The sequence below is a fragment of the Medicago sativa genome, chromosome 8, assembly GCF_051527215.1.
Source record: "Medicago sativa cultivar Bolivia chromosome 8, Bolivia_mono, whole genome shotgun sequence".
Taxonomy (NCBI): Eukaryota; Viridiplantae; Streptophyta; class Magnoliopsida; order Fabales; family Fabaceae; genus Medicago; species Medicago sativa.
The window spans coordinates 29,488,748-29,560,836 of NC_140756.1; the positions used below are offsets into that span (position 1 = coordinate 29,488,748).

General features: G+C 32.6%; 5 protein-coding genes across 5 annotated transcripts in view; 1 reads left to right on the forward strand and 4 right to left on the reverse strand.

The window, feature by feature from the left end:
• LOC146898218 (UPF0481 protein At3g47200-like) overlaps positions 1-1,952 on the reverse strand; it is a 7,501-nt gene extending 5,549 nt beyond the window's left edge. The window contains exons 1-2 of the mRNA XM_085738533.1: positions 1,891-1,952; positions 1,197-1,310 (exon numbers count right to left, since the gene is read on the reverse strand). The gene's annotated coding sequence lies outside the window, so the exon portion shown is untranslated. The remainder of the gene's footprint in view (positions 1-1,196; positions 1,311-1,890) is intronic.
• A 13,660-nt stretch (positions 1,953-15,612) lies between these two features.
• LOC146898219 (uncharacterized) lies at positions 15,613-17,192 on the reverse strand. The gene is made up of 2 exons (XM_085738534.1): positions 16,998-17,192; positions 15,613-16,228 (listed from the first exon to the last, which is right to left on the reverse strand). The coding sequence occupies exons 1-2, from the start codon at positions 17,107-17,109 to the stop codon at positions 15,801-15,803; spliced, it is 540 nt and encodes a 179-aa protein (XP_085594660.1). The 5' UTR covers positions 17,110-17,192; the 3' UTR covers positions 15,613-15,800.
• Positions 17,193-33,419: 16,227 nt separating this feature from the next.
• Positions 33,420-38,654, reverse strand: LOC146898220 (uncharacterized). The gene is made up of 2 exons (XM_085738535.1): positions 37,856-38,654; positions 33,420-34,635 (listed from the first exon to the last, which is right to left on the reverse strand). Exons 1-2 carry the CDS (start codon positions 38,440-38,442, stop codon positions 33,642-33,644), a joined length of 1,581 nt encoding a protein of 526 aa, XP_085594661.1. The 5' UTR covers positions 38,443-38,654; the 3' UTR covers positions 33,420-33,641.
• Positions 38,655-53,176: 14,522 nt separating this feature from the next.
• Positions 53,177-58,235, reverse strand: LOC146898221 (uncharacterized). Its single transcript, XM_085738536.1, has 2 exons — positions 57,569-58,235; positions 53,177-54,392 (listed from the first exon to the last, which is right to left on the reverse strand). Exons 1-2 carry the CDS (start codon positions 58,153-58,155, stop codon positions 53,399-53,401), a joined length of 1,581 nt encoding a protein of 526 aa, XP_085594662.1. The 5' UTR covers positions 58,156-58,235; the 3' UTR covers positions 53,177-53,398.
• A 3,370-nt stretch (positions 58,236-61,605) lies between these two features.
• LOC146898222 (uncharacterized) lies at positions 61,606-64,484 on the forward strand. Its single transcript, XM_085731237.1, has 2 exons — positions 61,606-62,989; positions 64,445-64,484. The coding sequence occupies exon 1, from the start codon at positions 61,666-61,668 to the stop codon at positions 62,884-62,886; it is 1,221 nt and encodes a 406-aa protein (XP_085587363.1). The 5' UTR covers positions 61,606-61,665; the 3' UTR covers positions 62,887-62,989; positions 64,445-64,484.
• Positions 64,485-72,089: the final 7,605 nt, after the last annotated feature.

A 72,089-nucleotide genomic window follows, 5' to 3' on the forward strand; every position in this document is an offset into this window, starting at 1 on the left:
AAAATGAATTTTATAGTTTTGGTAGAATGGAAAACCCTTCAAATTGAATTGATATCAAATCCCAGTATTAAGAAAAAAAATAAAGAATTAGATTAGCTTGATATGTGTAGAGGTGATTGAGTAATTGAGATCTAAGAGTACGGCAACACACATACTTTCACAGGGGTTAGATGCGTTAACAAGGGAAGCAGAAACAAGTTTTCCCAACAAGGGAAGGGAGGAATCAAGGGAAGAAAGCCCACGGAAGTAAATTTAACAAACAATGGCGGGTCTTTGGATTAAAAAAATAAACGGTTGAGATTTGGTGTCAACGAATCCGCTGACACCAGGTGTCAACGGATCCTAACTCATATATATATATATATATATATATATATATATATATATATATATATATATATATATATATATATATATATATACTATGAGAATGACTATCTTATATGAGAATGATCATCAACCATTAGATCAAAAATAAATGGTTGAGATTAAAAAGTCACATATATACCTCACCTTATTATATCAATTCTCATAAACTCATTTCCCTATTCCTATTTTTTTCTATTTTTACTGATGAATACATCTCTTTTTCCCTATTCCTTTTTTTTTTTTTTTGTTATCAAGATTGTTGCAACAATCACCCAGATTTAAAATCTTTTCAGCCTCATTCATCAATATTTGTGAACCCAGATTCAACATCTTCAAATTCGTGAATCCATATTTTTCTTCGTGAACCTAGATACGAACTCGCAAACCTAGATATTGGTCGAGCCCCAAAGGTAGAAGAGAAATAGAAACATTCTCAAAACCCTGATATATATATATATATATATATCAAAATATATTGTACCAAAAAAATATATATATCAAAATAAAAATAAAAAACTTTATATAGTTTACTCTAACAATTATGAGAGATATGTATGTATAATTAGTTTTTGCATTCAGAGTATATTTCAACTTCTTTTTTTGGGGGGGAGAGGTGGGATATTTCAACTTGTTATTAAAAAAAAAAAGAGTATATATTTGAAAATGTAATTTCTAGCCTTTCATTTCTATGGATTAGCTTTTTAGTAAATAAATAAGTTTAAATTACAATTTCTTAAAAGAGTATAGTGATTTAAAAAAAAAAATCAAAACAATGACAGAAGAATAGGAGAACTTTTCAAGAACTCATTAAAACATCTGTGGATTACCTTGCTTAAAAAAAATCTGGATTTGACTCACAAAACTTGAAGAGATGGAGACGAAGCACGTACTGCTGATTCTAACACTCTCGTTTGTTTCTTCCTGAACTTCTAAAGCACAACCTTTATAAAAAAATATATGAAGCACGTTAGTGTAATTACCACTTCGTAAATTTACTTAACAATAACTATATGCTCCGCATGAAACAAAAATAAAAAATATTATGCTAACAATAATGCTAATCAAACTCCAGATTACTAGAGTCATATCCTTAGAAACCGGAGAATTAAAAAAAAAAATATATTCCTTCATTTTCGGGCAAATTCTAGTAAGTTGTCAATGATAGATTAATATTCAAAACTAGCCTAAAACTCTAAGAATGAATGAAAACTGGACGCACGTGTGTTTACTCGCCTTTTCTTATTTTTGTTGAACATGCATCGATCAAGTCATTGTTTGAATCATGGATACCACGAAGCTTAATATTTAGCATATTGATATTTTTTTCTAGGTTGAATATAGATGATCTCATTTATTTATATATAGAAAAAATTGAAAATAACAAGAAATTAAGTTAGGTACGTAAAAGATCAATATTGAAATTACAGGAAATCTCTCGTGTCTTAAATGTATCATGCAGAGAAAAAATTGAAATTTTTATTCTGTTTAGCAAAAGAATGTATAGAGAGAAGAATAACTCACATACTGGACACTAGAAGATCAAATTAAAAATAAAAAAGCTTGTGTATATGGAGCAATTGTACGTTCTTAGGACCGTTATATCACTGTATTTATATTGGAAATCAAAGACAAGGTAGTACTTAGTTTAACAATAAATAACGGCAAATTGATCAGTAACGTGTTTAAAAATTAAATATAGAATTTGTCAAAAAAATAAAATTAAATATAGAATGATTTTGGTGCAAATTGATCAGTAGTGTATTTGATTACTTTTTTTCTAAGCATTAATTTAGGCACTTGTTAGAGACTTGGAGTATCCAATTTCTGAAGTCTCTATAAGTCTTTATAATTTAGGAGTATTTATTAATCCCATCATCGTGTCATGTTTTAATTTAATTATTAATTATTTATAAGTAAACTCTTATCCACCATGTCAGCCAATTGTTTAGGAATTGTTGAGATGTTATTTTATTTTATTTTTTTAAGGAAGGAATTCTTGAGATGTTCTGACACCTATATAATTGCAAATAATAATAGTAATTATTATTGTATATATGAAAAGTAAACTCTTGTCCACCATGTCAACCACTTTAGTTTAGGTATTACGTCCTCGTGAGCTAAGCTCAGTTGGTTGGGACAATGCATAATTATATGCAAGGTCTGGGGTCCACCACCAAAAAAAAGTGTAGGTATTACTGAGGTGTTTTGACAGCTACTTCGAACATAAATATCTAATAATTATTTTTTTATTTTTTTTATTTTTCGACGTAGTGACAAAAGTTAACGAAACTCAAACACACGTATGGCTCATACTAGATTAAAAACCTGTGTCAAAAAATATATTATTAGATGAGATAAACCAATACTCAATAATGAATATTTAAGAATAAGGGTTTGTTTGGTAATACACGTGTTTGAGTTTATAACTTATGTCTTATAAATTAGTTATTCCCTATAAATTCAATAAATTAGTTTATCGGCTATCAACTATAAACTAGTCTATCAGTTATCTCCTATAAATTCATAAGTTTATGAATTATTTAGTATTTTTTACCAAATAAATTGATATAATTATAAACTACTTCAATAATTTTATTAAACACTAAAAAATCAATAAGTTGGTTTATCTACATATGCACCTATTCTTTGTGTGCACCAAAGCTATGGACTGTTGGGATCGTATTAATTTGGGAGGCCACATTCGCGAGCTGCTGCACCGGGCTAATGATTTCACTACTATGTTGTTTGATTTTCTTGACAGGTTATCCTCCTATCAACAACATGCAGCCGCAATGTTACTTTGGAGTTTGTGGAAGAGTCGTAACATAAAGTTGTGGGATTCTATAGACACTACTACTACTTCGACTGTTTCTAGAGCGAAGGATACACTTCATGAATGGCGATGTATGCAAGGAGCTAGACCTCAACCTCAAAATCAGGATCACATAATCTCTTGGGAGAAGCCTCCAGAAGGCGTCCTAAAGTGTAACATCGATGCCGCAACTTTCAGCCATAACACTATGACAGGTTTTGGAATGTGTTTTCGAAACTCTAGGGGGCAATTGTTAATGGGGAAATCAGCTCTTCTGCAATCCTTTGGTTCTGTCCTAGAAGCTGAAGCTGTTGCTATGCTTGAGGCATTACACACGGCAATTGCAGCTGGCTATCATGATGTCATGTTTGAAACGGACAATAAGATTCTCGCCGATGCCATCAACTCTTCATCTGTTTACCTTAACGAGTTTGGCAACATTGTATCACAATGTAGAGATTTATTGTTTAGTAATTCCGACTTTGTAGTGTCGAATGTTCGGAGGCAAGCAAATAGGGTCGCTCACAATATAGCTAGAGCATCCTATTCCCACACTAGCCCCCATATTTTCTATCATGTACCACTTACTTTGTATTCTCTGATTATGAATGAAATGCATTAACTTTTCCTTTGCTCAAAAAAAAAAGGTATAAACTAGTTTACCAGCTATGAGTTTATATATTTATAAATTTTTAATGTAGTATGTACTAGTATAAATGAAAATATGGGCCATGAGCTAGCACCACCGGTTCATATTATCAGTTCATTTGACCCATCACCGTACATATGTCTCTAACACTATTTGTAGTATACTAGTGTAGTACAAATATCAACTTGGGAAACAAGTTTCAATTTTTATTTATTTGTGGGTTTGTTCTAAGTTCAAACTAAGTCATAGCCATGGCTCACGAAAGTAAGAAGGTAAAATATTTCCTCAACTCAAATAGATTTCATTATCTTTTCCTTCTTTCCTTTGATATTTTCTTTATTTTTCTTTAGAATAAGTTCATTCCAGGCATGGATCCAGAGTTTGAAGCAAAGAAAATCATGTAAATCTTCAAATCCCTTTTCATTTTAACTAAATCACTTAAAATCTTTTCTGATTTCTTTGAAAACTTCAACTAATGCAGTGAAACTCAAGAAAAGACTGTTGCTCAAACTCATAAGGTAACTATATAGCTAGCACTCACTTTCCTTCAACATTTGTTTTCTTTTTTGCTACTGCCATGACTTTGTTTGTTTTGTTTCATTAATATTAAAAGTTGCTAATAATTGTTTGTATATAGAGTTTGGAAAATTACTTGCGTATGACAATTGCTTGTATATAGAGTTTGGAAAATTGCTTTTATAAGTTGTTAACCATTTTATAGAATTTGGAAAATGACAATTGCATATTGCTCATAATTGCTTACTATGCATTGTGATTTAGCTATGAACATAAATTTTTGCTGATGAGAAACCACCAGATCTAACCAATATATTTTTGTTGAATAGTTATGTAATCTTCTGAAATATTAGTATACTGCAGTGAATTATAAATAATCAAATGATTTGCTTGTTTGTGTTGATAGTTAGGAAAATGTTAATACTTTCAATTGCATTTTCAAAATTTACTACATGCTCATTGCTTGTGAATTTAGTTGATGAATTTACCTATTCATTTATTTCTTCAAGTTTAACTCTGTTCTGATGTTTGACTTTACAATTTCTTTTGATTTGAGGGAAATGTATTTGGTTTACTATTTCTTGTGGTCGTTAAATAGTTTCTGGTGTTGTTATAATTCTTTACATCGATGTGTTTGTTAACAAGTGAAGGGCTTATCCACTCTTCGTTTAATTTCAAGCATTTTTTTTTATCAAACTGCTAAAATTCCAGTGATGATGTGTTCTTTATTTTCTCATGTAGTTTAAAGATAATTTCCTGGATTGATTTTTTCCTATAAGTTTATGAAATGGGGATGTCTTGAAAATATGGTGGAGTTGAAAATGGGGGGACATCATGGTTTGTAAAAGTCAAATTTTATGAGTGTTTGTGTTGTAGTTGTTTGTTCTGTTGATCTTTAAGGTACTAACTATTTTAAGCATTGTATTTTGTTACCATAAACATCTGTATTTGATTTGAATCTAAGCAGAATTTTGGTCAGCCTTTGAATTTTTGCTCTATGATTTAGACTGTATGTATCAAAGTTATTAGTAGAAGCTAAAACAAAATAGTTTTCAATTACTTGGACTACTTAAGATATGATTGGGAGACTGGGTTGTGTGTTTTATTGGGTTCTCCTTGTTAGGTTTTAATCTAGTTGCTGCTCTACTTTTGGTAGCATTTACTTCATTTTAATTTTTTTTTTAGTGAAGATCTATTTTAGTTATATGGTTAAATGTTAGTTAAGCACCAGTTTTATGTTGCTTTGTTTTATTTTATTGACAGATGACGTCAGATAAAATGTCAATCCTACCACTCATGTTACTGCTCCATCGACAACTCCTTCTTCTAGTTCGCCACCGTCTGAGCGTAGACATCAGTCGCATGAAGTAACTACGTAGCTAGCAATCACGTTCCATCAACATTTGTCTTGTGTTTTGATGACATTGCTTTCTGTAGTTGAGCTTAATCTTTTTGTTAATTTCTAATATGTTTAAATTTTGATTCACTGCTCTCGAATTAAAATTACTGAAACTAAAGTATTAATGAAAACAATCTCTTTCCATTTTCATTCTTTCCAAAAATGCATGCAATTTATCATTTCAAGAGTTTTGTATTTCATTGCTATTAAGCAAGATTAATTGATAGAAAATGTTTACACAAAATAAAACGATTTGATGCATCTCATCTGGAAAAGTTGTTGTAAAATGTTGATATGGACTCACACTGACTGATTATAGTTTTGAATGACTAATTGCTGAAAGGGGGAAAATTAAATGCAACCTTTAATCATATCTCAGATAGATTCTTGGGGGACTGGTGCATGTATTTCGTAGTGTTTTTGTTGTAACCTATTCTTATCAAACATAACAATTAGTGAAAGTGAAGTAAGTGTAGTATTAATTAATTGCATTTCTTGATACTGTAATTACTTACATTTTGGTCAAATACTTATTAGGAATCTGTTTACGAAAAAAATGTTGAGACACTTGATGTTGGAGAAGATGAAATTCTCCACGAATTTGATGTTTATTCTCATTCTTCTCTCGATGCTGGTGAAACGAAGGTATGATTTGTGCATTTTATTCTTGATTTAGTTGGATGGTTTTTATTTCACTATACTAATACATATTTCATTGTTGTTCACTGTTATTTTTAGTTAAAACTCATACAATATCCTTTCAAAAGTCCATCAAAATCGTACGATATTGGAAAGGTTTGTGTGTTTTTTGTTTTGTTTTGTTTTTCTGTTCTTTTAAATGACATTTTGTTTATGAAAAAAAAATTGTAATAATGTTGAGAGTGTGATATATTGTTTTTATTAATGTGTTGCACAGGTTATGGTGAAACCTACGATTAGTTTGGACTCTCGGAATTCAGCAATTGAGTTGGATGTGAAATCATCGTTTTACATAACAGAGGTCTTTTCACTATCCTATATCAAAAATTATATTTAATCAATGAATTATATTTTGGAATTTTTTTTCATACACCCATAACCTATTTAACAAAAGAGAGCATGATGTAAGCCGTTGAATATGGTTCAAGATTGTGTTTGATGACTTTGTTCATACTTCTCGCTTAACCAATTATTTTATCTTGTCTAAGTGATTTATTTTAATCATTCATCTATCCCCTAAATACACAAAAGTCATCAAAGTTACTAAATAGTAAAGTCATCTAATCTTGTGTTTGAGAATTATGGGTATACAAATATAAGAGTCGTTAATTTTTACACTATAAATTGGATATGCATTAAGCTTTATGTATTCTTTTTAGACAACTTTATTAACATCAATGAAGCAAGCTCCTGCAATGGATGTTGTTGTGGGAGTCTTCACTGGACATGAGGTATTAACATGGGCTATCATCTTGAGCATTTGATAAATCTTTATTCTCCATTGACTAACTAAATAAGTTTAATTATAAGTATAATTTTTTTATTTTCTTGAAAAGATATATTGATGTGATACTTATATATATATATATATATATATATATATATATATATATATATATATATATATATTTTGTATCAAAATGGGTTATGGGTTAACACCACTGGTTCATATTATCAGTTCATTTGACCCAACACCGTACACATGTCTCTAACACTATTAGTAGTATACTAGTGTAGTACAAATATCAACTTAGGAAACAAGTTTCAATTTTTATTCATCTGTAGGTTTATTCTAAGTTCTAACCAAGCCATTGCCATGTCTGATGAGAGAGAAAGCAAGAAGGTAAAACATTTCCTCAACTCAAATAGATTTCATTCTCTTTCCCTTCTTTCCATGGATATTTCCTTTATTTTTCTTTAGAATAACTTCATTCCAGGCTTGTAGCCAGAGGTTGAAGCAAAGAAAATCATGTAAATCTTCAAATCCCTTTTCATTTTAACTAAATCACCTCAAATCTTTTCTGATTTCGTTGAAAACTTCAACTAATGCAGTGAAGCTCAAGAAAAACCGTTGCTCACACTCATGAGGTAACTATATAGCTAGCACTCACTTTCCTTCAACAATTGTTTTCTTTATTGCTATTGTCATGACTTTGTTTGTTTTGTTTCATTAATATTACAAGTTGTTAATAATTGTTTGTATATAGAGTTTGAAAAGTTTCTTGTATAAGTTGTTAACCGTTGTTATAAAGTTTGGAAAATTGCTTATATATGACAATTGCTTATTGTTCATAATTGCTTACTATGCATTGTAATTGAGCTATATATGAACATAAATTTTTTCTGATGAGAAACCACCAGATTTAACCAATATGTTTTGTTGAATAGTTATGTAATCCTCTGAAATATTATATATTGCAGTGAATTATAAATAATTAAATGATTTGCTTGTTGTATCTTGTTTGTGTTGATAGTTACGAAAATGTTAATACTTTCAATTGCATTTTCAAAATTTACTACATGTTCATTGCTTGTGAATTTAGTTGATGAATTCACCTATTCATTTATTTCTTTCAAGTTTAACTATGTTCTGATGTTTGACTTTGCAATTTATTTTGATTTGAGAGAAATGTATTTGGTTTACTATTTCTTGTGGTTGTTAAATAGTTTATGGTGCTGTTATAAATCTTTACATTAATGCGTTTGTTCACGTTCCATCAACATTTGTCTTGTGTTTTGCTATCGTTGCTTTCTGTAGTTGACCTTAATCTTTTTGTTAATTTGTGATATGTTTAACTTTAGATTCACTCCTCTCAAATTAAAATTACTGAAACTAAATTATTAATAAAAACAATCTCTTTTCATTTTCATTGTTTCCAAAAATGCATGCAATTTTTTATTTCAAGAGTTTTGTATTTCATTGTTATTAAGTAAGATTAATTAATAGAAAATGTTTACACAAAATAAGTCGATTTGATGCATCTAATCTGAAAAACTTGTTGTAAAACGATGATATGGACTCACACTGACTGATTATAGTTTACAATGGCTAATTGTTGAAAGGGGGGAAATTAAGTGTATCCTTTAATCATATTTCAGATGGATTCTTGGGGGACTAGTGCATGCATTTAGTAGTGTTTTTGATCTAACTTATTCTTATCAAACATTACAATTAGTGAAAGTAAAGTAAGTGTAGTATTAATTAATTGCATTTCTTGATACTATAATTAATTACGTTTGTGTCAAATACTTAACAGGATTCTATTTGCAAAAAAAATGTTGAGACACGTGATGTTGGAGAAGATGAACTTCTCCACGAATTTGATGTTTATTCTCATTCTTCTCTCGATGTTGATGAAACAAAAGTTTGATTTGTGCATTTTATTCTTGATTTAGTTGGATGGTTTTTATTTCACTATACTAATACATATTTCATTGTTGTTCACTGTTATTTTTAGTTAAAAATCATACAATATCCTTTCAAAAATCCATCAAAATCGTAGGATATTGGAAAGGTTTGTGTGTTTTTTGTTTTGTTTTCTTTTTTTGTTCTTTTAAATGACATTTTGTTTATGAAAAGAAAATTGTAATAATGGTGAGAGTGTGATATACTGTTTTTATTATTGTGTTGTGCAGGTTATGGTGAAACCTAAAGTTAGGTTGGACCCTCGGAATCCAGCAATTGAGTTTGATGTGAAGTCATTGTTTTACATAACAGAGGTCTTTTCACTATTCTATATCAAAAATTATATGAAATTAATGAATTATATTTTGGAAAATTCTTTTTATACACCCATAACCCTTTTAACAATAGAGAGCATGATGTAAGTTGTTGATGACTTTGTTCATACTTCTCGCTTAACCAATTATTTTATCTTGTCTAAGTAATTTATTTTAATTATTCATCTATCCCCTAAATACACTAAAGTCATCAAAGTTACTAAATAGTAAAGTCATCTAATCTTGTGTTTGAGAATTATGGGTGTACAAATATAAGAGTTGTTAAACTTTACACTATAACTTGGATATGCATTTAGCTTTATGTATACTTTTTAGACAATTTTATTAACATCAATGAAGCAAGCTCCTGCAATGGATGTTGTTGCGGGAGTCTTCACTGGACATGAGGTATTAACATAGCCTATACTCTTGAGCATTTGATAAATCTTTATTCACCATTGACTAACTAAATAAGTTTAAGTATAAGTATAAATTTTTTTATTTATTTTTTTGAAAAGATATATTGATGCTTGAACTAATTGATGTTGGACATAGGGATAACATATAGCAATGATGTGAATGTATGTGAACATGAAACTTATCTTATGTTAATATTGGAAATAGAGGGACTTATTAAATTGATGAATTTTGACATGTTGACTTGTAATTGGTTATATGACACTCAATATATAATGATGATATTGTGATGAGTAATGGTTGAGTTGGTTAATGATATGTGAATAAAATATGGTTTAATTAAGTGTAAATTTTGAATTGTGAAATGATGATGAAAATGATGGTGATGATATAATGATGATGATGATGATGATGATGATGATATAATGGCGATGATGATATAATGACGTTGAAATGATGATGATGAAATAGTGAAGATAAATATATGAAGATGTTGATGTTAGTTGTCGAGTTACGTGAATTTATGCATTGTTGAGTCATATGAGATGTTCAGGCAGTCATGGTTAGTTCAAGAGACAGTGACAAGTGATAGTGCGATCACTTGGTAACATAACTCTGATATCCAAAACGGTACCACATGTATCTAGAGTCAAATTAGAACATTACATGCATATGAGTCTGTGTGGAAGTTGTGTATTTGACAATGTGAATCTATGTGAAAGATTTGTACATGAATATGTGTATCTATGTGGAAATTGTGTGATTTGACGATGGTGATGAAGTGTGAATGATATGTGTTCGACTTGGTGATAATTGATGATGTGAATATTTGTTATATCCTTGGGAAGATGATTTGAGATTTTGTCGTATCTATTTAATTAATTGAACGAGAATACATGTGATTATGGTATTGCAGGAAATGAATATGTGTATTTATATCATGTGTGATCCTAATACTATACATGGGTTCGTATTTTCTATATGTTGAATTTATATTTTACCCTACGTGTGGCAAATGGTCTCTTACATCCTTGTGATGTAGACGTGCAGCTTGAGAACGCATAGTCGACGAGAGTTCCCAAGGACGGTTTGGCGCACTCTCGTCTTTTACAACTTTTGATTTGGAGTCTTGGCTAGTGATGCTCTGATTAGGATGTTAGACATTTTCTTTTATGTTATTAATTTATGTTGAGGTGGTGGTTTATATGCCAATAATATAACAGTTTCATGTGAGTTTATAAACATTTGTGATTGCATGTCCTTGCAATTGGTGCTCTGATGATATCATAAATTTTTATTACGTACACATGGTGATATATTTATTTGTGTATAAGTTGACTTGTCTCTATGTTATAATTGTATTTTGGTATAATACCATTTAAATACCTAGAGATGTGAAGATTTTCTTGCGAAAAAATTGATAAATTTTCTTTCATAAGATGTTTGTTTCGATTTGGAAACATTAGTTGAAATCTTTGATGTCCTTAATGAAACTGTTATATTGAGATACGCTTCTTTGATTTCACTTGTGGAAATGGAAAAATTTCGTTAGAAGCATGAGTCCCTTATATGGGATTGGTTGTGTTTTCTTGTGAAGACACAATACATACAATAGTATATAATGATCACAAACTATACAATAGTACACTTATATTTGATAATCATTGCAACTAAAGTTGTTGGTTATGTGGTTAGGGGTGATGATGGTTGGATTTAGGAAATTGTACCAAATCTTTTACCAAGTAATAAAGTGATAAATAGAGTATCGTATCCACATGGATTTTCGTTTCAACCAAACAATTCGCGTTACTTATTTAGGAACAATAAAATAAATAAGTTAATCTGTTTGCAACAGTGCAAAGTTTACCTATTTTGATTGCAGAATGTTAGCGGCGGTTAGAATTCTTCGAATCCCCTCTATTTAATTGTTGGAATTCGCATTATTCATGCTATTTATAATTATCTATCTAAGTGACGAGTTCGTGGGATTTTACTACCTATCAGTTGTCGAGTTGCACATGTTGATCACACAGGTAGGTACATATGGGGCCTTACTTTCTCAAAGGTTATTAAAACATAAACTTAAATTAGAGTTCCTAAATTTCCACTAGTGTAGTCCCAGTCTTCTTAAAGGTTCTCTCATATATGGATCTTAGAAGCACATAACACACTCTCCCTCTCGGTAGTACGACAAACGGGCAACCCTACTAGCGTCTACCTTACCAAGGCTCGAGGAGAATGAAGTTACTGGGCTGATTTAAGTCGTGAAGTCACCAGTTTCCCTAATTACTAACTAGTTACTTCCTGATTTGAGTAGGTTTGCACCAATATTATGTATGTCACATCCCTAACTACTTTTATCTCAGGGTTCTGCTCTATGGCTCGTTTCCCTAGTTACTAATTAGTTACTTCCTGATCAAGATAAATATAAATATCAATATTAGGTATGTCACTTCCCTAAGTGCCTAGGTATTAGGGTTATGCTTCAAAGGAGACAAATCTTACACCCGACAGTAAAATAAAATAGCATAAAGAAAATAATTGAAATAAAACTTTCAATTAAATAAATTATCCAACAACCAGAATAGAGGTTCATCTTAGAACCCTAGTGTAAAAAGATTTAGTTACACATGGTACCCTAGAAATAACACATACCCTAGAAATACTTGGAGTGAGGAGAGAAACTCCTCCCTTGAAGCTCCCAGTGCTTGCCTTCCTCTTGAACCGCGTCGTTCTAAATGAGAAATTATGAACGAGAGACGTGATATTTATAGGGAGAGTTTCCACATGAAGTTGGGCTAAAATACTGGGCTTTTGCCTCAAAAAGTAACAAAATTTAGTCTTGGCCCGCAAGACACATGCGCCAAGCGTGCAGGACCATGCGCTAGGCGCATGTGAGTGGTGTTACAGGCTCCAGACATCTAAAACCATGCATCAGGCGCATGAGTATGGGCCTAGGCGCACAGAAATGCGTGCCACATGCATGTGAGTGTTGTCTGGGTGCTGAAACTCCTATTTCTTTGTCTTTTTGGATGTTTGCTTCTATATAAGATGTCTTGGAATTTGGTAACAAAATTCCTCCCTCTGTAATGTTTTCTAAGGCCTCTTGATCTTCATTATTTAATCTTGCCCAAGTCTTCACAAATCTTCAGATGTCTTGCTCTGCCGATTTGCATGATTTCTTCATGAATTACATCAAAACACCATAAATTGCTATGTTCCAGGAAGAATAGAATTACATACTCAAATATAGAAAACATTACAAATGTCCCAAAATCATAATCAATTGATCCAATACTCCTCTTTTCTGGATGTAAAACCTATTGAAAATGACTGAAAAACATGCTAAGAATAATGTAATATGACTTGTCATTAGGTGACATAAACTTTTAATATTTTCTCCTTTAGCTCTAGTCGATGACTCTTGTTGGTCGACAGTGATCATCTTTATTTGTTGTTACAGTTAAGATATGAAAGTGGCCACTAGTTCTCAACCAATGAGTTTTAAGTTTATTTTGTATTTTATTTTTAAATTTTATTATCAAAAGCTTATTTTATATTTTTTTAATGTTTTATTTGTTAAATCAATATTGTCGAAGTGGGAGAATGTTAGAAATTTTATTTTTAAATGTTGGTCTTCTAATGATTTATTAAACAGTAGTTGAATAATATCTTGATGGGTCCTTGGAATATTCATCTTGTGATAATATTGAACATCATATGTTAGTGTGCTTGAATCGTATAACCTATAATTGAATGAATCCATGATGGGTTGAACCATTTAACTCTTCATTAAAATGTATGGTTTAATACCTTAATATTATTCAACTCTTCCTTTAAAATTTCACTTGAATAACTTTAAATGGTAAATATCTTTACAACTTGAAATAAATAAAACCTTTGGTTATACATTTGACATGGTCCGACTTTGCCTAAAGACATTGAAGGACTGGTGAGTAATCTTCATACTCCTCAGGCTTCAAATGTACATTGTTATCTGAAAACATCTTTAACTGTTTTTATTTATTCCATGTTATTGAGTTTTATACACACTATATTGGAGATTAAGAAGGGATAACATTATTTTAGCTAACTCAAGGCAAAAAAAAAAAAAAATCTCAATAGTGACCTCCTCTTAGATCAACTAGCATGCAACATCCACGACTCTTATGTAGTGAAAGAAAACGTATCATAAGATCATAGGATATTCATGTCAGTTTTTATCTATTCTAATGTTATCAATTATAGCGGTGCATGTTGTAGAATTGAGGAGTATTTGTAGCTCGTCATCCATCAATATTTGAGTCTAAAGTTTTCAATATAGTGCTTTAAAGGGGTTCAAAGTTTTTTTTTTTACTAAAGTTTAAGTTGAAATTGGACGTCACAACTCACAACTCCCCATATAGAGGGCGCCGTCTCCCGTGCGAGATCGGCATGGGTCTCGTATGCATGCGAGATGATTTTTTTGTTATGTTACCTTCTGCTGTAGGTCCAGGCCTAATATTTTACCTTTTATAGTCGGTGATCTTTATTATTGAAATTAAAGAAAGTATTATTGTAAATATATGTTACTACCATAATTATAGAGGCAATTTGGATATTTCAGTTTAATTAAAATAGTCATATCCAGTTTGTTGTGTGATTAAGGCGATACACCCATCTTGCAATCCCAATTTTGTAAACGCAAATTATAAAATATTTTTTCCGGTCATATTTATAAAAGGCATTTTTGAATTTTAGTCCCAATAAAATTTTAATGATAATTTTAGTCATCGAAAATATTATAGTTTCTAAAAATAGTCCCTATTTTGAAATCATTTTACAAAAAATGGATACTTTTAGTCCTCCAAAATAATCCCTAAAAATGCAAACATCATAAATTCATGTATTTATTAAAATATTCTTAGTTTAATTTAGGGATAGATTCTAAATAAACAAAAAACATAAATATGATTCTAGAAAAATATTTAGTCTTCTGTGTTTATGTTAGTACCAAATAACACTAAATTTCCTTTATGAGTTTTTATTTTGTAAAAACTTCCATGAAAATCATCCGTTAGATTCATATATTGGTTGTATCAAACCAAAAATAAGCATTTTAACTCTAGTGATAAAACCACGATGGTGGTCAAACTCTTAAAATATGCAATTTTATTTATTAAGACAAAAGAATGGATGAAAAAAAAAATTCTTAAATCCCTAATAAGGAGGTTATGGTTGAATATGAACATTGCTTGCTGGGATTTTCACTAAAAGAGAATACATGGAACATATTAGGTTGCTGGGAATTTTTTTTCCATTTTTCAACAATGACAAAAACACCCTTTTTAAAAATTGAATCCAAAATCAATTGCTTTTATTAAATCAATGTGTGTGTGTGTGTATATATATATATGTTAAAAAGAATACAACCATAATAGGTCACTTAACTTACTAATCTCAACCATTGAAAATATTCAACTTGCATCCAATGGATCACATCCCTTTTGCAACAAAATAAAAATAAAAATCAAGTCATGCACCGGTAGGAGAGATCCTCTTACGTGCTTTTTTTGTTTTCAGTAAAACGGATATAGTTATCTGTGTAAAAAAGAACCATTTCTACTTTCTTCTTTTTTAAAATGTTATAGACGCATCTTTGAACTTTGTTAATGACTAATTTCTTTTGTGAATTGTGATTGGTCACTCCAATTTTACTGAGTTTCTTTCTCAACCACATTATAGATATTCAGAGAATACATCAATGACAAATTGGCAAACTGAGAACTTTATTAAGGTGAAAAGCATTAACTAATACACAAGATAAGTTTCCTCCAAATAAAAAATTACACAAGATAAGTAGGATAATTTATGCAAACACAATTAAGATATAGCTAGGTGTAGCTATTTATGTGAAAAGGCTTTTAGGAATGAAACTTATCTTTCCAAGCATGATAATCTTAATGGATTGGCTTTACAATGGGAACTACCTTTGGAATAGGCTTGTAAATTGGAATTACCTTTGGAATTGGCTTGTAAATTGGAACAGGCTTGTAAATTGGAATAACCTTTGGAATAGGCTTGTAAATTGGAACAGGCTTGTAAATTGGAATTACCTTTGGAATAGGCTTGTAAATGGGAATTGGTTTGTGGATAGGCTTATAGATTGGAACGTATTTTGGTATAGGTTTGTAAATTGGAATGTCTTTGTGAATAGGTTTATAAAATGGAATTGGTTTCTTGAATATTGGTTTTTGGTGAAAATATCCTTTGAGTTTGTGTTTTAGATGAAAAAATCCTTTGAATTTTTCTTCTTCATTATGTCCTTCTAGGTTTGTCTTTGTTGCCTCTTCATTTGCAAGCTTCCCATCTGTGTTCACTTGGTTTCCTGCACAAGAAATGCAAAATTGCTCAAGTTATAAACTCTAGGTTCCTAGCTCAATGACCAAGTTTATGTTTGTTTTGTTTTTGTAACAATCTTATTTGTGCGAAATATCTATCAACTTTTCTATGACTAATTTCTAATAGGAAATTTGACTGATTATTGAGTTTATAATTTTTTTCATTCACAATGCTCGATTTATTTAAGAGATCCGAGTTCAATTCTTCTTGAACCAACGTAGTGCCTGTGTGTGTATTGGTTTGAATGTATACTATTAATTCGTTTCTTAATTTACAAATAATTTAGTTTTTAATAAAAGGAGAATTACAATAAAAGAAATATCACCTTCAAATAAAATTTTATTCAAAATTTTCTGCTCAATACAAAAACTATATGTTTTCACTTTTAATTAAACATGCTTTTAAAATTAAATTTTATTTTACGTTACTATCATCATAATCACACAAGGAAAAAGTGAAGTTAAAAAAAGACCATTTAAACATGACTTTAAGGAGCTAAACTTTTTCATCAAACATACTACTACCAACAAACAATATTTTATGAACAATGATATTTTCAATTTCAAGTCATTTTTAACACCATAAATTTCTCTCTCTTTTTTACCAATTAAGGGAAATATAAATGTACTATACCAAGAGTAAACAAAAATAACCCAGTCTATGAATATGTACTACTACTACTACTATATATATTCTGTACATATATTGTACATTTATATGTCATCAATATCAAAATGAATATTGTACTCACAAACCTGAAGGATCATTTCTTGCTACAACAGAAGTAGCATAACAAAAGGTGACAAGGAGCAACAAAGGAACCCAGAAGGCCAAAAGTGGCCTTTGCAAATTGGAAGCTTTTCTCATAATTGAGAAATTCAACAAGGCCACAAAAGAAGAGTGGTTAAGAAGTGAAAGGTGAAAAGAGAAATTGTTTGAAGACTTAGCTTGAGTTACAAGTGTCACAAAACTTGCATTATTTATACTATAAGCTAGGTAGGGTTTAATTAATAGTACATAGTGACTTACATCAGTATTACTTTTTGTGATTGAATATATTCCTAGGTTATTGGTGGTTGGAAGAGGTTAATTGTGTTTAGCACCGTTTTGGTGGCTGATGGTTGTAACCATTATCTTTCCATTAATGGAGCCTCCAAAGTTAGGTGTTTCTTTTCTTTTTGGGTAGTAGAATATTGCTGAGAATTTCTTCCCACAAATTTAAGTCACTTTATAAAGAATTAATTAACAAACAGAATTAATTTGAACTTTCAAGAAAGAAAAAAAAAGTTAATTTTACATTAGAAAGGAATGGAAACCCCTAATATGGTTGTCCTCATTTTTAAGGAATATTATTATAAATTTTTACAAAATTATCTTTTATTAATGATATATATGAAGAAAAAAATTATGGGATTCTATGTCTTTGACCTATGACTATGAGGGTTCAACCCATAATTTATTTGGCAAGAATTCGGGAGTCAAGTGCAAATAGAGAGGAATATTACCGTCCTCAATGAAAAGTTACATAAGAAAAAGATAGAGTAATGAATGTTTTTGAAGCAAGATAGAGTAATAATAGAAAAATAGGTTAGAACAACTTATACTAGAACCGTGGTAATGTTGTGTCAAACTAATTAGGTAGGAAAGGTTCAAATCTAGTTCGAAATGGATTCAAGAATTTTGATTAGTTGGAACAATCTCATATACTACAAATATACTTATAAAATGCCTAAAAATATAGTAGTACTTATAAAAATATATTTGTGTATAAGTGATAAATAATGGCATCAATGTCATTAAACAAAAATTTAAAGATTACAAAAATATATCATGATACATTTAAAAATTTGAAGACACCTTAACATTTACATATTCTCTACATATTTTTCTTGTCTAAAAAATAAAAAAGAACTATCAAAATGCCTATTTTATCTCTGTACATAACCAAATAATCATTCTACAATTTATCTTCTTACATATTTATTTCTTCATAATACTGTTCGACTAAAAATGACTTATTAGTTATTACAACATAAGTATAGTGGGGGCAGCTGCCCCACTTAGTGGTACCAAACCATTTTGTCTTGTATGATATCATGAACTCTAAGGCCGGACCCTAGGGGTGCAAGCAGCGCTATAGCACCGGGCTTTCCCAGGGTATAGGCCTCAAACAAAAAATTATAGCCCAGTATCCCAACTAAAAAAAAAAAAAGGTACTCTCTCTGATACATACCAATGCGCGTTCCATTCCTCTCACCAACGCGCATATATACGGTACCTTGTATTTATCTTTTAAAAAATTTAAATAGAACATTGTTCTTTAAAAAAAAAAAATACATCTTTATTTTATTACGGGCCTCATTTCACTTCCAGAACCGAGCCTCCAGATTCGTAGGAACGGCCCTGATGAACTCTAACCATAATACGTATAGTAACTAAATATATCTTAACTTTGACAATGAAATGCACGCATGTTGAAGAAGTACTGCCACTGATATTACCTAAAGACAAAAGAGTGAAAGAGACACACACCCTACAAAAAACTTCATGATTGCAAATTCCCAGTAGTCGTCTATTTTCTTTAATGATCTTTTCATTCGTATGTTTTTATTTTCTTCTATATTTTGGACAATGCAAAACGAGAGTTGGAAAGTAAGAGAAGTAAATCTAAGTCTGAAATGTTGGGATTCTGATACCAAAGAGAGATAGATGGGGAGAGTTTACATTGGAACTGGATTCCATGTAGTTAGTTACCGCGACATTGTAATGGACTTCAGTGGTCCTATTTTGAATCAATAGTAAATATTGTGTAGTATTTTATGCAGGTGTAATTAATATGAACCGACATATTTCAAACCAATGACCTGATACTGGTCCAGCTTACATTATTATAATACAATAATCTAAATGAGTATTAGAGATAGAGATAGGAATAAATTAGGTCGAGCTAGACTTTGTAAGATTTAAGTCGGATTTTCTCTCAAAAAAAAAAAAGAGTCGGATTTGTCAAACTTTTTAAAGCTTAAGTCTGGTTTGCGTGGTCTGTCATATGCTTACTTTTTTTGTCCGAGTCTGTCTTTTGAAAGTCTGATGGTCTGTTAATCTGTTTGAAAACCTATTTAATATGAACATATTTATATAAGTCATGTGATTTAAGTTTAAATAGAATAACGAACTAATATGTCAATTTGATAAACTCTCTTTTGATATTTAACATGAGTTTTTAGGGAACTTGACTATATATTTATATCATATTTCAATTCTAGTTTATAATAATACATTTAAATATGTGAAAAATTAATGTATACTAATAAACTCAAACTATTGAAAATGTTAACAAATTTATATTTTAATTCAAAGTACAAAATATAATATAATAATAAATATTATTGTTCGTATTCACTTAAGTAGACCAACCTATTAGGCTTAAGATGATTTTTTAATAGCCTATGGTCTGACCTTTTATATTAAATAGGCTTCTAAAAAAGTATGGGCATTCTCTATTTAAGAAAAAAGTCTGACCTGACCTGACATGTTGTAGGCTAGGTTGTATGCTCATATAGGCCGACCTAACCTATTCTCACCCTAACTAGAGACATTGTTCAAAAGAGAGTATTGCTAACCATACTCATATCCATAATTTATAAATTATGTATCGGTAAAAATTGAATCCACTCATTAAACTGCACTTAATTATCCATAAGGTATAACTCAACTTGCAATATCAACATTATTAGACTGAATATTTTCTGTGATGTTCAATGTTCGAATTCAGAACCTTTCACTTTATGTAAATGAATTGCACTTAATTTGGTGGTAAATATAACTGACAATGTGATCATAAAAATGAATAAAAGAGGAATGAAAATGAGTTAAAATGTAAGTTCTTGTGGTGACAAAATCTTATGTAGACTCCAATTATTATCCATTAAATTCACCTATATATAGTAGTAGGTTGGACTAACATATACAAAGCTATTTTCTGGTATCAATTATCAAATACTGCAGTGAAGTTATTTTTTGGCCGCAATACTTGAAGTAAGTAGGTACCTAAAAGTTGAACAGATTTAGGCTTGGCAAGTAGTACTGGCATGCAACAATAACAGTAGAGATTTATAGAGAACCATGTGCTACAGCTGCTACAATGAGAAATCCAGCCTGGAAGAAAGCTACACATGGATCCTACCATAACCAAGCAAGTACTTCTCGACCAAATTTTGAGTTTTTAAGAAATTCAAAAAAGTAGTTAAAATAAAAAGATGCTAAAATAGTTTTTGTTCTAAAGAGTTTAGGATAGAGAGAAGAGATAGCTCGAGGTAGGGGTGTTTAAATCCAAACCGATCTAAATTAAAACTGCAAACCGATAAAAAAACCGAAAACTGCACAAAACCGAATAATATTGGATGTGTTTGGATGACATTTTATGAAAACCGTTCGGATTGGATCGGATTTTGGATTGAATTTTCAAAATCAAACCAAACCAAACCGAACCGCATACATATATGTTAATATATATTTCCATTTTTATAAGTATAATATATTATATTAAGCTATTATTTATTTTCTTTTTAATTCTTTTAATACTACATATGAGTTTAATTTAATCAATTTTGTTCCTATTTCATATGTTTCAAAGATAATCAATCATTTTTGTTTTATACTATTAATTTTTTTATAAATCATATGTTATATTCCGTATCAAACCTATTATTTTATCATATTTTTATAAGATTATTATTAATAAAAAAAGTTACAATTTGTAATTTGGATATCCAAAAACCGATCCAAATTAAACCGCATTAAATTGGATCGGATCGATCAGATAAATTTTTTAAAATTAATCATCCAAAACCGAACCGAACCACATATAATTTTATCTTTGCATCAGATGAGTTTTTCCTTCAAAACCGATCCAAATCGGACCGCGAACACTCCTAGCTAGAGATATAAGGTAGAATTATTATAGAATAAATAAAATAAATGTGGGTCTTGTCAAAACAAGCCCTATAACATCAATTTTTAGTAATTTTGACTTCATACCCCCCATATTATACCTATATTCCACATCCAAAATACTTGATCTTCCCAAAATACCCTTTGTTTTAATAAATTAAAGCAATTTTTTCATCCAAAAATACATACACCAAATGACCAAAGATCACAAAATCAAAAGTAAGTTTTTGAAAATTCTTGAAAGTTTTGAAAATCAAAACATTTGGTTTGACTATTCAAACCGAAAGGTTTGTTTTCAAAGGGTATGGTTGAATATTAATAATAAATATTTTGATTTCCAAAATCGAAAGTTTTATCTTACAAAACTTCCGGTATTAATATTCAAATCGGACATTTTAAAAACAAAATTTTCATTATATGTTATGTTCAAACTAAGTATTTAATTTATAAAACTTTGGATGTTTTTTATTTTATTTTTAATTTTGCAATTTTTCAAGTGGTTAGAACTTAGAAGTAGTGGATAATGCAACAAAATTTTAGCTCCAAATCATACTCACACTAGAGTTCGATTTTTTTTTGCAACAAGTGAGGAATGAGTTCAACAAAGATATTTATCACAAGTTGTAGAAGGCTGGAATGCACGAGGCTGAGTATCAGTATGTGCCTCAACATGCATGCGAGAATGGTCAGGATGATGCCCAGTAGGAGCATCCTATTTTTCAAGGAGAACCCTATGATTTCTCTATCCTTTGTTGGAACATAATATGAGTGCTATTTTGGCTTGTTCAAAGAAAAACCTAATATGAGTGCTATGAAAAGTTAGAATTTATTTATTTGTGGTTCTTTAAATTTTTTATTTGTTCAATTATTTATTCATTTTATTTTTTATTTTAATTACTTGACACTATATTAATTTAGAATTTATTTATGGGTAATGCTATCCAGTGCCCCTGGGGCACCAGTTAAGGAGCAAAAAATGAACATATCTAACTTATTTTACCTTAATTACAGTGATAAATAAGTCAACTAATTAAAATAATAAAAATGTGCATTCAATACTCCTATTTGAATAACCCCCATATGAGATACCGAAGAATAAGCTATTCTTTTTTTTAAATTACGTTGACCAAAAGATGTTAAAGCGGCGTAGATTATTTGAATAGAACCTAATATCATTAACCAGGGGCAAAATATTGAATGAATGTGGGAAAATAATTCTATATTAATTCGAACCAACCCATATGCTCCCATTTTTAATAAGATTCCGGCTAAAAGCATACAAGTGCTGTAATGTGCCTCTTCGTGGGTATCTGGTAACCATGTATGTAAGGGTATAATCGGCGATTTGACAGCAAAAACAATAAGAAATGCCGTATATAATATTATTTCTAGCGCCACAGGATACGATTGATTAGTTAATGTTTCAAAATTTAATGTTGGTTCATTAGAACCGTATAAACCGATACCCAGAATTCCCATAAATAAAAAAACAGAACCTCCTACAGTGTACAAAATAAACTTTGTAGCTGAATACAAACGTTCCCCCCCCCCCCCCCCCCCCCCCCCCCCCCCCACATGGCTAAAAGTAGATAAACGGGAAATCGGGAATTCATCCCAATTCCCACATGATGAAAAAAGTAAAATGCCTCGAGAAGAAAATGGACCGATTTAACCGCTATACATTGCTAACATCAGGAAATAGAATAATTGGTATTCTCGAGTAACCGGCTGAGCCGCTAAAGTTGCTAAAGTAGTTATAAATCCTGTCAGTAAAATAGGTCCTATAGAGAGTCCATCTATTCCCAATCTCCAGTAAAAATCAAAAAAAATTGATCCATTTATAATTCCCCGTCAGTTGAATTAGTGGATCATCCAATTGGAAATGATAACAAAATGCATAGGTTGTTAGAAGGAGATCGATTAAGCATATACAAATGTTATACCACCTAATTACCTTATTTCCCCTATGAGGGAATAAGAAAATTAAGGAACCTGCGGCTATTGGGAAAACTACAATTATTGTTAACCAAGGAAAATAATTCGACATAAAAATAAGATACACTTGGGCCAGACAAGCCCGTGCTAAAAAAAATACAAAATATTTTTTTGAGCACGGGTTTTTGCCAGTAAAAAAACGTATTCGTGTGGTGTTTTTTGAAACGTATCAATAAGCTAGACCCATACTTCGAGTTGTTTCAGGCACTAAATAAACCCGAACACTTAAGAAATCCGTCGGACAAGCGGACTCACACCTCTTACAACCAACACAGTCCTCTGTTCTTGGGGTAGAAGCTCAGAGGACTCATTTCAATAAGCGGACTCACACCTCTTACATCCATCCCAAGGTATCATTTCTAATACATCTGTGGGACAAGCACGGACGCATTGAGTACATCCTATACATGTATCATAAATCTTTAGTGAATGTAACATTGAATCTGTGAACATAGTAGCTAAATAATCCTAACGTGTTACATAAGGCAGATATTGTATAATTGTTCGATTTTCAGCAATTTTTTCCATACCTCTGTCTAAATAACCCAATATTGGTTCACAATCAATAACATCTTCACCATCCAGAGTAACAATAAGTCGAACAACACCATGCATTGATGGGTGTTGAGGCCCCATATTGACTATCATGAGGTCTTTTCTTGTAGCTGGCACATTCATAGGTTTTTCCTCAATTCATTCTTCCATGAATCGTTAAAAAAAAAGTTCATCAAAATTCAAGATCTAATAAATCGAATAATTGAAAATGATTCTTGAAATTAACGAATTTGTGAATCCCGAATACCCAACTGATTTATTAATTTTTTATAACGTATTAATTTTATTAAATTTCCTATTTTGTAATACAAGCACGGAATTTCTACACATTTGATTATTTTGTATTTGATATATTTTTTTTGAGAGGTTGTATTTGATATTTTAATTGGTTATGTTTTATCTTTGGAATTGTTAACTTATTTTAGACTTTATTTTAATTGAATATGTTGCTAATTATGCATAGGCTTTCCGTGAATTGGTTTGAAAGAAAAATATTCAAAAAAAATTACTAAGGGTGTGTTTGTTTCAAGTGTAACAAATTTATTCTTAGGAATAACATTCCTTGGAATATAAAGATAGAAATTTTATTCCAAGGTATTTAGAAAAAAGATGTTTGGTTAACATGATAATATTCCAAAGAACCTTGAAAATAGGGAATATAATAGGTAATTACACATAATTTTATGCCCATCTCCATGGGAACTTTATTCCCACCATTTTCTTTGGGAAAACTTTTCTATTCCCATGAACATTTTATACCCGGGAATAAAAGTTAATAAACTTGTAACAAACATAGGCATATGCATAAAATTTAATAAGAAAACTTTTATATTCCCAGAAACATTTTATACCCGGGAATAAAATTTAATAAACTTGTAACAAACATAGCCATATGCATTTTTATGATTTTATTCTCAGGAATCTACAATTATAACTTGAAACAAGCACACCCTAAATGAAAAATTGGTTTGAGTAAAATCCACATGAAGAAAAAAAAATTGTTAAGAAATGAAAAGGATACAGGAATGTGAATATGTAATGGAAAAGGAAATTTGATGGAATACAACTTTTTTTAGTTTTTTTTGGTGGTGGCCGGGTTCGAACCCAGAAATGAAAAGGATACAGGAATGTGAATATGTAATGGAAAAGGAAAGAAATGAAAAGGATACAGGAATGTGAATATGTAATGGAAAAGGAAATTCGATGGAGTATTGATGGAGTATTAAATACAACTTTTTTTTAGTTTTTTTTGGTGGTGGCCTGGTTCGAACCCCGGACCTTGCATATATTATGCATCGTCCAAACCAATTGAGTTATGCTCACGCGGACAACTTTTTTTTAGTTTAATTAGTTGACTTATTTATCACTTTAATTGAAGTAAAACAAGTGAAATATGTTCATTTATTATTCCTAAACCAGTACCCCGGGGCATCGGTTAGCAACACCCTTTATTTATATAACAAGGATAGAGAAATCATAGGGTTCTTTCGATGAATAAATTCTAACTCACCTCTTTAAAGCCAATCTCAGGTAGCAACGCGGTTTTCAATGAGGTGAGTTATAGTTTATTTATTTGTGGTTCTTTAAATTTTTTATTTGTTCATTCTTTTATTCATTTTATTTTTTATTTTATTTACTTGACATTATATAAATTTTCAGGCTTAAAAATGTAAATTGTAAATTTTCATTATATTACTTGACATCATATAAATGGGATAAATTACAGGGTCAGTTTCTGTTAAAAAAGGTGACATGGCAAACAAAGTGACATTCATTATTGATGATGTGGCATTTTTGCATATGCGACAGTGCTGACTTCAATTACCTTTAATAATTTATTTTAAAAAAATTAAAATCTTCATCCTTTTATGAACCAAAAACTCATAAATTCATCAAATAAGATGAAAATTTGTTCTCCGCCAATTCTTCTTCACATGAAACAAAAAAAAAAATCATAAAAAATTTAACGTTAAACTCTCTTGCAATGTTTCGCAAATCGAGTGTTAACTCTCCTAGTTTATCGAGTTTACGTTTTTAGGTACCAAAATCGTGTTAACTCGGAGGTAAACTCGGTTTCGGGTAAAATCAGAAGGTTTGACGAGTTTGACCGAGTTAACACTCAGTAAACTCTTGTAAACTCGACCGAGTTTACCGAGTTTTACGAGTTTACATCTAAAAAAAATTGATCATTTTTTTGGCCCATTTTTTTCAAAACTCAATTCCTTTTCTACAAGCCCAAATATTGAAACGTTTATAACACGTTGTTCCTAAAATGAAACGTTTCCTTTTCTTTTTCTCTAAGTTCTCAAGCCATGAACAGGGGAGCACATACCAGTTAGGGTTGCGATCCCGACGGTTTTCAGATTTCGACGCCGATGATTGCAACGCCAGTTAGGGTTGCGGTGGTAGTGTTTGTTGACCTTTTGAAGAAATTAAGTAGTTTATTTTTTAGATAGTTTTTATTAACAACTTTAGGAACTTGTGAAACTAGCTTTTCTAGATGATTTTATAGATGGCTTAAACTTAGAGACCTATGAAACTTATGATTTTGTGCGTTAATTTTTGTATTTTGATGCTAAGTTGAGCATAACATTTTATTATGATAGTTTGGTATAATTTGTCTTTGTAATTAAGTCATAATTTGCACTATTGACCTATTTACAATATTATATTAGCTTATATATGTCATGCATATAATAAATTTTATATAATTTTAATTTTAGGTAAACTCGTACGAGTTCTCGAGTCGAGTTTACCTAAGCAAAACGAGTTGAGGTAAACTCTCGAGTTGTAAAACCTTGCTCTCTTGGACATTTGTTCGGTTGCATAAAGTATTGCTTCTTTGTAATGTTCAACTTGAAAAGGGGCAATAAGATACACATTATCATCGTTGCTGATAACTGGTGAGACGATAACGGGATCCCCCGTGTTCACTTGTTTATGGAATAACTCATCGAAATAATCCTGAGCAACGTGACGCATATCTGGATTCTCTGTCCCTTGAACACCAACATCATTCTCAATTTAAGCTGTGTGATTCTCCTTCTTCCTTGAGGTGGAAGACACATGAATTTTTTTGGTGTTAAGATCATCTTTGACTAACAAATAATGGGTCATTCGCTTTTTGAGAGAACCAATATGGGTCGAATCTTGTGTATTACCTTAAGCTCGACATCTTTTCATGTCCTTTCTGATCAATTTCATTCTTCAGCTTGTTATAATGGGTTTTACTCCAATGACTCAAATCATTAGCGGAAGCTTCTAACCGCGCCATAATTGCTCTATCCACGTAATTACTCCAACTTTCTCTTACCAACTCATTCATCCTTTGGTTCGATGCACCAAGTGTTCTCAAATTCAAATTTACGATAATAGCCGCCAGTTATCACTACTGGGTCGCGATCAAGAAGACAAGAAGAATATGATATGTTCTGACGTCGGCGCCACCAAACTTTCCAATTATGCATGAGGGAATAATTTAAATCATGCCTCGTTAGCTAGCGTTCCATCTAATCTCTTTTCAACCTCCCGTGGAGTACCTAAACTCTTGAACCAAGTAAATTGATAATCATCCACATCATTCAACCCAACATCAGCTATAACTTGGGTCTTTTTTTTAAGAAGTTAAACTAACCCACCTAAATTGACGTCGGAGAGAATCGAGCCTAAGACCATGAGGAGCAACATCTATAGCTTGTCTAAACCCATTAATTAACCAACTTGCTCATTTAGCTCGACCTTTCTTTTCACGCGCGTACAAAATGTCATTGAATTCATCGATTATACACCAACAAAATGAAGCATCATTTGCAAGAATGTGGATCAAGTTCCACGGATCTTGCTTTCTACCACTTTCTTGAAAACCATAATAACCTGTAAATTGTCAATTACCTCAATGAGGGTCTCTGACTTCAACATCAATATGATTTGGAGAATAGTTTAGAATAGTACAATTTAAAGACTAACGCCAAAATAATGCAATACCACCACTTGGACCATTACTACTAACAACAAAACAATTGTCAAAACAGAGCAAATAGCAAAATTCTCCTATTTTGAGTGGATTAGAGTCTCAGTTAGAAATAGTGTATCCGGATTATAATCTCGGACTAGGAACTTAAGTTTTGAAACTGCACTCAGGTTATTTAAGCCTCGACGATCCGAATGTGTTCGCTATACCCTTTTTTTTTAGAGGTTCTCTATACTTCTATATTTTTACGATAAAGTGAGTATACTTGTAATTTGTAAACACTCCTCCAAACTATTATATGGAATTATGGATCAACATTTTAGAAGAAATTATATATTAATATAATTGTTTAGATATATAAAATAGATTTTTTTAACTTGAACCGTGCATACACGAGCCAACTATATATGACATTCGTGTTGCATGGGTTAACATGAATGGGATGAGACATGTTGTAACGTTGCTTACAAGTATTACAATAAAATCACCTAAAAAAAGTATTATTTATAGTAAATAAAATATATAAAAGTATTATTTATAGTAAATAAAATATATAGATTTTAGATAGTAAAAAAAATTGTGAGTTTATAAGTTTTCTTCACGGCTCAAGGTATCACATGAAAACTTGCAGAAAACTAAAATCCATAACTTCAAATACCACAATTAATTATGGACATAGTCATACACTTGCCTTTTTCATTTTTACCAGCATATAAAGTTTTTCTTTTTCTTGAAAAGGCTAAAATAGAGTATATTATGAGTTTTACTTTTCCCACCTTATGTCTTTCCTCGCGCGCCCTATTTTTTTTCCACTTTTACCCCTGGTCAGGATTTAGTTTTCCGAAATGAATTGTTAGAATTTTCCAGATGTATCCGGATTTTAAATTCCTGAATGGTCTTTTTCAAGAATTTTTTCAATTTTAAGCTTTGAAATTCGTAAAAAAAATTCAAATAAACATATAAAACAGAAATAAAAAGACAAAAAGATAAAAAAAAAAAAAACAACTCATTTTATTGATATTTGAATAATACATTACAATAATGTTGAAGCTTTTTACATAAGAACCTAAAACTATTTCTAGGGGGTAAGCTATACCAGTGGCTCCGGCTGATAGGACATACCAGTAGCTTCACTGTTGGAGGGGAAACAGAGGGGGCACAGGGGCCTCTAGGGAGAAAGAGACCATGATGGTCAAACTTACGCCCAGGAAGACCAAACTCACACCCAGACTGGCCCCTTCCCTATTGACTGATCATATGACCCCTGATGCATTTCCAAAGAGGCCTCTTTATATGAAAGGCCAACAATGGAAACACATCGTTGTAGAAGGAAGAAGAGAAGAGGAGAAGAGGGTGTGACTATTTTTGAGAAAATGAAGGCTATTTATAGGGGAAGGATGGTAAAAAAAAGGGTGGAAAAGGCATTAATCCAGTCAAAAACGTGTAAAAACACGTTTTTTGACTTTACCACCGTCCAAAAACGTTTGAAAAACGTACGTTTTTTGACTTTACCACCGTCCAAAAACGTTTGAAAAACGTTTTGTTTATGGTGCAGACCACCGGCCAAAAGCTTCTGGTGCAGTCCGGAATATATAATCCGGATTACACATAGAATCCGGATTTTATATTCCGGAAAAATACGATCATGGCGTGAACCAAAAGGAAACTTGGGACTTTGTGTATGGTGAGGGTTGGTTTGGATTTTAGAATCCGGATTGCTTCAACATTGGATTCTTTTGTGTGACCCACATTGCACCGAAAATTTTTGTGGTCCACAACACCACCCCATCTGTTTAGGATTCGCAACGATGTCACCTTCTCCGGACTGAAGGATCAGCTGGATCAAATCAACCGTCAACTCAACCAGCAGGGTGGTCGGTGTTGAATATCGATGTCCATTGTCCGACTCAGCCGGATCTCTTCGCTTCAGCCGGATGAAACTCACAAACGACGATGACGTGAAAACCATGTTCTCTGTCTTTGGTCAGTACAGTACTAGAGGACCGATCGAGTTGGATGCTTCGTTGGTTAGATCTGCTGAACAAATTCTAAAAAGTTTGCACTGGCCCAGGAACTACGAAAAGATCAGGGCTCTGCTGGAGGGACCGGAGGAAGATGTTAGTTTAGATGATCCGTGATAATGTGCTATGTTTTAATTAATCGCGTGTTTTATGTTGTTTTAATTGCGTGTTAGTTATATGTTGTTGAATTAAGCTGCTGCATTATGATTTGAATAATATATATATATATATATATATATATATATATATATATTATTTAAACTTTCATTATGTTTTAATTTACGTCAAAGATGTTCATTTAATCGATAAAATAACCAAAGATATGCATTACGGATTATGAAATCCGGATTCACATAGGGCGTAAGTGTAATCCGGATTACTAAATCTGGAATACTTCATCATAGGATTCTTTTGTATGGACCACATTGCACCAAGAGTTTATGTGGTCCACAACATCCAAGAACCTCTATAAATACACCCTGTCCGGTTTTCAGCTTCAATACCAGCAAAACACACAAACACACCAAAGAAAACCATGCAAATTTTTGTCATTAAGCTGATGATCTTTCTCACGCGGTCGCAAATAGATAGCTCCCTATTTGACTACGTGATGAAGATTTTCAGCATGCTGTCAAAAATACAAACAAACACACCAAAGAGACCATGCAAATTTGTGTCATTGTGCTGAGGATCATTGTCATGCTGCTGCAAAATAGATAGCTCTCTATGTGACCAATAGATTGCTCTCTATGTGCCAGCATGGTGAAGATCCTCAACATGCTTTCAAAAATATATAGATACTCCTTGCTGCCTCCTTGACAAAAAGATAACTCAAAAATATCAAGAGGTTGCTATGAGTTAGATCTTGCTGCCTACCAGATGAATATGTCATTTGGCAAGGCAGCAAGATCTAACTCAAAGAAATCCTCTTGAAAACACATTCCCAAAAGATTCATCATTTATGTTATTATGGTTTTTTTAACTGTTTATTTGTCTTATGTTGCTTCTATTTATGATATGTACCTTTGTTCTATTTTTTCCAAGGCAATCGCAACGAAAACGATCCAAACAAAAGGGTCTGGTGGAGTTCAGACTTTATAATCAGAACCACCTTCATGCTTTCCGGATTATAAACTCCGAAAACTCTCAGAAACATTTTGGCCGGTGACGTTTCACCAATGGTTAGGCCGGTTAGTGGAGTTTGAATGCATTTTTTGACGGTTTTGAATGTGCAACACGTTTTATTTGACTGTAATTAAGACCTATGACTTATTTAAGACTATAAAAGGGCTTGGATCTTCAACATTTTCCTTCATTCTTCTTCACCTCCTTTCTTACATTTTCTTAAAAAAAAAAAATACTCCCTCCGTTTCAAAATGAGTGTCGCTTTAGCCAAAAAAAATTGTTTCAAAATGAGTGTCGCTTTCTGTTTCCAATGCAATAATAACTTTTTCTTTTCAATTGTACCCTCCAATTAATACTCTGCACACTACTTCCAAATTATTACTTTTAAAACTAACCAATAGTTAATAAGGATAATTTGGTAAAATAGCCATTTTCTTTCTCTTAATCATTGCATTTCTTAATATGTGTGTAAACACCTAAAATAACACTCATTTTGAAACGGAGGGAGTAGTTTTTTAGGTAGCTTTTAGGAGTGTTTGTGGTGTCATGGTTATTGTTGACCGCTCATACGACCCCTGCAATTGCATTTTAGCTTATACGGGGGTCGTATAACGGTCAACAAAGACCCTTGACATCAAAGAAAGACACAATTTATTCATATAGTATTTGTCCGGATTTTATTTTCCGGAAACACTAACAATCTGGTTCGGAAAACGAAATTCTGACCAGGGGTATTATTGGAATTTTGCAGGGCGCGCGAGAAGGCAACATGGTGGGAAAAGTAAATCTCATATATTATTCAACACAACATGTCGTTCCTAGCACAAGGCGTTACCAGGAAAAACATAAAAGTCTGTACAGGAAAAAGAAAAGCAAAAAAAGGAAAACCGAAAGAAATAACAATTATATGTAGCCCAACATTGTTAGGGGACTAAGCCACCAACCATGGTAATTAATAGAGAATTGTAATTTCTCTTCAACCACGAGAAGGAAAGAGACTTTATTTTGTCCACTAAACGCAAAATCGAGCATTATTTATCGTTGAAAATTCTGTTTTTTCTTTCTTTCCAAATTTCCCACACTGTAGCAAATCAAATGACGTTAAAAAATGTGTGCCGAACCTGAGGACCACCACCACCAAAACTGAACTGAGTACAATGATCCGATCTCTCGAAAGGGGCGACCATTGAAAAGTCAACCCACCGAATAATATGAAACCAAACCGCCCCAAAGAAAGAGCAATGTAAAAATAAGCGATTAACATTTTCCAGAGAGCCGCATCCAGTAGCACACTGACAAGAATTATTATTTAAAAACACCATGACGGAACAAGTTATCTTTGGTTGGCAATCTATTCCGAAACAGACGCCAAGCAAAAACCACAACCTTCAGAGGAATATTCTTTTGCCAAAGCATCTTCACATCCAACAGGGGACCAACAACAAGTTGAGCAGTCTGAAAATTATAAGCACTATGAACAGAGTAGGCGTTAGATTTTTCCAAATTTCATAGCCATGTGTCCTCCTTTTCAACCTGCAAAGTCACATTTTGAAGTAATACACATAATTCCCCCACCTGCTCCTCTTCCCACGCAAACAACCTCCGCCTCCACTTCCACGCCTCTCCATTCAAACCCCACCCCAGCTGGAAGCAATCGAACACAGACACCCATTTGTCCATTGACAACTCAAATAGTCTGCTAAACTTTTTCTTAAAGGACACCCCACCAACCCACACATCCGACCAAAAATAAATATTTTTCCCATTCCCCACGGATCTACAAACATGAGTACTAAACCATGCCTCCCTATGCAAGGCAGCAATGACACACCACCAAGCTAAGGCTGACCTCCCACCGTCCAACAATCTATCGCCCACCTCTCCATACCTCGCCGACAACACCCTATGCCACAACCTCTCCTTTTCCACCAACAACCTCCATCACCACTTCCCTAATAAAGCAACATTAAACTCCCTAATTCTCCTTACCCCAAACCGCCAATCTCCTTGCGCATACTAACAAAATTCCAATCAACCCATCTTATTTTTTGTGGTCGTCACTCCCAAAAAAACAATTTAAAATAGATTCAATAGAGGAGGTTATACTTGAAGGAGCCTTGAAAAAAAAAAAGAGCATAAACAGGAATAGATGGCAGAACATATTTCAACAGAACTAAACAACGACCGAAAGATAAGTGTTTTGATTTCCAACCCGACAGTCTAGTTTTAATACGGAGAATCAGCGGTTCCCAAAAAGACAACCTACGCTCATCACCACCTATAGGCAGCCCCAAATACACAAAATGGAGTTATCTTGTACCAAATTAGAAAAAAAGTTAAATTCAAAAGTTCAAAACCCATAAAAAAAATTAGCACTCTTATTATAGAAAATGGAGTCACTCACTGCTTATTAGTACTCATGTTTTAAAAATATTGAGTAATGTCCTATAAATCTAGACGTCATTTGAGCTAGAATTGTAGAAATTTGAGAAAAAAAATTAGATTTGCCTCTAATATAAAAAACAAATACCAGATGTATGTTACTTCACAAAACCAGATTTAAGAACACTGTGGATCAGAAGCACCCATTCTTATTCTTTTATTCAACAAACTGGCCAAGTTTATAGACTTAGCTCTACAACTGACAAACAAGAAAATAGAGAAAATGCCTCACGTACTAGCAACATGGGCAACTTATTAGAAAAGCAACTGAAACAGAAACATAAAAATAGCAAACCCTCCCTTAATAAACTGATGAATGCTCCTTGCAGCTAGTACTTTTAAAGTTCAATGTGGTCATAGCTGCCATTGTCTTCATCTGTATGATCCTTATGAGTATGAAGATCAAGCCTACCATTGTTGCGTGGCAGTATCTTGCTCAACGAAGGCCAATTGGAAACAATAAGCTTGACTCTACCACCGATAAGGTAGTCATCAGTTGTACCTGGAGCATAATAAATATTTGCATAGTACTCTCCTTTGAAGAGATAAGCTTCCTTGGTCCCGTGAGAAGCAAAAGCTGCTTCAACTCCATTCTCAAAGACAGTACCTATCAAACTAGGAAACCCATGTCTAATGGTTTCAATGTGAATGAGTTTCTTGGATGAATAGTTTATAAGAGCATATTGTCCTCCTCGGAACACGTAAGCTTCATTGCTACTATGTGCCCTGAATGCAGCGTCTAACCCTCTTTCGAACACAGTGTCCTTGAAGAAAGGAAACATGGCAGTAATTGTCATAGGACCTGAGAGTATTTTGTCATTTGTGGTTCCTGGAGCATAGTCTATCAAGGCACAAAGGTTTGCAGAGAAAATGTAGGCCTGGGTTTTGTCAGTGTCAAAGGCACAATCTATTCCTTGTTCTCCGAATGGTGTACGGGCAAGTGATGGATATCCATCACAAATATATAATGGCCCATTTATAATATAGTCGTTTGTGGTTCCACGAGCATAATTAATCAATACATATTCATTGTTCATGAATAAATAGACTTCATTGTTGGCATATGCACGAAATGCAGCATTTATGTAAATAGGTATATTTTCCACCGCGCCATAGCCATGCAACTCAACTTCTTCATTATCCTGAGATGATACTTCTCTTTTCTCTACCCTTCTTTCATGAGGTGGATAAGTTTCTTCAGGCAGAAAACGTTGTGCCCCATTGTCATCAATGTAAAAGGTTATAGGGGTATGAATTGTGAAATGAAGATCCATGTGTGGACGGAAATGACCGTTCATTAGCAGTCTTCTTTCTCTTGTCATTGTCGGAAACCTACATTATATAATTCAAGAAAACAAAATTCAGGTTAGTTTTTTTTTTTTTTTAAGTTGTTCCTTTAGTTGTTACAATTACAAATATGAAATTAATATATATATATATATATATATATATATATATATATATATAAATTTCAAAAAGCCGGCCCTAGTTTTCTAGTGAGAGAAACTCCAACTTCTCTCTAAACTTTCTTTCCCCTTCGTTCATCGAGGAGGGGTGGTTTTAGGTAATTTTTGACCTAGAATCACCCCTCTACATCTTTTTTCTCTTTTCTTTCAATCTAAATAAGTGGTTTTCACATAGATCAAGTTTCTTCTTTTGTGTTTTTTTTTTGTGATTTCGACGTCTAAGTGCGGCGTTGTGTTGTTCGTCGTCTTGTGCGACGTTTGATTTCGCGTCTTGTCGCGGTGTTTGTTTAATTCCTATTGAAAGATCGACATCAGTCAATTACAAATTCAACAAATGATTTGGGCGTCAACGTTGCAGATCCGGAAGCATGTGAATTTCGGTGACTTAGGTTTTATCATATTTTTTGTAGGCATTTTGCCGTTTTATGCTATTAACTTGGGTGCTGTGAGTTTGTTCGCATATTCACCCTTTACGTTTTTAGCGATGTTTGTATCTGATGTACACTATCAATTTGAATGAATGGATATCGTTTTGTTTTTGTCAAAAAAATATATATATATATATATATATATATATATATATATATATATATATATATATATATATATATATATATATATATATGAAAATTCTATAGTACATCCAAATAGTTAAGTGTACCTTTTAAAAATTTAATATGATTTTTATAAACAATGAAATTATGTTTTTTCTTATGAAATGACGTTTTCTAACATATAATTCTTGATAAATAATTCTTTACTTCCTAAAATGATCGTTAATTTATCAATTTATGAGGTGTACCGTAGAAGTTCCCATATATATATATATATATATATATATATATATATATATATATATATATATATATATATATATATATATATATATATATATATATATATATATATATATATATATATATATATATATATATATATAAGGCACAAATGATTTAGGGGGATAGGTTGCCCCTTTAGCTTTAGCCAATAAGAAAGTGTCAAGTGTGTAATGTCATGTCATGATAAGTTTTAAAATTTGTAAATTAGGCCTTTTTTATAATTTTTTATTTATCTTCTAAAGTAAAATCTAATTTAAAATAAAAATTAAATTATGTTAGCCACCGCTGCCACAGCCTCTGCAACCTTCTATGTGGTTTGAGGGTTTGGGATATCTGGGGATGAGTTTTTGGATGTTAGTTTATGGGTTTTGCTTATTTATTTGTTGATTGGAATCGAAATGTGGTGGGAAAAAACAGATGAATGAAGAAGAAGGATGAACATGGACGAAGATGAAAATGGAAATTAAGAACAAGAAGATGAGAAGAACAACAAAAGAATAATGATGACTTTAAATTTAATAATTTAATTGAGAAAAGTTTTTATCTAACGATTTATGTAATTTTGTTGTTTAAAAAAAATTAGAGAAATGCTAGGGACACACCCTCTAACACACTCTCTAACACACACCAATAATAATATGCCATATCACCCACTTTCTTTTAATTTTCTACCTGCTAACCGGTTATTCAGGTTGCTACATCTTTTATTTTTTAAATGAATCTATCTGCTGAAAGAAAGAAAAAAAAACATCAACATTGTGGCACTCCATGTGTTCTCCTTCAGATCTATCTCGTTCTCCTTTTTGTAGCCATCATTGTTTTGGCAAATAAATAACCACCTCTGTTCCTCACTCTTACTTAGCAATTAGATACAAAGGTGCATCTAAATCGTATTTTTATGTGATTTCCATTTTAGTTTTTGGGATGGGTTCTATTCCTTTTGCGATCTAAATCATTTTAGGGTTATGAGTTTTTAATCTAAGTGTTATGAATCAAATTTCTTCAAAAAAAAAAAAAGTGTTATGAAGCAAAAGTATAATCCATTAATCCTCTGCATCCAAAATTGAAAGAGTTTTGCTTTTACATCTGAGTTGTTGATTCTGGAAATTGAAGTGATGGTGTTAGTGGTGGGAGGTTTAAAGAAAGACTAGAGAAGGAGAATATGAACAGTTAAAGGTTAAAACAATAAAAAAAAAAAAAAAAGAATTAGATAGCTCTACAAATTAAAACCGGTAATAGGTAAACTATTAAAAGAAGGTGGGTGATGTGGCATATTATCATTGGTGTGTGTAATAGGAGAGTGTTAGAGGGTGTGTCCCTAGCATTTCTCAAAAAATTATGCAATATGAATTTATGTCCTAAACTACAAATTTAAAAAGGAGGCTGCATGGCATCTATTAAACGTACCTCACTCTAAATGGACATGGAAATGAGTGATGACTGAAACATGAATGTTATGTGTTTAAATTACGTTCTCGTGTCAAGATTTAAAGTAATAAACACAAAGCACGTAGTTAAACTCAAGAAAAGTCATATGTTATACTCCCTCCTCACTCCGTTCTTAATTACAAAATATTTTTAGATACATCAAAAAATAATGTTTGTGACTTATATATAGACAACATACATCATTTATTCAATGTAACTAAAAAATGAATTTCATCTCATAATTAGGGACGAAGGGAGTAGCTTGCTAGACTTAGGAGAGAAAATTACAGTTTCACAAACAGATGTAGATATATAACAGAGAATATTTTATGTATTAGGCTGGAGAATATTTTCCTTGTTTGTTTGTTGATTTTGTGTATTAGGTTGATGAATATTTTATGCTTTTTTTCAAAAATATTTTTAGCTTATAAAAGAAAACATAAACAATTAACCTTCCAAAATTGGTAACTGGGCTAGTAAATCTAAGCAATATGAGTATTTAATATAGATATTATCCTTCCAAAAAAAGCTTATAGCATTTAATATCTTCCATTTGAGAAATGATATTTGAACAACTATTTTAAACAATTTCTGTGACAACATTGTCTTTCATACTCTCATTATACTTTTATTTTCTCTTTCCTTTTTCTCTCTACTACTTTTATTTTCTCTTTCCTTTTTCTCTCTACTGTTATTGTCCAAATAGAAGAGGAAAAAAAAGGTTGTCACTAGAGTTATTTGATTTTGGTTGTCCAAATATCACTCCCCTATTAAAAAATATGTGAAATTAGTCTTTGTCTTTCATTTTTAAATACTAACCCGGGTCCTCGACGCGTGGCGGTGTATATTTGAACAGAGCGAATGTATTGAGATTGGATGCCAGCAACAAAGGTGATTTCAGCTTGATTAAGGTGCTGGTAGCGACCCATAAGGGTAACAGCGACCCAAATACCCCCAGGAGCAAAGAGCTCATAACGATACAGTTGAATCTGACTTCCTACCGGGAGGACATCAGTTGAAGGATTTGGGCGCCATGCATTATTAACAGTGGTGCTAATAAAGGCACGAGGTACAGCTCTGTTGGGGTCAAGAGGCGCCCCAGCATTATGGACAAAGCCGTCAAGATCATAGTAAGTGTTGTTGGGAGTGTCTCCTTGAGCTGGTGCTTGGAACCCGTTTGCGAAGATCTCCTGGTAAGGCCTCGTGGTCCATCGATACACTGGACGGCGGATATCAAACTCAAAGTCGTCTACTCTGTACACAACCTCACGCCCCAAGATCGGTCGGTTAACGCGATCAAGAGTGTCCACCAGACGTTGGGCTTCTGCTATGTCTTGTTGCATCACCGGAAGTGGAAAGTTTGCTGCACACCCTCTGGCTGCTGAATTTGGAGGGATTGAAGACATGATGATCTTAATTCACTTTTGTATATATGGATATGGATATATGGATGAAAAAAGCAAGAACGATTGATGGATGGATGCATTCAATTGAGCCCAACACTTCATGGATATATATACACGTACACAAGACGCACATTTAATAAATATCCCTTGACATTTAAAAAACGTTTTTTACTTGTCTAAATCACTAGACCAAAAACATGTATTATTTTTCGAAGAGGAGTATTATTTGAACAACCAATTTGGTTGACAACTTAGGGTGTGTTTGGTAAAAATAAGCTATAAGTTAGCTGATAGCTGAAAAGCTAACTTATAGCTGATGGCTGATAGCTGATAGCTTATAGCTGAAAAATTAGCTTATTAAAATAAAAAGTGTTTGGTAAAATTAGCTGTTGAAGTAGCTGATAAGTATAAAATGACGTAAAAGGACATGTTTGTGTTTTTTTTATTTATAAATCATATATAAAATTTTTATTACTTAATGTATTTCTTTTAAAATGTTTAAATTTATTTCAAAATATTTTCATCTTCACACTGATAGATAAATGTGCTTTATAAATTCAATTGACATTTTTTATTCGACAAATTTTTATTTTTTGACGAATTTATTTAACTAAACTTGTTTCACTGTTTATTTATTATTTAACATTAAATATTATATAAATTACAAGCAAGGTCATAAAAACAAAAGTGAACAGCAAAATAGAGAAAACTATACCATGTAGTGACTAGCAAGCTGTGAGCATGGATGTTGTAGGCCATAAAACGTGGGAAGTGGGTGGTTTTTTTTAATTTAGAAATAATAAAATTAAATTAACAAGGTTAAATTTGGAAGAAATTATAAGAAGCTATAAGCTACAAGCTCAAAAGCTACTTGAAATAGCTTTTCAAAAAAAGCTATAAGCTTACGAAAAAAGTTTGTTACCAAACACGTCAAATTTTGATCCAACAAGCTTATAAGTTAATTCAACAAGCTATAAGCTAGCTTCTTGTTGTTACCAAATACAACCTTACTTGACAAACATCATTTACAAAGAAAAAGTAGGTACTTGCACGGAAACCAAAGCAGCAGAGAGATAAAGTAAAAAAACAATGTGAGTATAAGAGAGAAAGTTGTCACCAAATGGATGTTCAAATATCAATTCTCTTTTTGAAATGGTTGAAAAGTCTAGAAATGAAGATGATCAATGTTATTTGAACAACCAATTATTGTGACAACCTTTTGGACAACTAAATTATACAAAGAAATTTAGGTAGTGGCACAAAAATCAAAGCAATAGAGAGAGAAAGTAAAAGGATAATGTGAGTATAAGAGAGAAAGTTGTCACAAAAGTTGTCAAAAAGTTGATGTTCAAATATCATTTCTCTTTAATGAAATATAATTATTTTATCTTTACTTTGTTTCTTTCCTATGTTCTGTCCTATGCTTATTACACAATTTGTTTGAAAGTGAATCATTGAATTTGAAACGTAAATACATAAGTTTTTTCTTAAAGTAAATACTAGATAACTTACTAATCATCTTTATTTTATTTTCTTTGACGGAGATTCATCAACCTTGTTAATTAATGAATATATACTACTACAATTTTGGGCTTTAATAGCACAATTTTAATAGCGCTTCAACATAAATGCTATTAAAAATGCAAAACACAGACGTTCTATAGCGTTTTTAGTCGGGCGCTAGCATAAGGTCCTCATAAATTGGCTAAGATAGCACTTTTATAAAAACGCTATTATTTTGTTTCACATAGATAGCGCTTTTTGTTGAGCGCTATTATTTTCCTTCAGTTAGATAGTGTTTTTAGCAAAACGCTATGTTTGGCCTGCATCAATCATAAAAAAAAAGAGGCGAATTCTTTTTAATTTTCGCGCACATATTTTCACCAAAACCCACTCACACCACACCACACCAAAACAAAAACAAATCAGAAACACGTACACCTCCATCTACTTTTCCAGAAACCCATCGATCTCAGCACACCTCAAACAAAATCACTGAGCCCATTGATCTCCTTTTCCATAAACCCATCGATCTGCTTCTCTTCTTCTCACTGAGTCCATCGATTTACTTCTCACTGTGTTCATCGAACCTTCTCCAAAACCCCATACTCACTCATCGTTCCGTCAATTCCTTCCTTCATCACCATTCACTCTTCAATTCCTTTTTCATACCTTCATTGTTCCTTCTAAAATTCAAAACCCAGAACTCATTGAATTCAATCGAATCCAAAAACCCCAACTCGTCAAAAACCCTTATCACAAATTTCAAGAATCGAAACCCCACCCTCTTCAGTTCCAATTCCATTAGTTGATTAATCAATTGAAACCGTAAAGAGAAGGAGCATCCGTCGCCGCCGCCGCCGTTTTGTCCTTCAAGAGCAGTAAGATTGGTTCTTTGACAATTTTATGTTGTGAAATAAGTATTTTGATGCTAGTTTTATGCTGTTTATGTATGAAATTGGATGGTTTGGAGTTATCAAATTTGGAAAGTATATGTTGTTTAAGTATAAAAATGCAAAATTTAAGAATATGTTTGTTTTGGTTGTTAGATTCAAATTCACTGAGACCCAAGTCTGTTTAGTCTTGACTTGTTCTTTTTATATTTGTTATTAAATGGTATTAATATGAAGTCGAAATACAAACTCAAGCTAGTTTGCTGCTGAGGGATAAAACACAAACTCAAGCTGTCTGTTGCTTCCTCTGTGATGCGGTTCTGGGTTCTGTTTGTTTGCTGCTGAGGGGTGTTTCTAGGTGCAGTAGGTGCAGGCAATAATTGGGTCTGAGGAGTAAATCTCAATTTAATATTCTTCGATTTTGAATTCAGATTTGTTGTTGTCTTCTGTTTTTTTTTAAGAAAATCAATTTGCTTCGGACCAGTTATAAAGAACAAGAATATAATGACACATTTCTTGATTTTAGTAATAATATTCAATTTAGTTTGTGCATTTGTGTAACATATTAATTTCTAGGTTCAATTCTTGAATTATTAAGCATATATACTTCACTCAAATTCAAGTTAACATGAGTGCAGGTATGACTCCTTTTAATGCCATCTATATGCTACGGCTCTAACAAGGTTTCTACAATGAATAAGTAGAGATAACATGTTCAATGAATAAGTAGAAATAACAGTTGCAAGTACTAGTTGATGGAGTGCTCCCACTTGTTAGATCAAAGAGATGAATCAAACAATCCGTACATGCAGATGGTGTATGCATGTGAGTTATTTTTTTCCCTTGTGTTTTTAATTCTATCCTTTTAGATACTTATGAATTTACAAACCATAATGGAATATCATTACTTCCAAAACATATATCTTTTTTGTTTATTATTCTTGTAGGTACTAGTTGATGCCAAGTGTTCTCTCTCTCTCTCTCTCTCTCTCTCTCTCTCTCTCTCTCTCTCTCTCTCTCTATCTATATATATATATATATATATATATGTGTGTGTGTGTGTGTGTGTGTGTGTGTGTGTGCGCGCGCGCGCGCGAGCACATGTCTTCAATTCCACAACCAATCTTATTATATGGATGGTCCATGTTGCTTCAGGGGTTAGGATTTACATGGATCGTGAGCTGGAAAATGTTGCTTTTGAATTGTTCAATGACGTGTATAAGCTGAGAAATTCAACGGGTAATGTCATTTTTCCCAACATGTTTGTTTTGTATATGAATCCTGAGTTTTATTCCTTGAATGAGCTAAACCTCGAAAATGTTCTCCAATATCATAAAGAATGTTTCATCCTTGTGGTTATGTCTCAAATTCAGAGATGCCTTATAGCTAGCAATCTTGTTATGAGTATGATAAGTCACTCAATTAATGAAAATATGTTCAAACCAACCTCTGTAGTTCACTTTGCATCAGACCCTATCTTGACTAGTGGTAAAAACAGGTTTGTTGGTTATTGTCCTCATACTTGGAAGCTTGACACAACAATTCTTTATGTCATTTTGTACCATTCAACTAAAGGATCTCTGATACTTCTTCAACACGTGGAACTAGTGGCTGGTTTGCACAGGAAAATGATTCCTAGAGGACAGTTGTTACTACTGCTGTCCTTAGAGATTTTCAGGTTTGATTATAAGAATGTCACAAGGAGCCTTAATTCCACATGTATCATGCTTGCACTTGCAGTCTGTGTCACTGTCAACAGGGGAAGTGTTTTTGTCACCAAGAAGGTGCTCAAATGGCAGGATTTACCTCCTAAGCATGGCACTCCGGAGTCTTATGTTGCTGCTGGTGCCTTTTGTACAATGTGGTCAATGCCGAATTTTGAATTTGCTGCTGTAATTGAAGTTTGTTTTGGATTAAATGTCATATATATTAAACATATCATTGGAGAGTTGGTGTATGTACACTTGTCCTCTCAAAGGTTAGAAGCTATAGGAATTATTGTTGGGTTCCCTTCACTCCAAAAATGGCTTGATGTTACTAGAGAAAATGATTTCTATGCTCCAAAACTCCTACTGCTCACCCATGATTTGTTGTTGTTGTTGTTGTTGTATTCTGGGATCTCAAATGGAGTTTTTTATTACCTCATTGGTGTTGGTATCAGTGTGCTTGCCCTCCAAAATAATTTGAAGCACAAATCCAAGCTACAAGAGAAGCACAGTACAGTTACTAGTGATTGTATTTCAGATTTTGTTAGCAAAGTTTGGACTGAACTAATGCATCTCCAAGAGGCCTCAGAGATCAAAGTCATTACCTCTGTCAATTCAATTATTCATAACTTGTTATTAGACTCAGGTTAAGCTTGATGATGCTGCAGAGTTATTAGACTCATTCCAGCCATGTGTCATAATAGATCCCTGAAGCCTTTGAGCTCTGTAGCTTTGTTGTGTTGCAGCTCAAGAGGTAAGAATCAATTCTCATAACTAAATTGTGGTGCTTATTTTGGGTGAACTAGCTATGTACCTTGTGATAGATAGCTACGGGTTGATTTGAATGGACAAGTTTGACGGTCAAGGACTTTGTAATTCTAAATTCATGGAATTATAAAATGTTTTTAAAAATAGATAAGAAGTTATAAAACTATGAATTTAAAATTATGAATATAAAACTATGAACTTAATGTATCAATGCTACATAAAACTCAATGCTATATAAAACTATGAATTTAAAATATCAAAATAAAAGAATATTGTATTTAAGAAGTAATAATTTATTTTAAATCATTGTATTTTAAAAAACAAACGACATTGACTTTATAAATTGTTGTTCCATTATATATACTATTAATAATTTTAGTGGAACAATGATCCATGGTTATAACATGAAGCAGGCATTTCCTTAAAATAAAAAAAATGACACAGGCATTGTTTACTATAGTTTTTATTTCCCATTACATGTCCATATTTGTCAGCACTATATTGTTTCAATATTGAAATTTTTTATTAATAATAAATGTGTCAATGTATAGGGAGTTTTTCTGGTCGAATGTATAGGGAGTTAGTAGTTACAAAGTGCACATATAACTACTTTTACTTATTATTTGGTTAGTGCTAACTGCTAAGTTGTATCATGTGTTAGTTTTCTGCTGCATATATAGTGGAATTAATGAATTAATCTTAGATGAATTAATGTTAGATGAATTAATGAATTAATGTTAGATGAATTAATGAATTAATCTTAGACTGATTATTATTTTCTTAATAATGTTTCATTCATATACCTTGTGATGGATAGCTACAAGTAGATTTGTCTAGTTTAGATTATGTCTTTTAAACTTGCTGCCTGTGATGTTTAATTCTTGGCTACACCCCTACATTTGAGTGACTAAGTTTTTCACAATTGGCATATGTATACTACCTAAGAAAAAGAGGATTTGTCATATGTGTTTGCTAAGTGACATAATAAATACATAATCAAAATGTCAATATGATAAAGAGAGGACCTTGACAAATTTGATTAAGTATTAGAGAAAGTCTTCTATAGTCACAAATCTAAATCAAAAAGATTTGGGCACACTCACATAAAATGGAAGAAATTAAAAGAGAATGAAATTCAATGATATTAATTGATGTGACTAAATTAGTTTTGCTTTAATTTTTTTAGTTTATGTGAGTGTGCCTAAATATGAGGTGTTGGGTTTGTATCCAAGTAAGAGTTTCTCTAAGTATTATATCTGGTAAATTAGTTGACTTTAATTTGAGTAGTTGTAAGAATAAAACATTTGACATTTGAGGGGGTTGTAAAAGAATATGTATTCTTTATGGAATTTGTTCACAATGTCATGTCCCTTATGGAGAGTTTTTGGATTTGTTGATGCATTGCTGAATTCATTTTGTCTACCTTGCAATCTTACTTCAGGTTCGTTAGAATTCTTGAGGTCAACCAGTTGTGGATGTAATTTAAAAATAATAGGGACTTTTATTAGCGCTTTTCTGAAAGCGCTAATAAAGGGGGTAATTAAGATAACGTTTTTCGGAAAACGCTAAGAAACATCTGTCTAAAAATGGCATAAAAATAAGGCTTTATTAGCGCTTTTCAGAAAGCGCTAACGAAACATAGCTATCTAATAGCGTTTTGAAAGCGCTATTATAGGGTTCTAACCTATAATAGTGGGGGCTTTCTTAGCGCTTCACAAGCGCTATTAAACACTAAAATAAATGCTATTAAAGGGGGTGTTTTGTAGTAGTATATGCATAAATATTTGGATCACATGGGCAATGTATTTATTGAAAGATTGGTATTTATTTAAAATTATTTTACTTTTTTTTTCTTCCTCACATGACCTATTGCTCATTTAATTTTTCTTATTTATTTATTTATCTTTTTTTTTTGTGGTGGCTGGGGTTCAAACCCCGGACCTTGCATATTTTATGCGTTGTCCATACCAACTGAGCTAAGCTCACGAGAACATTTATTTATCTCTCTTAAAAAAGGTGACATGGCAAACAAAGTGACATTCATTATTGATGATGTGGCATTTTTGCATATGCGACAGTGCTGACTTCAATTACCTTTAATAATTTATTTTAAAAAAATTAAAATCTTCATCCTTTTATGAACCAAAAACTCATAAATTCATCAAATAAGATGAAAATTTGTTCTCCGCCAATTCTTCTTCACATGAAACTAAAAAAAAAATCATAAAAAATTTAACGTTAAACTCTCTTGCAATGTTTCGCAAATCGAGTGTTAACTCTCCTAGTTTATCGAGTTTACGTTTTTAGGTACCAAAATCGTGTTAACTCGGAGGTAAACTCGGTTCCGGGTAAAATCAGAAGGTTTGACGAGTTTGACCGAGTTAACACTCAGTAAACTCTTGTAAACTCGACCGAGTTTACCGAGTTTTACGAGTTTACATCTAAAAAAAATTGATCATTTTTTGGCCCATTTTTTTCAAAACTCAATTCATTTTCTACAAGCCCAAATACTGAAACGTTTATAACACGTTGTTCCTAAAATGAAACGTTTCCTTTTCTTTTTCTCTAAGTTCTCAAGCCATGAACATGGGAGCACATACCAGTTAGGGTTGCGATCCCGACGGTTTTCAGATTTCGACGCCGATGATTGCAACGGCGGTTAGGGTTGCGGTGGTAGTGTTTGTTGACCTTTTGAAGAAATTAAGTAGTTTATTTTTTAGATAGTTTTTATTAACAATTTTAGGAACTTGTGAAACTAGCTTTTCTAGATGATTTTATAGATGTCTTAAACTTAGAGACTTATGAAACTTATGTCATAATTTGCACTATTGACCTATTTACAATATTATATTAGCTTATATATGTCATGCATATAATAAATTTTATATAATTTTAATTTTAGGTAAACTCGTACGAGTTCTCGAGTCAAGTTTACCTAGACAAAACGAGTTGAGGTAAACTCTCGAGTTGTAAAACCTTGCTCTCTTGGACATTTGTTCGGTTGCATAAAGTATTGCTTCTTTGTAATGTTCAACTTGAAAAGGGGCAATAAGATACACATTATCATCGTTGCTGATAACCGGTGAGACGATAACGGGATCCCCCGTGTTCACTTGTTTATGGAATAACTCATCGAAATAATCCTGAGCAACGTGACGCATATCTGGATTCTCTGTCCCTTGAACACCAACATCATTCTCAATTTAAGCTGTGTGATTCTCCTTCTTCCTTGAGGTGGAAGACACATGAATTTTTTTGGTGTTAAGATCATCTTTGACTAACAAATAATGGGTCATTCGCTTTTTGAGAGAACCAATATGGGTCGAATCTTGTGTATTACCTTAAGCTCGACATCTTTTCATGTCCTTTCTGATCAATTTCATTCTTCAGCTTGTTATAATGGGTTTTACTCCAATGACTCAAATCATTAGCGGAAGCTTCTAACCGCGCCATAATTGCTCTATCCACGTAATTACTCCAACTTTCTCTTACCAACTCATTCATCCTTTGGTTCGATGCACCAAGTGTTCTCAAATTCAAATTTACGATAATAGCCGCCAGTTATCACTACTGGGTCGCGATCAAGAAGACAAGAAGAATATGATATGTTCTGACGTCGGCGCCACCAAACTTTCCAATTATGCATGAGGGAATAATTTAAATCATGCCTCGTTAGCTAGCGTTCCATCTAATCTCTTTTCAACCTCCCGTGGAGTACCTAAACTCTTGAACCAAGTAAATAGATAATCATCCACATCATTCAACCCAACATCAGCTATAACTTGGGTCTTTTTTTTAAGAAGTTAAACTAACCCACCTAAATTGACGTCGGAGAGAATCGAGCCTAAGACCATGAGGAGCAACATCTATAGCTTGTCTAAACCCATTAATTAACCAACTTGCTCATTTAGCTCGACCTTTCTTTTCACGCGCGTACAAAATGTCATTGAATTCATCGATTATACACCAACAAAATGAAGCATCATTTGCAAGAATGTGGATCAAGTTCCACGGATCTTGCTTTCTACCACTTTCTTGAAAACCATAATAACCTGTAAATTGTCAATTACCTCAATGAGGGTCTCTGACTTCAACATCAATATGATTTGGAGAATAGTTTAGAATAGTACAATTTAAAGACTAACGCCAAAATAATGCAATACCACCACTTGGACCATTACTACTAACAACAAAACAATTGTCAAAACAGAGCAAATAGCAAAATTCTCCTATTTTGAGTGGATTAGAGTCTCAGTTAGAAATAGTGTATCCGGATTATAATCTCGGACTAGGAACTTAAGTTTTGAAACTGCACTCAGGTTATTTAAGCCTCGACGATCCGAATGTGTTCGCTATACCCTTTTTTTTTAGAGGTTCTCTATACTTCTATATTTTTACGATAAAGTGAGTATACTTGTAATTTGTAAACACTCCTCCAAACTATTATATGGAATTATGGATCAACATTTTAGAAGAAATTATATATTAATATAATTGTTTAGATATATAAAATAGATTTTTTTAACTTGAACCGTGCATACACGAGCCAACTATATATGACATTCGTGTTGCATGGGTTAACATGAATGGGATGAGACATGTTGTAACGTTGCTTACAAGTATTACAATAAAATCACCTAAAAAAAGTATTATTTATAGTAAATAAAATATATAAAAGTATTATTTATAGTAAATAAAATATATAGATTTTAGATAGTAAAAAAAATTGTGAGTTTATAAGTTTTCTTCACGGCTCAAGGTATCACATGAAAACTTGCAGAAAACTAAAATCCATAACTTCAAATACCACAATTAATTATGGACATAGTCATACACTTGCCTTTTTCATTTTTACCAGCATATAAAGTTTTTCTTTTTCTTGAAAAGGCTAAAATAGAGTATATTATGAGTTTTACTTTTCCCACCTTATGTCTTTCCTCGCGCGCCCTATTTTTTTTCCACTTTTACCCCTGGTCAGGATTTAGTTTTCCGAAATGAATTGTTAGAATTTTCCAGATGTATCCGGATTTTAAATTCCTGAATGGTCTTTTTCAAGAATTTTTTCAATTTTAAGCTTTGAAATTCGTAAAAAAAAATTCAAATAAACATATAAAACAGAAATAAAAAGACAAAAAGATAAAAAAAAAAAAAAAAAACAACTCATTTTATTGATATTTGAATAATACATTACAATAATGTTGAAGCTTTTTACATAAGAACCTAAAACTATTTCTAGGGGGTAAGCTATACCAGTGGCTCCGGCTGATAGGACATACCAGTAGCTTCACTGTTGGAGGGGAAACAGAGGGGGCACAGGGGCCTCTAGGGAGAAAGAGACCATGATGGTCAAACTTACGCCCAGGAAGACCAAACTCACACCCAGACTGGCCCCTTCCCTATTGACTGATCATATGACCCCTGATGCATTTCCAAAGAGGCCTCTTTATATGAAAGGCCAACAATGGAAACACATCGTTGTAGAAGGAAGAAGAGAAGAGGAGAAGAGGGTGTGACTATTTTTGAGAAAATGAAGGCTATTTATAGGGGAAGGATGGTAAAAAAAAAGGGTGGAAAAGGCATTAATCCAGTCAAAAACGTGTAAAAACACGTTTTTTGACTTTACCACCGTCCAAAAACGTTTGAAAAACGTACGTTTTTTGACTTTACCACCGTCCAAAAACGTTTGAAAAACGTTTTGTTTATGGTGCAGACCACCGGCCAAAAGCTTCTGGTGCAGTCCGGAATATATAATCCGGATTACACATAGAATCCGGATTTTATATTCCGGAAAAATACGATCATGGCGTGAACCAAAAGGAAACTTGGGACTTTGTGTATGGTGAGGGTTGGTTTGGATTTTAGAATCCGGATTGCTTCAACATTGGATTCTTTTGTGTGACCCACATTGCACCGAAAATTTTTGTGGTCCACAACACCACCCCATCTGTTTAGGATTCGCAACGATGTCACCTTCTCCGGACTGAAGGATCAGCTGGATCAAATCAACCGTCAATTCAACCAGCAGGGTGGTCGGTGTTGAATATCGATGTCCATTGTCCGACTCAGCCGGATCTCTTCGCTTCAGCCGGATGAAACTCACAAACGACGATGACGTGAGAACCATGTTCTCTGTCTTTGGTCAGTACAGTACTAGAGGACCGATCGAGTTGGATGCTTCGTTGGTTAGATCTGCTGAACAAATTCTAAAAAGTTTGCACTGGCCCAGGAACTACGAAAAGATCAGGGCTCTACTGGAGGGACCGGAGGAAGATGTTAGTTTAGATGATCCGTGATAATGTGCTATGTTTTAATTAATCGCGTGTTTTATGTTGTTTTAATTGCGTGTTAGTTATATGTTGTTGAATTAAGCTGCTGCATTATGATTTGAATAATATATATATATATATATATATATATATATATATATATATATATATATTATTTAAACTTTCATTATGTTTTAATTTACGTCAAAGATGTTCATTTAATCGATAAAATAACCAAAGATATGCATTACGGATTATGAAATCCGGATTCACATAGGGCGTAAGTGTAATCCGGATTACTAAATCTGGAATACTTCATCATAGGATTCTTTTGTATGGACCACATTGCACCAAGAGTTTATGTGGTCCACAACATCCAAGAACCTCTATAAATACACCCTGTCCGGTTTTCAGCTTCAATACCAGCAAAACACACAAACACACCAAAGAAAACCATGCAAATTTTTGTCATTAAGCTGATGATCTTTCTCACGCGGTCGCAAATAGATAGCTCCCTATTTGACTACGTGATGAAGATTTTCAGCATGCTGTCAAAAATACAAACAAACACACCAAAGAGACCATGCAAATTTGTGTCATTGTGCTGAGGATCATTGTCATGCTGCTGCAAAATAGATAGCTCTCTATGTGACCAATAGATTGCTCTCTATGTGCCAGCATGGTGAAGATCCTCAACATGCTTTCAAAAATATATAGATACTCCTTGCTGCCTCCTTGACAAAAAGATAACTCAAAAATATCAAGAGGTTGCTATGAGTTAGATCTTGCTGCCTACCAGATGAATATGTCATTTGGCAAGGCAGCAAGATCTAACTCAAAGAAATCCTCTTGAAAACACATTCCCAAAAGATTCATCATTTATGTTATTATGGTTTTTTTAACTGTTTATTTGTCTTATGTTGCTTCTATTTATGATATGTACCTTTGTTCTATTTTTTCCAAGGCAATCGCAACGAAAACGATCCAAACAAAAGGGTCTGGTGGAGTTCAGACTTTATAATCAGAACCACCTTCATGCTTTCCGGATTATAAACTCCGAAAACTCTCAGAAACATTTTGGCCGGTGACGTTTCACCAATGGTTAGGCCGGTTAGTGGAGTTTGAATGCATTTTTTGACGGTTTTGAATGTGCAACACGTTTTATTTGACTGTAATTAAGACCTATGACTTATTTAAGACTATAAAAGGGCTTGGATCTTCAACATTTTCCTTCATTCTTCTTCACCTCCTTTCTTACATTTTCTTAAAAAAAAAAATACTCCCTCCGTTTCAAAATGAGTGTCGCTTTAGCCAAAAAAAATTGTTTCAAAATGAGTGTCGCTTTCTGTTTCCAATGCAATAATAACTTTTTCTTTTCAATTGTACCCTCCAATTAATACTCTGCACACTACTTCCAAATTATTACTTTTAAAACTAACCAATAGTTAATAAGGATAATTTGGTAAAATAGCCATTTTCTTTCTCTTAATCATTGCATTTCTTAATATGTGTGTAAACACCTAAAATAACACTCATTTTGAAACGGAGGGAGTAGTTTTTTAGGTAGCTTTTAGGAGTGTTTGTGGTGTCATGGTTATTGTTGACCGCTCATACGACCCCTGCAATTGCATTTTAGCTTATACGGGGGTCGTATAACGGTCAACAAAGACCCTTGACATCAAAGAAAGACACAATTTATTCATATAGTATTTGTCCGGATTTTATTTTCCGGAAACACTAACAATCTGGTTCGGAAAACGAAATTCTGACCAGGGGTATTATTGGAATTTTGCAGGGCGCGCGAGAAGGCAACATGGTGGGAAAAGTAAATCTCATATATTATTCAACACAACATGTCGTTCCTAGCACAAGGCGTTACCAGGAAAAACATAAAAGTCTGTACAGGAAAAAGAAAAGCAAAAAAAGGAAAACCGAAAGAAATAACAATTATATGTAGCCCAACATTGTTAGGGGACTAAGCCACCAACCATGGTAATTAATAGAGAATTGTAATTTCTCTTCAACCACGAGAAGGAAAGAGACTTTATTTTGTCCACTAAACGCAAAATCGAGCATTATTTATCGTTGAAAATTCTGTTTTTTCTTTCTTTCCAAATTTCCCACACTGTAGCAAATCAAATGACGTTAAAAAATGTGTGCCGAACCTGAGGACCACCACCACCAAAACTGAACTGAGTACAATGATCCGATCTCTCGAAAGGGGCGACCATTGAAAAGTCAACCCACCGAATAATATGAAACCAAACCGCCCCAAAGAAAGAGCAATGTAAAAATAAGCGATTAACATTTTCCAGAGAGCCGCATCCAGTAGCACACTGACAAGAATTATTATTTAAAAACACCACGACGGAACAAGTTATCTTTGGTTGGCAATCTATTCCGAAACAGACGCCAAGCAAAAACCACAACCTTCAGAGGAATATTCTTTTGCCAAAGCATCTTCACATCCAACAGGGGACCAACAACAAGTTGAGCAGTCTGAAAATTATAAGCACTATGAACAGAGTAGGCGTTAGATTTTTCCAAATTTCATAGCCATGTGTCCTCCTTTTCAACCTGCAAAGTCACATTTTGAAGTAATACACATAATTCCCCCACCTGCTCCTCTTCCCACGCAAACAACCTCCGCCTCCACTTCCACGCCTCTCCATTCAAACCCCACCCCAGCTGGAAGCAATCGAACACAGACACCCATTTGTCCATTGACAACTCAAATAGTCTGCTAAACTTTTTCTTAAAGGACACCCCACCAACCCACACATCCGACCAAAAATAAATATTTTTCCCATTCCCCACGGATCTACAAACATGAGTACTAAACCATGCCTCCCTATGCAAGGCAGCAATGACACACCACCAAGCTAAGGCTGACCTCCCACCGTCCAACAATCTATCGCCCACCTCTCCATACCTCGCCGACAACACCCTATGCCACAACCTCTCCTTTTCCACCAACAACCTCCATCACCACTTCCCTAATAAAGCAACATTAAACTCCCTAATTCTCCTTACCCCAAACCGCCAATCTCCTTGCGCATACTAACAAAATTCCAATCAACCCATCTTATTTTTTGTGGTCGTCACTCCCAAAAAAACAATTTAAAATAGATTCAATAGAGGAGGTTATACTTGAAGGAGCCTTGAAAAAAAAAAGAGCATAAACAGGAATAGATGGCAGAACATATTTCAACAGAACTAAACAACGACCGAAAGATAAGTGTTTTGATTTCCAACCCGACAGTCTAGTTTTAATACGGAGAATCAGCGGTTCCCAAAAAGACAACCTACGCTCATCACCACCTATAGGCAGCCCCAAATACACAAAATGGAGTTATCTTGTACCAAATTAGAAAAAAAGTTAAATTCAAAAGTTCAAAACCCATAAAAAAAATTAGCACTCTTATTATAGAAAATGGAGTCACTCACTGCTTATTAGTACTCATGTTTTAAAAATATTGAGTAATGTCCTATAAATCTAGACGTCATTTGAGCTAGAATTGTAGAAATTTGAGAAAAAAAATTAGATTTGCCTCTAATATAAAAAACAAATACCAGATGTATGTTACTTCACAAAACCAGATTTAAGAACACTGTGGATCAGAAGCACCCATTCTTATTCTTTTATTCAACAAACTGGCCAAGTTTATAGACTTAGCTCTACAACTGACAAACAAGAAAATAGAGAAAATGCCTCACGTACTAGCAACATGGGCAACTTATTAGAAAAGCAACTGAAACAGAAACATAAAAATAGCAAACCCTCCCTTAATAAACTGATGAATGCTCCTTGCAGCTAGTACTTTTAAAGTTCAATGTGGTCATAGCTGCCATTGTCTTCATCTGTATGATCCTTATGAGTATGAAGATCAAGCCTACCATTGTTGCGTGGCAGTATCTTGCTCAACGAAGGCCAATTGGAAACAATAAGCTTGACTCTACCACCGATAAGGTAGTCATCAGTTGTACCTGGAGCATAATAAATATTTGCATAGTACTCTCCTTTGAAGAGATAAGCTTCCTTGGTCCCGTGAGAAGCAAAAGCTGCTTCAACTCCATTCTCAAAGACAGTACCTATCAAACTAGGAAACCCATGTCTAATGGTTTCAATGTGAATGAGTTTCTTGGATGAATAGTTTATAAGAGCATATTGTCCTCCTCGGAACACGTAAGCTTCATTGCTACTATGTGCCCTGAATGCAGCGTCTAACCCTCTTTCGAACACAGTGTCCTTGAAGAAAGGAAACATGGCAGTAATTGTCATAGGACCTGAGAGTATTTTGTCATTTGTGGTTCCTGGAGCATAGTCTATCAAGGCACAAAGGTTTGCAGAGAAAATGTAGGCCTGGGTTTTGTCAGTGTCAAAGGCACAATCTATTCCTTGTTCTCCGAATGGTGTACGGGCAAGTGATGGATATCCATCACAAATATATAATGGCCCATTTATAATATAGTCGTTTGTGGTTCCACGAGCATAATTAATCAATACATATTCATTGTTCATGAATAAATAGACTTCATTGTTGGCATATGCACGAAATGCAGCATTTATGTAAATAGGTATATTTTCCACCGCGCCATAGCCATGCAACTCAACTTCTTCATTATCCTGAGATGATACTTCTCTTTTCTCTACCCTTCTTTCATGAGGTGGATAAGTTTCTTCAGGCAGAAAACGTTGTGCCCCATTGTCATCAATGTAAAAGGTTATAGGGGTATGAATTGTGAAATGAAGATCCATGTGTGGACGGAAATGACCGTTCATTAGCAGTCTTCTTTCTCTTGTCATTGTCGGAAACCTACATTATATAATTCAAGAAAACAAAATTCAGGTTAGTTTTTTTTTTTTTTAAGTTGTTCCTTTAGTTGTTACAATTACAAATATGAAATTAATATATATATATATATATATATATATATATATATATATATATATATATATATATATATATATATATAAATTTCAAAAAGCCGGCCCTAGTTTTCTAGTGAGAGAAACTCCAACTTCTCTCTAAACTTTCTTTCCCCTTCGTTCATCGAGGAGGGGTGGTTTTAGGTAATTTTTGACCTAGAATCACCCCTCTACATCTTTTTTCTCTTTTCTTTCAATCTAAATAAGTGGTTTTCACATAGATCAAGTTTCTTCTTTTGTGTTTTTTTTTTGTGATTTCGACGTCTAAGTGCGGCGTTGTGTTGTTCGTCGTCTTGTGCGACGTTTGATTTCGCGTCTTGTCGCGGTGTTTGTTTAATTCCTATTGAAAGATCGACATCAGTCAATTACAAATTCAACAAATGATTTGGGCGTCAACGTTGCAGATCCGGAAGCATGTGAATTTCGGTGACTTAGGTTTTATCATATTTTTTGTAGGCATTTTGCCGTTTTATGCTATTAACTTGGGTGCTGTGAGTTTGTTCGCATATTCACCCTTTACGTTTTTAGCGATGTTTGTATCTGATGTACACTATCAATTTGAATGAATGGATATCGTTTTGTTTTTGTCAAAAAATATATATATATATATATATATATATATATATATATATATATATGAAAATTCTATAGTACATCCAAATAGTTAAGTGTACCTTTTAAAAATTTAATATGATTTTTATAAACAATGAAATTATGTTTTTTCTTATGAAATGACGTTTTCTAACATATAATTCTTGATAAATAATTCTTTACTTCCTAAAATGATCGTTAATTTATCAATTTATGAGGTGTACCGTAGAAGTTCCCATATATATATATATATATATATATATATATATATATATATATATATATATATATATATATATATATATATATATATATATATATATAAGGCACAAATGATTTAGGGGGATAGGTTGCCCCTTTAGCTTTAGCCAATAAGAAAGTGTCAAGTGTGTAATGTCATGTCATGATAAGTTTTAAAATTTGTAAATTAGGCCTTTTTTATAATTTTTTATTTATCTTCTAAAGTAAAATCTAATTTAAAATAAAAATTAAATTATGTTAGCCACCGCTGCCACAGCCTCTGCAACCTTCTATGTGGTTTGAGGGTTTGGGATATCTGGGGATGAGTTTTTGGATGTTAGTTTATGGGTTTTGCTTATTTATTTGTTGATTGGAATCGAAATGTGGTGGGAAAAAACAGATGAATGAAGAAGAAGGATGAACATGGACGAAGATGAAAATGGAAATTAAGAACAAGAAGATGAGAAGAACAACAAAAGAATAATGATGACTTTAAATTTAATAATTTAATTGAGAAAAGTTTTTATCTAACGATTTATGTAATTTTGTTGTTTAAAAAAAATTAGAGAAATGCTAGGGACACACCCTCTAACACACTCTCTAACACACACCAATAATAATATGCCATATCACCCACTTTCTTTTAATTTTCTACCTGCTAACCGGTTATTCAGGTTGCTACATCTTTTATTTTTTAAATGAATCTATCTGCTGAAAGAAAGAAAAAAAAACATCAACATTGTGGCACTCCATGTGTTCTCCTTCAGATCTATCTCGTTCTCCTTTTTGTAGCCATCATTGTTTTGGCAAATAAATAACCACCTCTGTTCCTCACTCTTACTTAGCAATTAGATACAAAGGTGCATCTAAATCGTATTTTTATGTGATTTCCATTTTAGTTTTTGGGATGGGTTCTATTCCTTTTGCGATCTAAATCATTTTAGGGTTATGAGTTTTTAATCTAAGTGTTATGAATCAAATTTCTTCAAAAAAAAAAAAAGTGTTATGAAGCAAAAGTATAATCCATTAATCCTCTGCATCCAAAATTGAAAGAGTTTTGCTTTTACATCTGAGTTGTTGATTCTGGAAATTGAAGTGATGGTGTTAGTGGTGGGAGGTTTAAAGAAAGACTAGAGAAGGAGAATATGAACAGTTAAAGGTTAAAACAATAAAAAAAAAAAAAAAAAAGAATTAGATAGCTCTACAAATTAAAACCGGTAATAGGTAAACTATTAAAAGAAGGTGGGTGATGTGGCATATTATCATTGGTGTGTGTAATAGGAGAGTGTTAGAGGGTGTGTCCCTAGCATTTCTCAAAAAATTATGCAATATGAATTTATGTCCTAAACTACAAATTTAAAAAGGAGGCTGCATGGCATCTATTAAACGTACCTCACTCTAAATGGACATGGAAATGAGTGATGACTGAAACATGAATGTTATGTGTTTAAATTACGTTCTCGTGTCAAGATTTAAAGTAATAAACACAAAGCACGTAGTTAAACTCAAGAAAAGTCATATGTTATACTCCCTCCTCACTCCGTTCTTAATTACAAAATATTTTTAGATACATCAAAAAATAATGTTTGTGACTTATATATAGACAACATACATCATTTATTCAATGTAACTAAAAAATGAATTTCATCTCATAATTAGGGACGAAGGGAGTAGCTTGCTAGACTTAGGAGAGAAAATTACAGTTTCACAAACAGATGTAGATATATAACAGAGAATATTTTATGTATTAGGCTGGAGAATATTTTCCTTGTTTGTTTGTTGATTTTGTGTATTAGGTTGATGAATATTTTATGCTTTTTTTCAAAAATATTTTTAGCTTATAAAAGAAAACATAAACAATTAACCTTCCAAAATTGGTAACTGGGCTAGTAAATCTAAGCAATATGAGTATTTAATATAGATATTATCCTTCCAAAAAAAGCTTATAGCATTTAATATCTTCCATTTGAGAAATGATATTTGAACAACTATTTTAAACAATTTCTGTGACAACATTGTCTTTCATACTCTCATTATACTTTTATTTTCTCTTTCCTTTTTCTCTCTACTACTTTTATTTTCTCTTTCCTTTTTCTCTCTACTGTTATTGTCCAAATAGAAGAGGAAAAAAAAGGTTGTCACTAGAGTTATTTGATTTTGGTTGTCCAAATATCACTCCCCTATTAAAAAATATGTGAAATTAGTCTTTGTCTTTCATTTTTAAATACTAACCCGGGTCCTCGACGCGTGGCGGTGTATATTTGAACAGAGCGAATGTATTGAGATTGGATGCCAGCAACAAAGGTGATTTCAGCTTGATTAAGGTGCTGGTAGCGACCCATAAGGGTAACAGCGACCCAAATACCCCCAGGAGCAAAGAGCTCATAACGATACAGTTGAATCTGACTTCCTACCGGGAGGACATCAGTTGAAGGATTTGGGCGCCATGCATTATTAACAGTGGTGCTAATAAAGGCACGAGGTACAGCTCTGTTGGGGTCAAGAGGCGCCCCAGCATTATGGACAAAGCCGTCAAGATCATAGTAAGTGTTGTTGGGAGTGTCTCCTTGAGCTGGTGCTTGGAACCCGTTTGCGAAGATCTCCTGGTAAGGCCTCGTGGTCCATCGATACACTGGACGGCGGATATCAAACTCAAAGTCGTCTACTCTGTACACAACCTCACGCCCCAAGATCGGTCGGTTAACGCGATCAAGAGTGTCCACCAGACGTTGGGCTTCTGCTATGTCTTGTTGCATCACCGGAAGTGGAAAGTTTGCTGCACACCCTCTGGCTGCTGAATTTGGAGGGATTGAAGACATGATGATCTTAATTCACTTTTGTATATATGGATATGGATATATGGATGAAAAAAGCAAGAGCGATTGATGGATGGATGCATGCAATTGAGCCCAACACTTCATGGATATATATACACGTACACAAGACGCACATTTAATAAATATCCCTTTGACATTTAAAAAACGTTTTTTACTTGTCTAAATCACTAGACCAAAAACATGTATTATTTTTCGAAGAGGAGTATTATTTGAACAACCAATTTGGTTGACAACTTAGGGTGTGTTTGGTAAAAATAAGCTATAAGTTAGCTGATAGCTGAAAAGCTAACTTATAGCTGATGGCTGATAGCTGATAGCTTATAGCTGAAAAATTAGCTTATTAAAATAAAAAGTGTTTGGTAAAATTAGCTGTTGAAGTAGCTGATAAGTATAAAATGACGTAAAAGGACATGTTTGTGTTTTTTTTATTTATAAATCATATATAAAATTTTTATTACTTAATGTATTTCTTTTAAAATGTTTAAATTTATTTCAAAATATTTTCATCTTCACACTGATAGATAAATGTGCTTTATAAATTCAATTGACATTTTTTATTCGACAAATTTTTATTTTTTGACGAATTTATTTAACTAAACTTGTTTCACTGTTTATTTATTATTTAACATTAAATATTATATAAATTACAAGCAAGGTCATAAAAACAAAAGTGAACAGCAAAATAGAGAAAACTATACCATGTAGTGACTAGCAAGCTGTGAGCATGGATGTTGTAGGCCATAAAACGTGGGAAGTGGGTGGTTTTTTTTAATTTAGAAATAATAAAATTAAATTAACAAGGTTAAATTTGGAAGAAATTATAAGAAGCTATAAGCTACAAGCTCAAAAGCTACTTGAAATAGCTTTTCAAAAAAAGCTATAAGCTTACGAAAAAAGTTTGTTACCAAACACGTCAAATTTTGATCCAACAAGCTTATAAGTTAATTCAACAAGCTATAAGCTAGCTTCTTGTTGTTACCAAATACAACCTTACTTGACAAACATCATTTACAAAGAAAAAGTAGGTACTTGCACGGAAACCAAAGCAGCAGAGAGATAAAGTAAAAAAACAATGTGAGTATAAGAGAGAAAGTTGTCACCAAATGGATGTTCAAATATCAATTCTCTTTTTGAAATGGTTGAAAAGTCTAGAAATGAAGATGATCAATGTTATTTGAACAACCAATTATTGTGACAACCTTTTGGACAACTAAATTATACAAAGAAATTTAGGTAGTGGCACAAAAATCAAAGCAATAGAGAGAGAAAGTAAAAGGATAATGTGAGTATAAGAGAGAAAGTTGTCACAAAAGTTGTCAAAAAGTTGATGTTCAAATATCATTTCTCTTTAATGAAATATAATTATTTTATCTTTACTTTGTTTCTTTCTTATGTTCTGTCCTATGCTTATTACACAATTTGTTTGAAAGTGAATCATTGAATTTGAAACGTAAATACATAAGTTTTTTCTTAAAGTAAATACTAGATAACTTACTAATCATCTTTATTTTATTTTCTTTGACGGAGATTCATCAACCTTGTTAATTAATGAATATATACTACTACAATTTTGGGCTTTAATAGCACAATTTTAATAGCGCTTCAACATAAATGCTATTAAAAATGCAAAACACAGACGTTCTATAGCGTTTTTAGTCGGGCGCTAGCATAAGGTCCTCATAAATTGGCTAAGATAGCACTTTTATAAAAACGCTATTATTTTGTTTCACATAGATAGCGCTTTTTGTTGAGCGCTATTATTTTCCTTCAGTTAGATAGTGTTTTTAGCAAAACGCTATGTTTGGCCTGCATCAATCATAAAAAAAAAGAGGCGAATTCTTTTTAATTTTCGCGCACATATTTTCACCAAAACCCACTCACACCACACCGCACCAAAACAAAAACAAATCAGAAACACGTACACCTCCATCTACTTTTCCAGAAACCCATCGATCTCAGCACACCTCAAACAAAATCACTGAGCCCATTGATCTCCTTTTCCATAAACCCATCGATCTGCTTCTCTTCTTCTCACTGAGTCCATCGATTTACTTCTCACTGTGTTCATCGAACCTTCTCCAAAACCCCATACTCACTCATCGTTCCGTCAATTCCTTCCTTCATCACCATTCACTCTTCAATTCCTTTTTCATACCTTCATTGTTCCTTCTAAAATTCAAAACCCAGAACTCATTGAATTCAATCGAATCCAAAAACCCCAACTCGTCAAAAACCCTTATCACAAATTTCAAGAATCGAAACCCCACCCTCTTCAGTTCCAATTCCATTAGTTGATTAATCAATTGAAACCGTAAAGAGAAGGAGCATCCGTCGCCGCCGCCGCCGTTTTGTCCTTCAAGAGCAGTAAGATTGGTTCTTTGACAATTTTATGTTGTGAAATAAGTATTTTGATGCTAGTTTTATGCTGTTTATGTATGAAATTGGATGGTTTGGAGTTATCAAATTTGGAAAGTATATGTTGTTTAAGTATAAAAATGCAAAATTTAAGAATATGTTTGTTTTGGTTGTTAGATTCAAATTCACTGAGACCCAAGTCTGTTTAGTCTTGACTTGTTCTTTTTATATTTGTTATTAAATGGTATTAATATGAAGTCGAAATACAAACTCAAGCTAGTTTGCTGCTGAGGGATAAAACACAAACTCAAGCTGTCTGTTGCTTCCTCTGTGATGCGGTTCTGGGTTCTGTTTGTTTGCTGCTGAGGGGTGTTTCTAGGTGCAGTAGGTGCAGGCAATAATTGGGTCTGAGGAGTAAATCTCAATTTAATATTCTTCGATTTTGAATTCAGATTTGTTGTTGTCTTCTGTTTTTTTTTAAGAAAATCAATTTGCTTCGGACCAGTTATAAAGAACAAGAATATAATGACACATTTCTTGATTTTAGTAATAATATTCAATTTAGTTTGTGCATTTGTGTAACATATTAATTTCTAGGTTCAATTCTTGAATTATTAAGCATATATACTTCACTCAAATTCAAGTTAACATGAGTGCAGGTATGACTCCTTTTAATGCCATCTATATGCTACGGCTCTAACAAGGTTTCTACAATGAATAAGTAGAGATAACATGTTCAATGAATAAGTAGAAATAACAGTTGCAAGTACTAGTTGATGGAGTGCTCCCACTTGTTAGATCAAAGAGATGAATCAAACAATCCGTACATGCAGATGGTGTATGCATGTGAGTTATTTTTTTCCCTTGTGTTTTTAATTCTATCCTTTTAGATACTTATGAATTTACAAACCATAATGGAATATCATTACTTCCAAAACATATATCTTTTTTGTTTATTATTCTTGTAGGTACTAGTTGATGCCAAGTGTTCTCTCTCTCTCTCTCTCTCTCTCTCTCTATCTATATATATATATATATATATATATATATGTGTGTGTGTGTGTGTGTGTGTGTGTGTGTGTGCGCGCGCGCGCGCGAGCACATGTCTTCAATTCCACAACCAATCTTATTATATGGATGGTCCATGTTGCTTCAGGGGTTAGGATTTACATGGATCGTGAGCTGGAAAATGTTGCTTTTGAATTGTTCAATGACGTGTATAAGCTGAGAAATTCAACGGGTAATGTCATTTTTCCCAACATGTTTGTTTTGTATATGAATCCTGAGTTTTATTCCTTGAATGAGCTAAACCTCGAAAATGTTCTCCAATATCATAAAGAATGTTTCATCCTTGTGGTTATGTCTCAAATTCAGAGATGCCTTATAGCTAGCAATCTTGTTATGAGTATGATAAGTCACTCAATTAATGAAAATATGTTCAAACCAACCTCTGTAGTTCACTTTGCATCAGACCCTATCTTGACTAGTGGTAAAAACAGGTTTGTTGGTTATTGTCCTCATACTTGGAAGCTTGACACAACAATTCTTTATGTCATTTTGTACCATTCAACTAAAGGATCTCTGATACTTCTTCAACACGTGGAACTAGTGGCTGGTTTGCACAGGAAAATGATTCCTAGAGGACAGTTGTTACTACTGCTGTCCTTAGAGATTTTCAGGTTTGATTATAAGAATGTCACAAGGAGCCTTAATTCCACATGTATCATGCTTGCACTTGCAGTCTGTGTCACTGTCAACAGGGGAAGTGTTTTTGTCACCAAGAAGGTGCTCAAATGGCAGGATTTACCTCCTAAGCATGGCACTCCGGAGTCTTATGTTGCTGCTGGTGCCTTTTGTACAATGTGGTCAATGCCGAATTTTGAATTTGCTGCTGTAATTGAAGTTTGTTTTGGATTAAATGTCATATATATTAAACATATCATTGGAGAGTTGGTGTATGTACACTTGTCCTCTCAAAGGTTAGAAGCTATAGGAATTATTGTTGGGTTCCCTTCACTCCAAAAATGGCTTGATGTTACTAGAGAAAATGATTTCTATGCTCCAAAACTCCTACTGCTCACCCATGATTTGTTGTTGTTGTTGTTGTTGTATTCTGGGATCTCAAATGGAGTTTTTTATTACCTCATTGGTGTTGGTATCAGTGTGCTTGCCCTCCAAAATAATTTGAAGCACAAATCCAAGCTACAAGAGATGCACAGTACAGTTACTAGTGATTGTATTTCAGATTTTATTAGCAAAGTTTGGACTGAACTAATGCATCTCCAAGAGGCCTCAGAGATCAAAGTCATTACCTCTGTCAATTCAATTATTCATAACTTGTTATTAGACTCAGGTTAAGCTTGATGATGCTGCAGAGTTATTAGACTCATTCCAGCCATGTGTCATAATAGATCCCTGAAGCCTTTGAGCTCTGTAGCTTTGTTGTGTTGCAGCTCAAGAGGTAAGAATCAATTCTCATAACTAAATTGTGGTGCTTATTTTGGGTGAACTAGCTATGTACCTTGTGATAGATAGCTACGGGTTGATTTGAATGGACAAGTTTGACGGTCAAGGACTTTGTAATTCTAAATTCATGGAATTATAAAATGTTTTTAAAAATAGATAAGAAGTTATAAAACTATGAATTTAAAATTATGAATATAAAACTATGAACTTAATGTATCAATGCTACATAAAACTCAATGCTATATAAAACTATGAATTTAAAATATCAAAATAAAAGAATATTGTATTTAAGAAGTAATAATTTATTTTAAATCATTGTATTTTAAAAAACAAACGACATTGACTTTATAAATTGTTGTTCCATTATATATACTATTAATAATTTTAGTGGAACAATGATCCATGGTTATAACATGAAGCAGGCATTTCCTTAAAATAAAAAAAATGACACAGGCATTGTTTACTATAGTTTTTATTTCCCATTACATGTCCATATTTGTCAGCACTATATTGTTTCAATATTGAAATTTTTTATTAATAATAAATGTGTCAATGTATAGGGAGTTTTTCTGGTCGAATGTATAGGGAGTTAGTAGTTACAAAGTGCACATATAACTACTTTTACTTATTATTTGGTTAGTGCTAACTGCTAAGTTGTATCATGTGTTAGTTTTCTGCTGCATATATAGTGGAATTAATGAATTAATCTTAGATGAATTAATGTTAGATGAATTAATGAATTAATGTTAGATGAATTAATGAATTAATCTTAGACTGATTATTATTTTCTTAATAATGTTTCATTCATATACCTTGTGATGGATAGCTACAAGTAGATTTGTCTAGTTTAGATTATGTCTTTTAAACTTGCTGCCTGTGATGTTTAATTCTTGGCTACACCCCTACATTTGAGTGACTAAGTTTTTCACAATTGGCATATGTATACTACCTAAGAAAAAGAGGATTTGTCATATGTGTTTGCTAAGTGACATAATAAATACATAATCAAAATGTCAATATGATAAAGAGAGGACCTTGACAAATTTGATTAAGTATTAGAGAAAGTCTTCTATAGTCACAAATCTAAATCAAAAAGATTTGGGCACACTCACATAAAATGGAAGAAATTAAAAGAGAATGAAATTCAATGATATTAATTGATGTGACTAAATTAGTTTTGCTTTAATTTTTTTAGTTTATGTGAGTGTGCCTAAATATGAGGTGTTGGGTTTGTATCCAAGTAAGAGTTTCTCTAAGTATTATATCTGGTAAATTAGTTGACTTTAATTTGAGTAGTTGTAAGAATAAAACATTTGACATTTGAGGGGGTTGTAAAAGAATATGTATTCTTTATGGAATTTGTTCACAATGTCATGTCCCTTATGGAGAGTTTTTGGATTTGTTGATGCATTGCTGAATTCATTTTGTCTACCTTGCAATCTTACTTCAGGTTCGTTAGAATTCTTGAGGTCAACCAGTTGTGGATGTAATTTAAAAATAATAGGGACTTTTATTAGCGCTTTTCTGAAAGCGCTAATAAAGGGGGTAATTAAGATAACGTTTTTCGGAAAACGCTAAGAAACATCTGTCTAAAAATGGCATAAAAATAAGGCTTTATTAGCGCTTTTCAGAAAGCGCTAACGAAACATAGCTATCTAATAGCGTTTTGAAAGCGCTATTATAGGGTTCTAACCTATAATAGTGGGGGCTTTCTTAGCGCTTCACAAGCGCTATTAAACACTAAAATAAATGCTATTAAAGGGGGTGTTTTGTAGTAGTATATGCATAAATATTTGGATCACATGGGCAATGTATTTATTGAAAGATTGGTATTTATTTAAAATTATTTTACTTTTTTTTTCTTCCTCACATGACCTATTGCTCATTTAATTTTTCTTATTTATTTATTTATCTTTTTTTTTTGTGGTGGCTGGGGTTCAAACCCCGGACCTTGCATATTTTATGCGTTGTCCATACCAACTGAGCTAAGCTCACGAGAACATTTATTTATCTCTCTTACATAATATTTTTTTTTTTTTTGAAGGATACATAATAAAAAGAAAATTGTTGGTTGGTTTTTTCTGCTCATATTTTTTTTTTGAATAATTTTCTGCTCATATTTGTAATGGCTTATAATAAAACGTTCTCAATGTTATTTTTGAACGATCACATATTTGGTACTCTAAATTTCTCACGACCATGTAACCAAATCTATCTATCATTCAACGTGGCTTTTAAACTTGGTTTAAAAAACTTAGTACCAAAAAACCGAACGTGACAGATTTGGTACACTAAAATAAATATGAGATCGTTTAATAAATTTTACTTTTTAATAAATATTCAATTCTCATGAATGATAGTTTGTAAAATACATTAATTTTTGAATTAAAAAATAAATATTAACTAATATTAAGCAAAATATATACACCAATATTTAGCCTTAAAGCTTCTTATAACAGGATGAATCTCCTAAATCCAATTCACCTTTAAATAAGCATGACTTTATCATCTACTATTCTTTTTTTCTTGTCTTAATATTATTGATACAAAAAATTTACAAGACTAATCTTGTCTTGGTAAAAATCAAACCTACAATTGTACCAAAAAAAGAAATCAAAACTATAACCAAGCCCTCATCTCCCTTGTTTATTTTTCTACCAATAGTCATTTGTTCCTAGTATGAATTTTCTTTTCACGTCCAAACAAACTTGGTAGGCTAGGGTAACTAATTAGACCACGTGCAAAACAACCCACGTCACCAGCCAACCAAAAATGGTCCAACTCCAAAGATAACAAATTACGTACGTAGTATATAGGACAGTTTCCTAAAAAGATAATGATACTGTAGTACAATGTTCCAGAGCTGATTTATTTATTTATAGAAGGAAAAAATATCGTTTATTGTCTTATCAAAATATGTCACGTTCGGTTTGTCCTTTTTAGTTGAAAGGAGCTGATTGATTATCTTCATTTTTAATTTAAAAAAAAATATCTAAACTGTAGCCATGAGGGAAACGAGGGGGGGACCACCCAACTAAAAGCCATAATAAATGATTAATCAAAGTTTTCACTTGGAGATCTTTTTGGTATATATTGAGCATAAATGTAAAGATTAATTAATTAATGAACAATGATATTTGAACAACCATTTGGTACAATCTAACAACCTTCATTTTCTCTCTTTTAATTGGTAAAAACAATGGAGAGTGAAAAAGGAAGAGATAGTAAGAATATAATGTGAGTATGAGAGAGAAAGTTGTCTAAAAGTTGTCACAAAAATGGATGTACAAATATCATTTCTCTTAATTAATAGGTTAGGTTAACTTGTGTCCTAATGTATATGTTAAGGGACTCAAAAAGAACAATTTTACACTGAAAAACATAATATTTTAATTGTTAAGAAGTTGAACGCATGACTTTTGATGCATATATTTTTATAATAAGTTCCTTAACATGTGTCCTTGAGGGCACAAGTTAGGATTAACCTTAATTAATTACTTGAATCCGATTTTGTGGGCTACTGTTTTTAGATTGCGCCACTTCTGGCAATACGTGGGCTAGTGTTTCGCAATAGCTAAATATAGATTTTGTGGCACTTAGGTTCTTCGTGATCACTTTTTTCAGTTTGGTCATCTAGCAGGGTTACCGCGATTCACTTATTCTTTCCTCAAATTAATATGGCTTGCTTGTGTCTGGGTTATTTGCAAGGAAAGGAACAACCGCGTTTTTAATCAGCAGACATCAGAGTTACATCAGTTGACAGACAGGGTAAAAATGCTTTCCTTTCAGTGGTTAAAGGCGTGTCTGTCAACCTGTTCTTTCAGCTATCATGACTGGTGGAGACATGCTCTACTTTGCGTTGGAGTTTTACTGTAACTTTGCATATTTTCTTCTAATTTTATTGTCTGCCTGTTTGCGGCATTAGTGCTTTGACATTGTACAAACTTTGAGTGATTCTCTTTTGCACGTCTTGTGCAAGATGAATCACTCCTTTTGATATATTAATTTCATTTTGACTTGTTCAAAAAAAAAAATTTACTTGAATCGGATAAAATATGAAATATGTAAAACTTTTTTCTTTTCAAAAAATATAAAACTATATCATTATCAAATTGATATTTAGACCCTTGTGAGACATCTGACTATTTTCTTGAAGTGTACACACATATGGATAGAGATAGAGAGAATGGGTATATATTTGCCTCATGACATATGATTATTAGAAATTATCCAAAACATTCAATTTTTTAACTCTTAGTTCAAAGCAGTTGAATGCACATATAAAATAATTTAAAGTGATAGTATATACACATTTCTAAAGTTTTGGGTCTTAGTAACCTGTGTCCTCAGGGCAATAGTTAAAGAAACTATAAATAGAAAACTTGTCTTGAAAATATATGTTTTGACTTTTGATTAAACAATGATTACACCATTTTTTATAAAAAAAAATAACTTGTTTTGGTTGCTTAACCAATACCCTGAGAGCATTGTTTGGCATTCTCCGAAAGTTTTATTTGTTTTGTGGTAGTAGTAGTTCACACCTTGCACCTTCCCACTAAATTACCCTCAATTTTTATTATAAAAAATAAAATAAAATTTGCACTCATTTTTTATTAATAAATTATTTGTTTAATATTGCCATACTCTGTCCTGACAGTAACGGAATCTAGGAGCCACATAACTAGCACGATGTGTGGAATCGACCATGACGAGATGAAGATTATAATTCATTATTGAGCATCGTGATAAATGTGGTACTTGCTACTGACCTGCATATCATTTTCCCCACCCCACATATCACATGCTGTGTTTTTATCCATCCACCTTCATGCAATTATCTGGACGTGGAAAGATGATAGTATATGAAAATAATTCATAGACATCCATATCTATTCATCTTAAGGAAGAAAAAAAAAGATAATGTGTCTATAGATATGATAAGTAAGTTTCTCTAAAAAAAAGTATGATAAGTAAGTGATGTGATAAAAAGAGAAATACATATTTAAAGAAAATAAAGTGTTAAATGTATGTAAAAATTAAGAGTTAGAATCCTTTCTATTGAACATTTTTTTCTTTCTTTCATTTAAAGAGATAACGATGTAGGGAAGGTTTAAAAAAAATCACAAAATAATCCATTAATTAATTAATTATGGTAGGGCCTATTATCAGTTTTTTTGTGTTTATCTCTGTATTAATATATTTTTCGACTATTACAATAGAAAATAGAATAGCTTTTGGATCCAACGTGTAATTATATTCAATTTATATTGAGAAATGAAGAAGATCCTTACTTATTTTTTTAGGAAAAAGAGGATCCTTACTTGAAAATTAAAGATATGCATGTATCATTGATGGACTTAATAATAGCAGAGAAGAGAAACTCTTCCTTGGTCACAAGACCAACACTTGATATTTGGGCACATCCAATAGAACTTTGACAACACATGAAAGATCATTTCTTATAAAAAAAAAAAAAATCAACTTGTAAGACAGATAAAATAGCAAGTAAAGATGCGACTTTATCCCTTGCAATTTTTTCCGTGACTAGATTTAGTCTTTTAAAAAAGGTTTAAATGTGTGATTAGTCCCTACATTTTGACCAATTTTTGGCATTAGTCCTTGCACTTTTTTTTGTTTGGTTTAGGTCCCTGCACTTTATAAAAAATTTGTTATTGGTCCCTCTGTTAGTTGACTGTTAAAAAAAAAAAACAAAACTAACGGAGTGCCACGTGGCCCAATTATTTTGTGCCACGTGGCACACTACAAGACAAAATTTTAAAATTAAAAATAATTATTTAGTTTTACTATTATTATTATTATTATTATTATTTATTTAGATTTTATTAGAAAAATAAAATCCTCATAAAAGAGATTAACCGTGAGGCCATTTCCAGTTCTGATTTCTACTAATTCATCTAAATTCATCACCACCACAATTAACAGCATATTTACTTCCTCTTCGTCCATCTCTATCAACACACAATTCATCTCCAATTTCATCTTTTTTTATCAAAACGTACTTCATCAAAACGTGCTTCTCCAAAAGCTATTTTACTGGAAATCATCTCAGTGATACAACAATTATGATCTCCAAACGTGCTTCATCAAAACAAATCGAAACAACAGGCAAAACGCGAACGGAAATACAACGAAAACGCAAACGGGAATAGAGCTGAAAATTGATGCTGGAAGTCGAAATCCATTAACGCGATCTCAGTGTTCAATCACGTTTTTGGATTTGGCGTTCAATCACGTTTTTTTTTTTAACAGTCAACTAACAGAGGGACCAATAACAAATTTTTTACAAAGTGCAGGGACTTAAACCAAACAAAAAAAAGTGTAGGAACTAATGCCAAAAATTGGTCAAAGTGCAGGGACTAATCACACATTTAAGCCTTTTAAAAAAAAACAAAATAATATCTAAATTAGTCCATCTATTATAATAAATCAAAGATTAATTTTTTTTTGAGAGGAAAGATTAATTTATTATTCATATAAAAGTCACAAATTATTTGTGTATTATTTTTTTCCATGACTAAATTGTGTTGAAATTTTTTTATGAGGGAGCAAATTGAATATTTACTCTAAAATAAATACATGTTCCTTTCATATCCATCTATATAGTTAAACATGATAGTCCTCGTGAGCTTAGCTCATGTGGTATGGACAATGTATAATATATGTAAAGTATGAGGTTCAAACCCCGACCACCACCAAAAAAATAGGTTAAACATGATAAATAAATGAATTCACTTTGGATCTTTAATCTTTATTTTATATGTCTTACAAGTTGCAAAACAACAATTATTATTTATGAGAAAGAGTAATGTGATCAACATTCTCTTTTGAACACATTCTCTAATATTTACTCTCTTTTTGATTTAAATCATTATGGATTTACACTTTGAAAATTGAACTCACACAAAGTGTCAAGAAAATCTATCTTCAGCGTAAAAAATGTCAACAGTTGTTGCATGCTACTAACAATGGTCACACATTTTTGTTGCACTAGTTGTAACATAAGCTTAAATATATTTTTATTTTAGTAGATAAGCTTAAATACACGACAATATTTTCGTGGTAAAACGCACGAATGGCTTTTTTTATTGTCATTTGAGTTTTTCTTCATTTTTATTTGACTCCAAACAACCTGTTAGTATCACATACAGGGCCGGATTTTGGGGAGTGCAAGAAGCGCTACCGAACCGAGCCTCTAAAAACTATGGGCCTCAAAAAAAACTATAATACCCACCCCCATTGAAAGAATTACAACAATTATTTCTTTTTCATTGAAAGAATCACAACAATTATTTCTTTTTCGCATAAACCATTCGTTTTCTCCTTTCCTACAACGTAGGAGTGACATTCCAAACGACACCGTTAGGTAAATTTCACTTCTCTTTCACTTAATTTTATTTTGTTTTGTTTTGTGTTTAAAAGTTCTTCTGATTCTGATTTTTTAATGAAGCTTAGCCGCACAAAAAAAATTGTGTTTTGATTTTACTGGAGCCTATTTTAAAAATAGAACCGAGCCTCTTATTTCATAGGAACGGCCCTGATCACATACACCTTTCTCTTGAGAAATTACATGCACCTTTCTCTTGTAGCGGTGCTTTTTCATATATCACTCTAGCTTCTGAGTTGCCTCTCCAATGATGTGTCAAACAGTGGATATATATTGGAGTACACAATTCAAGCATGTTTCCACTTCTCTAAGTGTTTATTTTATCTTCTTTTGTCTTTTATATTGAAAATATTATAAGCTAACATCCATTAAGAGAGAATCTCACATATAGATAAACATGTCGTGCAGTTCGTGTGCAGATTCTCTGGTGCCATATAGCAAGGGTCATTTTATAATAAGTAGTTGAGACTGACAGTTCCTTTCATTTATGTGTGAAGACGTGGTTATCTTAATCTACTTTTTATATATTAAAGTAATTCCAAGCAATCTCTTCGTAGTTGAAAGAATATTTTTCATGTATTCAGATTTATATATATATTTTTGGGTTAAATATGTTATTAGTCCCTACATTTTGCGCTACTTTGAATAATAGTCCCTACATTTCAATAAATGTTTTTAAAATCCCTACATTTTACTTCCGTTAATACAATTGGCCCCCGCCGTCTATTTCATTAACAGAATGTTGACAGAGCCCATTTTGTAAAAAAAAAAACACAAAATCAAAATTGTAAAATTTATTATAATGGACCAAAAAAATACCTTCATCTTTATGTTCCTCATCTTTCTCATTCAGCAGTCGCAACACAAAAACAATGAAACCGTCCAGCAAGTAAACTGCAGCAACAACACAGGCCTGGCAGCCACAAACAAACCGACAACAGCCGCGACAAATTTCCAACACAGATGTTGCTGCCCACCAGAAAATCCGCAGGCCAAGGGACAGACAACCGCCATGAGGGTGGTTACAAGAGAGAGCTGAAGAGCGGTTCGTCACTAGTGAGAGTTGAGAGCGGTGGTACGTTGGCGTTAGATAGCGGTGACGGCGGTGCTCCGGTTAGAGACCAAAATTGGGGTTCTTCAAATCTGTGTTGTTTGGAATTTTAAATCCTTAATTTCTGAAAGAGTGGATGATGATGATTCTGGGACGATTGGAGTACACAGGAAGAGGAAAGAGTGGGGTGGTGAATGATGAATGCCTATGAAATGGTTATGGATTTTGGAATGGAACTTCAAAGTTGCAGCACATGGTGGAAAAATGATGAAGACGGGTCAGATTCATGTGAACCGAGTCAATTAGTGTCATTTGGCCCAAACCCCGTTTTAATTTTGACAAAAAAATAAAATAAAATAAAATAAAAATAATGCCACATCAGCATTCTGTTAACTTATTATGTAAAAATTGACGGCAGGGACCAATTGTATTGACGGAAGTAAAATGCATGGATTTTAAAAACATTTATTGAAATGTAAGGACTATTATTTAAAGTAGCGTAAAATGTAGGGACTAATAACATATTTAACCCTATATTTTTCTCTTAACTTGTTGTATGTATAGGTATTATTATTAATATATTAAGATTATATTTTATATAATATTGCCGCGGATTAAATATGAACAAACAATTTTTTT

Bases quoted from the DNA above. Each gene is read 5' to 3' on its own strand.
- LOC146898219 (XM_085738534.1), bottom strand. From the start codon at position 17,109: ATGAGAAAAGCTTCCAATTTGCAAAGGCCACTTTTGGCCTTCTGGGTT. The intron at 16,229-16,997 runs GTTTGTGAGTAC...TTTCTTGTGCAG, and splicing joins AGCAAGAAATGATCCTTCAG to GAAACCAAGTGAACACAGAT.
- LOC146898220 (XM_085738535.1), bottom strand. From the start codon at position 38,442: ATGTCTTCAATCCCTCCAAATTCAGCAGCCAGAGGGTGTGCAGCAAAC. The intron at 34,636-37,855 runs GTTAGTATTTAA...TATATAATGTAG, and splicing joins GCCACGCGTCGAGGACCCGG to GTTTCCGACAATGACAAGAG.
- LOC146898221 (XM_085738536.1), bottom strand. From the start codon at position 58,155: ATGTCTTCAATCCCTCCAAATTCAGCAGCCAGAGGGTGTGCAGCAAAC. The intron at 54,393-57,568 runs GTTAGTATTTAA...TATATAATGTAG, and splicing joins GCCACGCGTCGAGGACCCGG to GTTTCCGACAATGACAAGAG.
- LOC146898222 (XM_085731237.1), top strand. From the start codon at position 61,666: ATGGTCCATGTTGCTTCAGGGGTTAGGATTTACATGGATCGTGAGCTG.